Source organism: Miscanthus floridulus, chromosome 2 (genome assembly GCF_019320115.1).
Source record: "Miscanthus floridulus cultivar M001 chromosome 2, ASM1932011v1, whole genome shotgun sequence".
Taxonomy (NCBI): Eukaryota; Viridiplantae; Streptophyta; class Magnoliopsida; order Poales; family Poaceae; genus Miscanthus; species Miscanthus floridulus.
Genome location: NC_089581.1, coordinates 143799499 through 143871587, shown reverse-complemented (window position 1 = coordinate 143871587; position 72089 = coordinate 143799499). Strand labels below are relative to the sequence as shown.

The 72089-nt window shown below is 45.9% G+C and overlaps 3 protein-coding genes across 3 annotated transcripts; 2 read left to right on the top strand and 1 right to left on the bottom strand.

The window, feature by feature from the left end:
• Window positions 1-6289: 6289 nt before the first annotated feature.
• On the top strand, window positions 6290-8847 carry LOC136539949 (eudesmanediol synthase-like). Its single transcript, XM_066531934.1, has 6 exons — window positions 6290-6505; window positions 6573-6846; window positions 6954-7329; window positions 7424-7642; window positions 7904-8039; window positions 8176-8847. The coding sequence occupies exons 1-6, from the start codon at window positions 6365-6367 to the stop codon at window positions 8716-8718; spliced, it is 1689 nt and encodes a 562-aa protein (XP_066388031.1). The 5' UTR covers window positions 6290-6364; the 3' UTR covers window positions 8719-8847.
• Window positions 8848-41876: 33029 nt separating this feature from the next.
• On the bottom strand, window positions 41877-43800 carry LOC136539948 (trimethyltridecatetraene synthase-like). Its single transcript, XM_066531933.1, has 2 exons — window positions 42797-43800; window positions 41877-42710 (listed from the first exon to the last, which is right to left on the bottom strand). Exons 1-2 carry the CDS (start codon window positions 43712-43714, stop codon window positions 42069-42071), a joined length of 1560 nt encoding a protein of 519 aa, XP_066388030.1. The 5' UTR covers window positions 43715-43800; the 3' UTR covers window positions 41877-42068.
• A 21377-nt stretch (window positions 43801-65177) lies between these two features.
• Window positions 65178-67885, top strand: LOC136539947 (eudesmanediol synthase-like). Its single transcript, XM_066531931.1, has 6 exons — window positions 65178-65393; window positions 65526-65799; window positions 65907-66282; window positions 66377-66595; window positions 66857-66992; window positions 67129-67885. Exons 1-6 carry the CDS (start codon window positions 65253-65255, stop codon window positions 67669-67671), a joined length of 1689 nt encoding a protein of 562 aa, XP_066388028.1. The 5' UTR covers window positions 65178-65252; the 3' UTR covers window positions 67672-67885.
• Window positions 67886-72089: the final 4204 nt, after the last annotated feature.

Sequence of the window (72089 nt, the reverse complement as noted above, 5' to 3'; positions counted from 1 at the left end):
TGGTAAAACATCGACAGCGACATCACCATTAGAGGCGTCATCACAAGAACCCTCGTCTTCAGAGCAAACTGAGGTACTTGATTAATGAACTTCACAAGGAGAAGTCAGGTTCAAAGGACTTACAACACCGAACCCTCACTGAAAGAGCTAGCTTGGGGAAGAAGCATTTTTGTGTATTCAGGTAAGTATTCTTTCCCCTTTGTTTTAGTTTTAGTTTCTTTTAATTAGTAAAAAAATGATGAATGAAAACAAAATATAAATTTATCTTTACATTAGTCATTTATAATAATGTGTGATCTAGTAAAATTGAAAACAAAATAAAAAGGTGTGTCTAGTTTGCTTTAATTTGTTTTTAAGAGCTAAATAAAATAAAGAAGACTCAGAATAATCTCTTAAATGGAAATGATGGATAGTTGCTCTGTTGTAATTCCTTTCAAGTACCTAGTTTTCAGCCTTGAATTCTCCCGAGTTTTGGATAAGACTGTTTTGATATAAGGATTTACTTTGAACTTGAAACTCATGGTGGCATATGCTTAATCTAAATCTAGGTAGTTGATGGATATGATATGAGAAAGTCTGAGCTGTTGTTTATCTTGTTCCTAGTGACACTAAAGTTCTGGAGATTTATCTTTGAAAAACATAAAAATGCTACATGTTGAGTTCCTGTATGACATATCTTGTTCCTAGTGACACTAAAGTTCTGGAGAGGTTCTGAGGACATTGCTTGAATTCCCACAAGAGCCATACATGTTATTTAGGCTAGGAAAACTTTCACATATATGATGCTTGCTTTTGCATTGAGTTTTGTCAAGCTTTGTTGACCCTTATAAGAGGTTTGTCATGCTCTTAAAATCAAGATCACATACACATCACCCACATATACACCTACTATTCCTACATTGGGGGTAGGCGTAGAAACATGCCTTCCATCTTGATCCACCAAAAAATGTTCTACTCCTACACTCTGGATGAACACAAAAACATGCTTGTTAAGTTTTCCATCCACCAAATAAATGATCCAAGTTCTTGTTGCTATCTCTCAAAGTTTTGTTGTAGAAAAGAGGCATGGGCTATGTAAAAGTTATTCATATAAAAAAAGAAAAGAGAAAGAAAAGAAAAAAAGGGGGAGTTGAGAAAAAATGGACAAGTGTCCGAGATATTTAAAACAATGGGTACTTAGAAGCTCGCCTGAAAAAAGGAGAAAAAGAGATAAATAAGATAGCCCTAGTTCTCTAGCAAATGTTTTCAAGTTTCAACAGAGAGATGAGTTTTTAAGGAGCAAAGTAGAATTAGGTTAGCCACTATATATATCCACCATATATCCACACGCATGCACATCTTGATTTGATTGTATGACTTAGCTCTCTTTGGATCCGTTGTTTGACTTTACAATATATGCATTGCAAGTATGCTCTAGCTTTCTTCCTACCTATGAACTCCACATAAGCCTTAGTTGTAGGGAGAAAAAGGCATAACATCTTTATTGTCTTGGTGAGGATCCACAAATACCACATATATTAAGAGACTTAAGAGTGTCATACAATGGAATCTCTGAGTTTTATTTTGAATACTTATAAAAACTCCAAAACAATGGTAGAACAAAGAATTTGAGACATAGTGCTTGACTTGATTGTTCTATCTTTCAATTGCTCAAGACCCAAGTGAAGGCCAAGAAGCCCCATGGTTGAAGGTAATATGGGTAAGTTTTAAATTCAGATCAGTTTATTTTAATCCGGAGGAGAATTCTTGATTGAACGCATGTGTACTTTTGAGGCATGAAAGCATAGTAGCAACTCCTGATTCATTGTTTAAGTTTAACTTTGCTCAGGGACTAAGAAAAGGTAAGCTTGGAGGAGCTTGTTGACGGTCATTAATATCAATTATAAACCATCAATATAACCTACACATATACTTAATTCTATCACTAAACATAGGTCTAGGGGTTTAAACTAACAAATTTCATAAGTTTTGGTGAATCTATGTTTTCAGTAGGGTTTATTCAGAAAACCGTCAAGGTGGACCCAAACGTCGAACTTAATTGTGCTTAACCACGACATAAATTAACAACTCTAGAAGACTCCAGAACACTCCAGAAGGCAACCCACTGTAGCAGAGCCCGAGAGGCTGCCAGGTGGGGCCTGTCGGACCCACCACTAGGCTGCCCGACCTATGGGCCCCCCTGGTCAGCCTCTCCTTCGAATGTCAGTTCTCCACTGCCTCCTAGATTGCATCTACGCCGTCCTTTTAAGTCGGTTTGATCCGAGGGTCCAGAATTGATGCTACCCCCTATATATACGGCCCTGTACCCCACTCCGAAGAGCCATCTTGAAACCCTAATCCATATCCTCCTCATCAGGATCAGAGCCAGCAATCAAGAGAAGATTAGTCCTCCATAGGATCTAGTATTATCAATAGAAATAGTGAGATTGAGAGTGAGGGAAGAGTTTGGAGGAGGTGCTAGCCTGTCGGTGCTCTCTCTACGGCTTGTACCTTGGCAGATCTAAGTTTTACTTGAGCTTGCTTCTGAGATTTCTCTGGTAATCAACTTCTGATTTAAGTAAGCATCTTGTTTATATTATTCATCAGGATCACGACTGTTTTGAGTGCTTTATTCTCTTTCTAGGGGGAGTAAAGTATTAATCGTAAGTGTAAGCGTGATGCTTGGACTTGGGTTAATCGTGGATGCACCCTACATTCCGGACCGGTGGTATATCACGAAGTAGCGTTAGAACGCAAGTGTGACACATTCGTTGAGTCCTTTGTAGTCCACCTCCCGTTTCTAGGCCAAGTAGGACCCGGTTGTGATCGAAAGCATCCTCCGCCGGTGTCTTTACTTAAGTAATGTCCCTAGTTGAATAGTAGAAGACATAGCTTATCAAAGTCAGAACAAGAGAACCTTAGTTATCCTCTCTACGCTCCTGTTTATCCTAACCTTGTTGCTACCCTTAGTTAAGTTAGACCGTAGTTAGTCTCATATGTTTTCCTGTGGATACGATACTTCGATACTTCCGGATAAAAGCTACAGCGGTATCCGTGCGCTTGCGGATTTATCTGTGTGCGTTAATAAATACCAACAACTACCAGGTGATTGACAACCAAATTCAACAATATTTAAAATCTAATGCTTACTTTCACAGAAAACTCAACTGCTCGGTTGGTAACGAGTAAGCAAGTTAGATAATCCTACTAATACATCACATAAGAGGCAACCTTCATTATCAGCTACCTGGCTTTTTTAGGCATAACCGAGAGTTATGAATGAAATACTAAGAGTAAAATAGATGGAATATTTAAGATGGTGAAAGTTATTTGCTGCGAAACCAGTGGCCTGTCTAAATATGCAAAAATACCATCGTCAAGATAAACTTAACAAGCCATTCTCACTTATTCCTAAAGGTCTAGCACAAAAATTCTATACAAAGCCCCTTTGTTGCTTATTACTGAATACCTGACCAGGTTTATCAAATCTAAGAAGAAAAGTAGTAATTAACAGTGGAATACGCCTATAGGACATAAGCCTATCCAGAAGAGCAAAGTGTATCCTTCGTTTGGATTTTGGACCAGGAGTAGTATTAGTATAAATTTTATCCAGGGATGTTGCAGACAAAGAATAGCATGTTTAGGTTCAGACTCTCAGTTCACAATTGAACCTCACTGATATGTTCCAGTGGAAGCAACTTACAACAGGTACTGATTAATCATGCAAAAAGAAGGGACATGGCATTGTTCCACTCCCAAACGCATCTCCACTCGAAACCCTGCCCCTGCCTCGGTCTTCTGCCCATTTCCAAACATTGGCGATCTAACATGTCGTTACGCCGGAAGAGATTCATTTCATCACCAGGCCAAATACAACAGCAAGCCACCATGGGGGACGACAGTGGTAGACAAGTGGACGCCTGACATTGGTAACTTGTTCATGATGAACTGCGAACAAAGGCAGAGGAATGTCCACCGAGGAAGAAGGTTCCTCGTCAAGGTCAGTCATGCAAGCTATACCTCGGTAGGGTTCTTGCACAAATCAGAGCATAAAAAATAGGAAAGAGAGTAATGCTACAAATGGAAACGACTAGTTCCCTATCGGATCGGATGGTTTGCATTTGAAACCCGTGATCGTTTGCTGATTAGGGGCACATTCTTTTCCATTGGAGAAGGGACTAAAGACTAAATTTTAGTTCCAATTAGTCCCTTTGAACCAAACACTAGGGACCAAAATAGGGACTTGAGGCTAAAATGTAGTAGTCCTTAGGAGGCTCCTAATTGAGACTAAACAACCCATATTCATCCCTCCTTTTTCTTCCTCGTAGTCTCTCTCCTCTCCTTTAGTCATTAGAAATAAATATCATTTTAGTTTCTATTTTAGTCTCTGATCTCAGACTAAAGAAAAGAACACGTCCTAGCACGTTGCAGCAGCCTTGCAGGGCGCGGGCGATGCCAACGCGGTCGCGGCCCGTGCAGGCGCGAGTGTGCCCGCTGCAGGAGACAGGGAGAAACCGGCGCGGCCACGCGAGAGCGACTCGTGCAGGCACCGCTGTACGTGTAGGCGTGTAGCCCTGTGAGCGAGGCCGGCATGGCCGCATGGGCGCATCTGTGGCGAGGTGGGCTCGGTAGGGATGAGGCCCAAGGGGCTGTCCAAAACATGCAGACACGAAAAACACATGTGTCCTGCCGCGTGCCGATCGACAACCTTGCCGAGTCGACGACCAGGGCGGGCCCGAAATGAGCTGGCAAGGTGTGAAAAGCTTCGAGCAAACTGATGACCGCATGGTGCGGCACCCATGCTCTGTGGTGGGTTCTGTTCTCGTGCCACGGATCTTAGCAGCTGTTTTTTTTAAACTTCATTTCGATATGGTGCGTTCACTCTTGTGACCGGTATAGGGCAGCTGTTTTTTTTAAAAAAAAAGCTCTATTTTTTCCATGCAGTGCGTTCACTCTTGTAGGGCAAGGATAGCCATCGCACGGGTGAGGACGAGGACGAGGACGAGGATCGCGCGGGCGAGGACGGGGACGAGAATGTCAATTATCTTCATCTGACATCGTATCGAAGGGTTTTCTATTTTTTAAAATTTGAGTCTCATCACGCGACAAAATATTCATTGAGCACCATATTTTGTCGCGTGATGAGACTCAAATTTCAAAAAATAGAAAACACTTTGATACGATGTCAGATGAAGATAATTTTTATATGTAAATTGTAGAGCTCAATGAGATCTACAACTTTGTAGTTTTGAGTTTTTTCATTTGAGGACGTTAAGATGCTCAAAAAAATAATTTAAAATTTCGGCGCCTCCCGAAAATAGAAAACCGCTTTTGAAACCGGCCGAGGACCAAATTCGTCCGGTTTTGATAGTTGGAGGGTGTTTCTTGACCGGTTTCATAGTTGAAGGTTGAAAATCGAACTTTGGTGCAAGTTGAGGGTTGTAAAGTGTACTTTACCCAATTTTTTATTTGCTTTTCACCGCTGATTTGCAAATTGTCAGTGATTATATCCATTTTCACTATCCACTTTCACCATAGTCCACAGCCGAGCAAAATCAACAGTGATGGGGTTTGAGACATGACAGTAATGATATATCTATAATAGTGAAACTAAACCTAAAGGAACGGCTCAACTATAAACTAGGGATGGGCTCCTCTCCTTCTTTCCCTCTGGCGGTTTCATTGGAGATAAAGGAGAGGCCTTTAGGCAACGACTACAAGTTGCCCTGATTGCAGCGATAGCTCGGAGTTCTTATTAGTGAGGTTTCTCGAGGGTTTGGAGACGGTGCTGAGAAGACCTCTTTGCACCAGAGGAGAGAAAACACGCGCGCACACACAGGATCCGAATATAATGCCTGATTATAAACATGAATCCTACATGCTCGGATGACAAATGAAGAGAGAGATGAAGTATAGTGTCGATATGGTTGGTGTGAGAATTTGTGGAACGTGGTGGGAAAATGGTCTAAGAAACTTTTAGGAAACACTAGATCGGAAGAGGAGAGAGAGAGAGCAGAGAGAGACCCGCGTTATGTACTTAATCTATAAATCAATTATCATATAAGCTTTGAGCTCGTGCAGAAATTCCTTTGGAATGGGGGCGCAATGCACCCATACAGGACTTATAGAATACGTACTGTAAGCACACGTGAACCACACGAGGTTTTTTATAATTAAGTCGTCGTCAGCAAAGCCATATCGCCATACCTCTATTATTAGTAAGCATCGTCCCCACTCATGTGTTGTTGTTCGATCGCTCTGTATAAATATAGATAGCAATAGAGAGAGTAGAGTAAGCAGTGCATGCAAGTGCAAGCAGCGAGCCAGCTGCTGATCGACGAACTTGCTGCACGACACACACGGTTTCGCTCACGAAATCAGTGGTATGGCTCCGAACACTGTTGCTGCAGCTCCTCCTGCGAGCCTGGAGGAGACCGGCCCTGGGCTGACGGTTGCCACCGCCGGCGCCTTCGAGCCCTGTGCGTGGGGCGACTTCTTCGTCACCTACGCCCCACCCGTCTCACAAGTACGTATGTGTGTATATGTATGTATATATATATATATATATATGTCACTGGGCTTAATACACACAGGAGTCGGAGGAGCGGATGAGAGAGAGGGCGCACCAGCTCAAGGGAGAAGTGCGCCGCCGGATGTTCGACGCTGGCGGCGAGGCTACGGGGAGCGAGGCTGACATGGTGACGCTAGTGGACACGCTCCAACGCCTCGGCATCGACAACCACTTCCGCCAGGAGGTTGACGCCGCGTTAAAACGCATCAACAGCTGCGAGAGTTTGGACGACGGCCTCCAGATCGTTGCTCTTCGCTTTCGTCTACTTAGGCAACATGGCGTCTGGGTCCCTGCAGGTATACGTCGTCGTAATAATACGTATAAATGTGTCGTCTACAGATTCTCGTTCGTTCCATGCCTATGCAGCAAGCGTATATAACACACAAGTACGCTACCTTGACAGATGTATTCGACAGATTCAGAGATGAAAGGACGGGCAGTTTCAGTGAAAGTCTGGCCAGTGATCCGAGGGGCTTACTGAGCCTATACAACGCGGCTCACATGGCAACACCTGGCGAGCAGGCCCTCGACGAAGCCATCTCCTTCTCCAGGCGTCACCTTGCGTCCATGAAAGGCAGGCTCCCGTCGCCACTGGAAGAGCAAGTGTCCCGTGCCCTCGACATCCCTCTCGCACGCCTGCCAAAGCGGCTGGAGACGATGCACTACGTCGTAGAGTATGGCAAAGAAGAGGGGCACGACGCCGTGCTCTTGGAGCTCGCGAGGCTGGACTTTGATTTGCTCAGGTTTCTTCACCTCAGGGAGCTAAAGGACCTGTCATTGTAAGTGTTGACTACGTTTCCTATTATATAATCCTGCCTAATTATTTATGTTGATGATCAGTCAGTCAATTGACCTTTGATTCAATTTTTGCAGGTGGTGGAAGGATCTCTATGGCAATGTGAAACTAAACTACGCCCGAGATCGGCTAGTGGAGAACTACTTCTGGACGTGTGGGGTGTTCCATGAGGAGGAATACTCTCGTGCGCGAATGCTGTTTGCCAAGACATTCGGGTTGCTGTCCTTGATGGATGACACGTACGATGTGTATGCTACATTAGAGGAATGCCATATACTCAACGATGCTATACAGAGGTACATATGTATATACTCCCTCAGCTCTAAATTATAAGACGTTTTGGCATTTCTGTTGCTTTAACCATGTATCTAGACATAATAATGTATATCCAGGTACATAGCAAAATCTATGTATCTAGAAAAGTTAACACATATATTATGTATAATTTGAAATGGAGGGAGTACTATGTATAACAGCACATCAACTCAAGCTGGAGGTTTATGCATGACCTGATTAGGTTCTATATATCTCATTACGTGTGTATTGTCTGCGCGCAGATGGGATGAAACCACTGCTTCCATTCTTCCAGAGTACATGAAAATGTTCTACATCAATCTTGTGAGGAACTTTCAAGAGTTTGAGCATAGTTTGCAGCCAAATGAGAAGTACCGCGTATCCTATGCAAAGCAAGCGGTAAGAAAAGTTATTATACATCGATCAATTAAAGTGTATATTTAAACGTATGGTGTACTTTGTTTTGTTCATATGTACGTTGGTACGAAGCACTAGTGACACATGAATATTAATTTGTTTAATTAATTTCTCGCAGTTTAAACTGTCATCAAAGTACTATCTGGACGAGGCCAAATGGTGCAGTGAGAAATACGCGCCGAGCTTCAAAGAGCACATGGAGGTGTCTGTCATGTCGTCAGGCTTCCCAACACTGGCCGTGGTGCTGCTTATGGGTGCAGGTGACATGGCGACCAGGGAGGCGTTCCAGTGGGCGATCGGCGTCCCGGACGTGGTCACCGCCAGTGGAGAGGTCGCTCGTTTCCTCAACGACATCGCTTCGTACAAGAAGGGGAAGAACAAGAAGGACGTGGCAAGCTCCGTGGAATGCTACGCCAAGGAGCATGGCACGTCAGGGGAGGAGGCGGTGACCGCGATCGCGGGGATGGCGGAGCACGCGTGGAGGACGATTAACCGGTCGTGCATGGAGATGGATAGCGCGCTGTTGCCGGCCGCGCAGCTGGTGGTGAACCTGACCAAGACGCTGGAGGTCATATACCTTGGCGGCAGAGATGCCTACACTTTTGCTGCCGACCTCAAGGATCTCGTCGTCTCCCTCTTTCTCAACGGCCCTACTGTTTGAACTTTTTTTTTTGTTATTGTATCGATCTTGCACTATGTTGTTTTAGTTATTAGGCTAGTTCCAATGAGAGTTTTCTTCCTATTTAATGAGGTGACACATCAGTAAAACTGAATAAAACTATGAGTTTCATTTGGATGAAACCCAGCGTGTACTGTGTTACTAAAACACTTAAAACTGAATAAAACTTCAATGGGTGTACTGTTACCAAAACACTCAAAACTCTAGGTAGCTCCAACAGTATTAAAAAGATCTATAGCTCGTAGAATATTTTATCAATAAAAAGCAGAGAGAATGACAAGCTAGCTCTTCATAAGGAGTTAAGCTCACATACTTTCCTACGATCCATGTGTCTATATTTACATATTTTTCTATATTAGCATGTTAGCTTACACTACGCTAGATTACGATATCACTGCTGGCCTCATCACTGCCGGATTTGTGACAACCAACATTGATATACCTTCACTGTCGGTTATGAGCTTGAAAATGAAAAAATGATTAGGGCTGGGCTAAAACCGGCAGTGAAGGACCACATCACTGCTGGTTTGTGGCTTGCACCGGTAGTGCTTTGGCGGCCACTCCTCACTGTCGGTTTAAGCTAAGAGCCGACCGTGATTGAGCTTTATCACTGTCGGTTCTAGCCAAGAACCGACGGTGATAAGTCAACAATACAAAAAGGCTGCAGCTGTCATCTCCATCCTCCTCTCTCCATCTCGAGAATAGAGGCGCGCGTTTGTACCCTTCCCTCAATTGTTGCGGCTGCTCTTCACCATAAAGCTAGCGCTTAGATTTTGAAGAATGGCTTGATCTTTTTGCTTTAAGGTTAGTAACAAACATCTACTCCTTTGATTTTGTTGCTTAATTAGCTTCGTTTTGATGGCTACATTGCTTGATTCTCATTCTAGTTCTTTCTCCATTCTAGAGAGCATTTTTCCAATTGGACATTTATGCAAGGCTCAAATTATGGTGAATCCATCATCCAAAAGGTTGGTGTCTATGAACACATTTTAATTCCTAGCTAATTATTCTATGGTGGTCAAGATCATCATTGTTAGTATATGATGCTATAATTAGTTCTTAGAAGTAGAGTAGAATAGATGTTTTTCATTATTGTACAATAATTATTTTTACTATGATTTTCAATTTACACGGCCAGGGCTACCAATTTCAATTTTTCAATAATTAGTGTACAATAATATTTTCCAAAAATGGTACTTTCAAGCTACAATTATTGTTCATGAAGCTCGATTTCTTATTAATTCTTTATAATTACTGTCTTAGTATTTTTTTGTGCAGAGATGGATCGAGAGTGGATGCATCTGTCCCGAACGTACAAGCCGTACATGCATGGCGTCAGCCAGTTTATCACCGATGCCAAAGCCCATGCTGGAAATGGAAACCCTGTCTTCTGCCCATGCAAAGATTGTAAGAATCAAAGAAACTTTCGCCAAATTGAGTCTATACGATCGCACTTGATTACAGGGCGTTCATGCCAAACTATACGATATGAACTATGCATGGTGAGGTTAGTGTGAATGTTCTATAGGAAAACGATGATGATGTGGACATACTTGACGTAGCCATCCACGATGCTGACGAGAAACCCGGTGTCAATACGGAACCTATGGCCACAGTTAATAATGTGTTTAGGAACACGCTAGCTGACGACACCGAGGATAACGATGGCATTTCTCAGCTGCTACGTAATGTAGAGACCGGATGTCTTAGTGAAAGACAACTGAGAAAGCTAGAGAAAATAAGACAAGATGGCAAAACATCATTGTATAGGAATTGTCCAATGAGCAAACTGGAAGCCGACATCATCCTGTTAGAGTTCAAATCGGCAAACGGATTAAGTGATAAAGGTTTCGATCAGTTGTTAGGTATAATAAGGAAAATGCTCCTAGAAAAAACCGAGTTGCCAGAAAAGACATACTTGGCCAAGCAAATGATCTACCCCATCAGCCTCGAGGTTGGAAAAATCCACACGTGTTCCAATGATTGCATATTGGACCGTGGAGAAAAATACAAAGACTTGGACAAGTGTCCCAAGCATGAAGCTCCACGGTACAAGGAAGGGCCGTCAGATGAGGGTACCAAGACTAGAGGAGGTCCCATAAATGTCGTTTGGTATTTCCCTATAGCTCCCCGGGTGCATAGGTTGTTTGCATGTACAAAGTCAGCCAAGCTGTTGCGCTGGCATGGCGAAGAGCGTAAGAAAGATACAATGATGAGGCACCCCGCCGATGGGCATGACTGGAGGACTATCAATACTATGTTCTATAAGGACATTGGTGGAGAGGTAAGGCATATTTGGTCTGCTTTGAGCACAGATGAGATGAATCCTTTCGACCAGGTTAGAAGCAATCATAGCACCTGGCCAGTGATGCTCTGTATATACAACCTTCCACCTTGGGTCTGTATGAAGCGGTCGTATATCCGGATGCCACTACTGATCCAAGGGCCAAGACAACCTGGGAATGACATCGATGTGTTTCTGGAACCAGTGATCAATGAACTAGTGGAGATGTTTGAAAAGGGTGTGCCGGATATTTGGGACGAGTACAAAAAGGAACATGTCGAGGTTCGTTGTCCGGAGAGAAGACAAAAGGCTATACTGGATGTGTCGATTGCTTGGATGACACCGATGCGGTAAATCTACCAAATAACTCAAAGATAGTTTATATGGGACACCGTAGGTTCCTACCTAAGGATCACCCTTACCGTAGGAACAGAAAAGATTTCAACGGTACTATTGAGAAACGCTTAGCTCCAAAATATCGAGACGGGCCTGCAATACTTCGAGAACTCAACAAACTAGAGGTTGTCCTTGGGAAGGGGGACAATGCAGTAGCAGCGCCTGATGGGAGCGTTTGGAAGAAAAAAATGGTTTTTTGGAAACTACCTTACTAGCCATTTCTAAGTGTATGCCACTGTCTTGATCCCATGCACATCATTAAAAACGTGTGCGCTAACACTCTTAACACCTTGATGGACACCGAGGGGACATCGAAGGATTCACTAGCCACACGCCTGGACATGCAACACTTGGGAATTAGGAAGGAGCTGCATCCCGTGGAGCTAGAGAATGGCCAGTTTGAACTACCGGTTGCGCATGGACATTGAAGAAGGAAGAAAAAGCGTGCGCTTATTTCTTTCTTCAATGAACTCAAAGCCCCGACGGGCTACTGTGCGAACCCAAAGAGGCCAGTGAACATGAGAGAACTCAAGTTCAACTATGGCCCTATGAAGGCCCATGACTGTCATGTAATTATGACTTAGCTGCTCCCTGTTGCCCTGTGTGGTATCCTCACCCCAAAGGTCCACGCCCCAATCATAAAGCTTTGCTCGTTCTTCAACGCGATCTCAAAAAAGGTCATTGATGTGTCCATGCTAGAGCAGCTGCAGCAGGACATAGCCGAAACTCTCGTTAGGCTTGAGATGTATTTCCCGTCGACTTACTTTGATATCTCATTGCATCTGCTCATTCATCTTGTTGACCAAATTAGAGCCCTTGGTCCATTGTACCTGCATCAGATGTTCCCTTTCGAAAGATTGATGAAAGTTTTTAGGAGGTATGTTAGGAATAGATTCAGGCCAGAAGGGGGCATGGTTGAAGGATAGTCAACGAAGGAGTCCATTGAGTTCTACACATATTATCTGGACATCAAAAGGGTCGGAGTTCTAGAATCTCGTCACGAGGGAAGACTACGTGGCAAAGGAACGATCGAAGAGAAATATATTACAGTAGATGACCCTGTTTCTTTCAGATAGGCATAGTTCACTGTTCTCCAGCAAGCCGAGGGTGTGATGCCATACATTAATGAGCACAGGCAATTGCTGCAAACTCTGTATCCGAGTAGGTCACAGGCTTGGCTAGATAAAAAACATAAGGAGGAATTTGTCAACTGGTTGCGACATCGCTTGCTTGGAATAAAGTTGGGTAATCAACTGGATACCTTAGCCAAGGGACCTTCGAGTACATATCTTAAGTACCAAGGGTATGAGATCAATGGATTAACATTTTACACAAAAAAAGTAAGATGGAAAGAGCACATACCAAAATTGTGTTGTTCGTTTTGATGCTCACAACGAAAACAACAACATGCAGGCGACATACTATGGTTTCATAGAGGAGATATGGGAGCTAGCCTATGGTTCGTTGAAGGCAGCTCTTTTTCGCTGCCAGTGGGTCTGGCTCGAGGAAATCAACATTGACAGCAAAGGGTTCACTACCGTTGATCTCACTAAGACCGCATACAAAGACGACCCCATCGTCCTTACAAGAGATGTTATGCAAGTCTTCTATGCAAGGGACAACAAGACAAAAGAAAGGCTAAAAGTAGTCCTAGAAGGGAAAAGGAAGATTGTCGATGTTGATGGAGTGACAGATGAAGAAGACTACAGGGGCTATCAGGAAATGCCTCCATTCGGGGCGAACGTACCCCTACCTATCCTTCAAGAGGGTGACGAACCTGCATATGTATGGCTTGATCACAATGAGGCCCTTATTGTTGATGTACTGTCGGTGCAGAAAGTGACCAACTAGTAAATATTTATAGTTTTGCTATACGTTGTGATCGGAGGTGGCCTAGCACTCAATGACACAGGATTTATACTGGTTCAGGCAATGTGCCCTACGTCCAGTCGGGGTCGGTTGGTGACTTTATTCCTGAGCCCAGGTGCTCGAAGTCTGTAGTGGGGTTACAAACAAGAGAGAGAGATGAGGTGTTAAGTCGGTCTGGTCGGATGGGCCGAGATTGACAGGAGCTATGCTTATGAATGAAGTGTCCTAGCGTGCGCTTGAGGGGTTGCGAGCTATTGATCTAATGAACCTGAACTTGAAGAAGTCGACTTGGGTTTCCCCCTTCTATTTGGAGGGAGCACATCCCCTTTTATAGAAGAAGGGGATGGCCTTACAAGTGAGAGGGAGAATGAGTATGGACGTTTCTAAGCCTTGTTGCCCACACCGACGGGGATAGGATAATGGTGGGCGCCCTCAATACTATTGATGTCACTGTAGAATGTCAAGTACATGTGGGAGGTTGAGCTACTTTCTTCAAGACTGGAGGACATCGGTACCTATAAAAATGTTGTCTCGCCGACTGGAGGCATGACTTTACCACATTCACCTGGTACGGTGAATTCCGGCGCCCACAATACTGTTGATGCCTAGAGGCACGTGGGGGGTCTTACCGTACGGGTGTTTTAACAGGTGCCTACAATACTGTAGAGATAATTGTTGGCGCCTACAATACTGTTTGTGGCAGAGTGGCTGTAAAGTACTATTCCATAGGGTATGGTCCCTGGTGCCGTGGTTTGACTTGCGAGCCCCATCTCGCCTTCCTTCATACGCCTCCTGGTTCCATCCGAGCGGGCATCCCCGGTCGGATGGCCCCAGTCGGTTCTGGCGTGCCAGTCGGAGAATAGCGATGGGCAGGGTTTTCTATGAACCCCGGTCGGAGACACGGGGTCGAAGTCGGAGGTGGTCCTCGGGTCAGGCTTTCTGAGTGGAGGCCGTGCAAAGGCAGTCGGGGCCTGACGCTAGCGCCCCGATCGGAGAGGCCGTTCGGAGTTGGCCTGAGCCTAAGCTAGTACTCCAGTCGGAAAGATGGGCTAAAGGGGCCAGGGCCTGAAGCGAGTGCTCCGGTCTATTGAGTTTAGTCACTTGGGCCGGTCCAGAAGAAGAAAAGGCCGTCCTCCTGGGGCGAGCCCTGGTGTGGAAGCCAATCCCTGAGGGACCCCGGGTTTATGAACCCAACAGGAGCCCCCGAGCCCTAGGCGATTCGAGCAGAATTGTCTGGGGGATTTTTGTCTTGTCGGCGGGTGCGCGCGAGCGCACCTGCGGGTGTAGCCCCCGAGCCCCTGGGCGATTCATGCCGAACTGGCTGGGGGGTGCTTCTGAGTTTGTCAACGGGGGATGTTTTTCTATTTTGTCGGCGGATGCGCACGAGCGCACCCGCGAGTGTAGCCCCCGAGCCCTAGGCGGTTCGGGCCGAACCGGCTAGGGGTGTTGTCTCAGCAGGCGTGTATGCGTGTTTTTAGTTTGAGACAGAATTTTGTTTAAGCACAGTGTCGTTGCACGTTGTGGGATCGGGTGAGTCAGAGTCATGAACGGACCCTGGCATCGGTGCACGCCGTGGGTGGAGATAGCTCGGTTTGGTTGTGTCAGAGCTCACTGATCTTTTGGCGTCGATGCACGCTGTGGGATCAGGTGAGGTGGAGTTATGAACAGACCCTGGCGTCAGTGCACGTCGTGGATCGAGAGAGTTAGTTTAGTTAGTTCAGGAAGCCATTACGTGAGTTTAGGAGTCGTGGTCCCAGGAGCCGTAGCCGGATGTCGTCGATCCTGTCAACGTGAGTTTAGGAGTCGTGGTCCCAAGAGCCGTAGTCGGATGTCGCCTATCCCATCGACGTGAGTTCAGAGTCGCGGTCCCAAGAGCCATAGTCGGATGTCGCCGATCCTGTCGACGCGAGTTTGAAGTCACGGTCCCTTGGCATTTGAGCCCCCGAGCCTTGTCGGGCCTTCGTGGGGGTTGGTGTGAGTTGTTTTGCGCTACCCCATCTGGTTCCTCACAACTGGAGGGGCTGAGTTTCGTCGCCTGTCCCGATCGCTTGGGCTCGAAGACTAGCTCGGTGAGCTCGCTAACGGGTGTGATCGAGTGGAATCTGGGTACGTCATTCGTGATGGGGTCGGCATAGCCCTCTTGTGGCATTCCACTACTCCTTTACCTACAGCCCAGCAGATGCCTAGGTCATTCCGGAGACCAACCCGGGTGGCCTAATGGCCTCCCCTTGATGGAGATTCTGTGGGCTTGGTGAGAGGTTCAGGATCAAATGAGAAGGTTGAGATGACCTGGTTTGCCAGACCGGGCGAAGGTCGCACGGTGCTCATCTATGGTTTTCTCCCCTGGCTCTGTTTTGGTTGCTCATATCGAATGAGGCAAGCCGCCACTTCGTGGCGCAACACGGAGCATTCTGGTGCATTTTGCTGCACGTGCGATGCTTAGTTCCCGAGCCCCCGGGCGGTTTATGCCCTAACAGTCTGGGGGGTTCAGGCGTATGGTATGAAATGCGCGTATGGATGTATGAAATGATTATAAAGAAATAGAGGGGGTTTTACAATGTTTACCTTTGATAGTTTTGAGTGACAGGGCTCGGAGAGCTTCAGTCGGAAATGTCCGACCGGGACCCGAGCTCGTCATTTAGGACGGAGTCGGCGTGGCCCGCATGGGGCGTCCCTTCGCTTCCTACCTGTGTCCCGGTGCTTATCCTAAGTGAATCGATCGATTTAGGAGGCCGGTTGATCTCTCTTGGCGGAGATTTCGCTGTTGGATCTCTCTAGGTCTGGCCTGGACGACTAGAGTGATGGGGTTCAGAGAGCTCTAGTCGAAGACGTCCGACCGGGACCTATGCTTGTCAATCATGGGTTAGCCCTTGTGTGAATAGTTTTGTTTTAATGAACACATGCTTACCTTGGTGACCTGAGAGATGGGGTTCGGATAGCTTCAGTTTGGAGATGTCCGACTAGGACCTGTATCTCAGGTGCTTATCCTGAGTGAAACGATTGACTCAGGAGGCCGACTGATTTCTCCTGGTAGAGATTTCGCTGTTCGATCTCTCTAGGTCTGGCCTACGGAGACAGGGAGTCATCCACGTGTGGTGGCGCATCAGTTTTCGTGCCCGATGTGCGGTAGTGGTTGGTCGTGCGATAGTGGTGGGCCATGTCCCGGTCATGTCCCGCCTAATCAGGAGTCGTTTTGTCGTGTTGGGCACGTCCCGTCGGTCAGGGGGTGTCCCATTTGCATTAAATGGAAAAGAGAGAGAGAGAGAGTTTCTCGCCCCGTCGCTTTGCCTTCCTGATCGGCACATCCTTTCCTAACCACTGCTCCCCCTCCTTTAAGTAGGAGAGAAGAGAGAGGGTGTTCACATCCTTCTTTTGCCTGTTCGTCGCCTGCTGCCGCCGCCTTTCTTTTTCCTCTTCGTCGAGAGCATCCAGGAGAGCTACGGAGGTTTCTAGGAAAGGAAGGGGGAGAGAGCAAGGGGGAAGAGGAGAACTCACTGATCCTTTTTGCAAGCCGGAGCAAGATGTCGGACTGGAGGTCATCTACCATGAGGAAGTCGGTGCTGGAGTCTTTCGTTAAGAAGGGTTTTCTACCGCCGTAGGAGGTGGCACACTGGAGGGTCCCTAGAGAAGAGGAGTTCCCGCGACCTCGTCCCAGTGAGGTAGTGTCCTTCCTTACCTTCCATGAGCGCAGACTAGGATACCCTGCGCACTGGTTCCTGCGCGGGCTCCTTAATGAGTGGGATTTGGAGCTGCAACACCTCAATCCGATGGGGGTGCTGCATATCGCCGGTTTCATCACCGTCTGCGAGGCTTTCCTCGGGATGGAGCCGCACGTGGATCTCTTTCGATGGTTCTTCTCTAGGAGGACCTTAACGGCGGGGAGCTCGGTTGAGGTCACGCCAGTGGGGGGTTTCGCCCTTCAGAGGAAGCCGAGCGTAGGAGGTTCGTACCCCGCGTACACCCCTTGTAGTTCCAACTGGGGGTGGCACGGGGAGTGATTCTACATCAGGAACCCAGAGGCTACGCCGTTCCCGGTGTTTACCGGCAGGTGGCTAGAGGAGCGGGAAAGCTGGTCATGGGCTTGTGGCCGTAAGGAGAGGCACAAGGTGGAGGCCATCGAAGAGGAGCTCTAGAAGCTCATGAGGCGCGGCTTTGATGGAGTGCGAGTGTTCTACACCCTCTACCACCGCCGGATTGCGCCGTTGGCGGAGAGGACGCAGCCGATGTGGGAGTACGACGGACGGTTGGACCCGAACCATGCGTCACCAGAGGAGTTGCCGGACGACGAGGTCTGGAGTCGCGTCGGCCGGGTGCTGCAGCTGAGGCCCAGGGAGACGGTCGTAGGAAAACCCATACCGCTCAATGCCTCGATCACGTCCACATTGGTGCGTTCCCTTGTTTTGTTCATGCTTCTTCTCGCATCGCCCGGACCGGTGCCGACGCATGACTCACAGCGGGGGGGGGGGGGGGGGGGGGGGGGAGGACCTGCCTGCTGTGGGCATAGTCGAGCATGCCGGGTGATCTGAGGGGCGGACCGGAGCACGTGTGCCACGTGAGTCGTAGTCAGAGGATATTGCGCCTGTTGCTCTGGTCGAGGATTCCCGAGCTGGTGGTCAGGAGGACCCGCAGGTCGGGCAGGAGCTAGTAGGGACAACTTTGCCCCCTGCCAAAGTAAAGGAGCATGGGTTGCGGTCCAGGAGCGGTCCTCGATGCGTAGGCGCATCGAGGTCGGGGTCATCCTTTAGAGTTGTGCCGCTCGCCACCCGGTATGTCTTTCTCTGTTTCCTTTTGGTTTTTTGCTGGTTGAGCTTTTTGTTGGAGTGTAACTGACCCATACCTTCCATCAGTGGCTTGGGGATGCTGTGGATGAGTATTGCCCCGACTGCCGTGCAGGAGACCTAGAAGCCCGTTCTACAGCGTGTCATGGCGACAAGACCTTCCATTCTAGGGATGGTGCCCTCCGGTTCGGCTGTTGATGAGGCGGCGGCTGTGGCATCGGTGTTAGCGACGATCCTGATGCTGATGGCGACGGTGGCATCAGAGGTGACTCTCACGGCAGAGGCAAGGGATACCAAGCTTCCTGCCTTGCCGGGTAGAGGGTCGCGTGGCTCGCCCTTGCCGTTGGAGCCGAAGGCGCCGGGGGAAGACGTGGCCGGGACAGGGTCGGGAAGCCTGGCGGTGGCCCAGGCCAACGAGGTGGTGGAGATCCCATCTGATGATGAGGCAGATGTCCCGGCGGAGCCATCGGTGCCGTTGCGGCAACCAACTAGTGATGTCACGACGGAGCCGTTGGTGCCGTCGCGGGGCCTGGCTATGGTCCAATCGGTGGCTAGGACCTCTGGCAGGCCGGTGGTGTCGCCGCGGGACCTGGCAGTGGAACGATTGGAGGCTAGGCCCTCCGGCGAGGTGCCGGAGGGTGACCTAGAGTGGCCCTACCCTGAGCACCTAGCGAACACGCGGTTCGTCCTCTGGGACTCCCGGGAGCATCAGCTTTGGGACATCTTTGGGGGGCAAGGGCACGTCGCGGTATCAGAACTCACCAAGCTGACCGCGTAGCTTGAAAGCACCTGGAAGCAGGCTCTATTTGCCTGGTAGTTGGTTGAGGGCGACATGCAGCTCGTGGCGGAGGTGAGTTTCTGGTGCTTGTCCTTTACCCTTTGGACCCATTGTCGGTTGTTTTTAGCGTGCTTGCCTTTTGTAGGAAATAAGGAAGACGTCGTCCCGCAAGTCCCACTTCCTCCGGTCGGAGTATGCCCAGATGGCCGAGCTTGAGCATCAGGTGGAGTCTACTTGCCGTGAGGACTGGGACCGGACGGTCGAGGCGGCCATGGCAAGGGCAGAGGGGCAGCGTGCGAAGGAGCGGGCACTGTGGCCGAGCAAGGGCTCGAGGCGGCAAGGGCCCGCTAGGCGGAGACTAAGGCAGAGTTGTGGGCGTCCCTAGCGAACACTGAGGTGGTGCTTCAGGAGGCTTTGGCAGCCCTTGATCCAGAGCACGCCGCCCTGGAGTCGGCGGAGAAGGCCCTGGAGGTGGAGCGGAGGGCCCGGTCAGAGGCAGATCTAGAGGTGCTCGTGCTCTAGGGCTGGGTGATGGAGACGGAGGACGCGAGTGCCCGGCTGCATGAGCAGGTGGCCCAGCTGCATGAGCAGGTGGCTCGACAAGCGGAGGATCTCTCCACCCATGAGGCTTCTCATGCCGGTACATACCCTTTTTGTTTTTTGTTGTGTTGGCTTTTCCCTTAGCCTGTTTCTGAGCTCGTTGCTCTTTTCGTAGAGCTGGGTGCAAAAGCGGAGGTGCTGGAGCGGGACCTGGGGATGACCAAGGCGACGCTTGGCCAGAATACGGAGGAGCTGGCCAAGTCCCATGAGGAGCGTCGTGCTCTTGAGGGGGATCTTGACCAGATTTGCAACGTTGCCTAGCACGTCGTTTCGGAGATCTTTGGGTCGGCGCCGAGCACCAGTGCACCCACTATCCAGCTGGCAGAGGTCCCGGGGGAGGTCCGAGATCTTATTAGGTCCGGGCTGTTCTACAGAGCATCGGGGGTGCTGACCGCGATGGGGACACACCATCCGCACCTAGACTTTGCCACCATCTGTAGCAGATACGCTGAAGGCATGAGCATGGTGGACATCCAGTCCATTGGGGAGAGCTTGCTACCATACGCGTGGTCGGTGGCAGACCAAGTCTCCACCGAGTGGGTAATGGACATCCGCCGTGAAGACCTGGCCAGAAGCGCGCGTGGAGAGGATGCTGCAGAGCTCTTGGATGGCGAGGAGCCTGGGTTGGAGGTGAATGTTGCCCCGATCTTGGCCGAGCCGGATGCCGTGCCGTCGGGAAGTGAGCAGCTCGCGCCTTCGTCGATTGCACCATCGTCGAATGTCGCCGGGCCAGCCCAGTAGCATGTAAAAATAATAGTAGTTTAGTGGAAGTAGATAGTTTTAAGTTTGTGAGGGAAGCCCCTGTATAAAATGTTCGTGTGCTTAACAGTTATAATGGTATTTTGTTTTCTGCGACGGAGTCACTCCGTTCGAGGAAGCTTGTTCCCCTTCGTTCCTTAGTTTTTCCCTTAGCATAATTTTGTTTTTTAGTTCTTTCTTTCTCGTACCTACCCGTTTGTTCCATAGATTGAGACCTTGTGAGCCTGGGCATGGCCCGCGAGGCTCAGCTGTTCGTAACCGTAGGAAAGAGCGAGGTGCGATCAGTCGGAATTTTTAAAGCAAAGCTACGTAAGGTAAATTAAAGGAATGAACTACCCCTTCGTTAGGGTAGGAAGGAATTTCTCGATACATCAGTAACCAAAACAGAGAGGTAGTAGTGCCCCCTAGTGGAGCCCCCGAGCGCCCCGAGCCAAAAAACGTTCGGGTCGGGGTGCTCTTACAGGAGCATACGTTAAGTAAATATTGGTAAGACTAAAACTTAGGAGAAAAGAAAATGACCTAGCTATTCCAAGGTGCTTGGTGAGAGCGTCGTCGTCGTTATCCTTCAGTCGGTAGGCGCCCGGTTGAATCACTTTAGTCATCTGGATCCTTGTTCGCTGCGCCCCCTTCTTCTTTTTCTTGTCCTGCCAGCCTTCCTCAGCAGGCGCTTGAGGAGCAGGCAATCCTTGTAGAGGTGGTTCATGGGGTAGTCGTGGTTGGTGCATGGACTCTCCATGAGCTCGTGGAAGTGGCCGAAGCGCCTTGCTAGGGCGGCGTGCCCGCATGATCAGCCGTGGCGACCAATGCAGAGTTGGCCGGTTGACGGTGATTCTTTCAATTCTTTTTTCCCCTCTGAGTGGAGGGGCCCTCGTCTTGATCCTGGTGCTTGGCCTTTCCTTTGCCATGGACTCCATTGAAGCGCGGTGGGAACGACGCTTGATGGAGGTGTTGGGCGAAGGTCAGTGGCCCCAGGCTGTCAGGGCTAGGACTCCGGTCGACGCCGCGTGTGCCTTGACTCGGTCCGAGGCATGCGTAGACGGGCAGTCGGCACGGAGCGGTCATCAAGTCAAGACGAGGTGCCGTTGCGGCTTCCTATGCCACACTTGGTGGTTGTGACGGTGATAGGGCGTAGTGCCCCATCTGCTGCGTCTCCGTTCCCTGGATGGGGAGCGAGGTCGTGAGTCAGCGTCGCGATACAGAGCTGTCCGCTTGTTGAACGGCGGTGATCTCCACCAGCGCCTGGAGGTTCCAGTGGATCACCTGTTCGTGAGGGTCATTCGGCTCAAACAAGCTGTGCAGGAGCATTGCCGCCGCGGCAATGTTCTGGCTAGCCCGAGCGAACTATGGGGGATCGGTTCCCCTATACGGGGTGTTGCGCTGGACCCCACAGGTGCGACCCTAGGCGCCATTCACCGGTCTATGCACGCGGGGCGCAGCATGGTGCGCCGAGCACGCTGGTGCAGTTGGTGGCCAATGCGGCCACTGTCGTTGTAGATCCTCCCCGTGCTCGCGCGTAAGCTCGGGGGTCTCCGCATGAGGGCCCGAAGGGGTGCGAGTCCGTGCGGACTCCGTTACCCCTGGTGGCCATTCCGGAGCGTCCATCATAGCGCACTCGCGGGATGGACGGTGGCTTGTGCCACGTCGCTGATGCTGGAGTCATCACTCCTGATGTCGTCGTCCATGAAGTCGAGACAGCTGGGACCATAGTCCACCATCCCCACGAGTTCAGACATGAGAGGGGGCGGCGCCGGCATCCGCTGGAGCCCCCGGGCGTACGTGTCCGCGGGAGACCCGAGGCCATAGGGGGATCGGCCGTATGGCGGCTGCGACGGGGACAACGGTAACCCACCGAGTATTCAGTGGAAGATAGAACGTAGTAAGTAAATAACAACATGTAGATTACTCACAGTGGGGTTTGAGCAGAGAGTTTGCTTGGAATGAAGCACAGACACCGAGCCGTTGGAGTCACGCGTCTTGGAGTCGATGGAGGACATCCCTCCGACGGGTGCCGGGTCGCGAGTCTCCTCGTGGAGGTGGAGTACACCGAGCCGGTCGGAAGTGAAGTCTAGGCTTCCGAAGCTGAAGGCCTAGGAAGGCTCGAAGACGGGTGGAACCCGCATCCCAGCGGGCGAGAGTGTGGGAAATTCCATCAAGCCGAAGTGAATCGTATTGCCCAAGCCCGCCACGGTGGAGGTGGCGGAGAAATGGGCTATCCGATTACCAAAAAAGTGTTGAACGTACAACGTCTTCCCTCGAACGGCGCCAACTGTCGGTGCAGAAAGTGACCAACTAGTAAATATTTGTAGTTTTGCTGTATGTTGTGATCGGAGGTGGCCTAGCACTCAATCACACAGGATTTATACTGGTTTAGGCAACGTGCCCTACGTCCAGTCAGGGTCGGTTGGTGACTTTATTCCCGAGCCTAGGTGCTCGAAGTCTATAGTGGGGTTACAAACGAGAGAGAGACGGGGTGTCCGGTCGGTCCAGTCGGATGGGCCGAGATCGACAAGAGCCATGCTTATGAATGAAGTGTCCTAGTGTGCGCTTGAGGGGTTGCGAGCTATTGATCTAATGAACCTGAACTTGAAGAAGTCAACTTGGGTTTCCGCCCTTCTGTTTGGAGGGAGCACATCCCCTTTTATAGAAAAAGGGGATGGCCTTACAAGTGAGAGGGAGAATGAGTATGGACGTTTCTAAGCCTTGTTGCCCACACCGATGGGGATAGGATAATGGTGGGCACCCTCAATACTATTGATGTCGCTGTAGAATGTCAAGTACATGTGGGAGGTTGAGCTGCTTTCTTCAAGACTGGAGGACATCGGTACCTGCAAAAATGTTGTCTCGCCGATTGGAGGCATGACTTTACCACATTCACCTGGTACAGTGAATTCCGGCGCCCACAATACTGTTGATGCCCAGAGGCACATGGGGGGTCTTACCGTACGGGTTTTTAACCAGCGCCTACAATATTGTAGAGGTAATTGTTGGCGCCTACAATACTGTTTGTGGCAGGGCGGCTGTAAAGTACTGTTCCATAGGGTATGGTCCCTGGTGCCGTGGTTTGACTTGCGAGTCCTGTCTTGCCTTCCTTCATACGCCTCCTGGTTCCATCCGAGCAGGCATCCCCGGTCAGATGGACCCAGTCGGTTCTGGCGTGCCAGTCGGAGAATAGCGATGGGCAGGGTTTTCTATGAACCCCGATCGGAGACATGGGGTCGGTGTCAGAGGTGGTCCTCAGGTTAGGCTTTCTGAGTGGAGGCCGTGCGAAGGCAGCCGGGGCCTGATGCTAGCGCTCTGATCGGAGAGGCCGTTCAGAGTTGGCCTGAGCCTGAGCTAGTGCTCTGGTCGGAAAGATGGGCCGAAGGTGGCCAGGGCCTGAAGTGAGTGCTCCGGTCTGTTGAGTTTAGACTCTTGGGCCGGTCCAGAAGAAAAAAAGGCCATCCTCCTGGCCCGAGCCCTGGTGTGGAAGCCGGTCCCTGAGGGACCCCGGGTTTATGAACCCGACATGTACCTAAAGATAGTTAGATTATTGTTAACTATGTAATCATTATGCAGACATTGTATCAGTAATTCGCACTGAATATCTAATTTATATTTTGTGGGCATCTCTATAATTTAATTACTAACTATGTAATCAAATATTGAGATGATGTTCATAAACACTATTATTTGATAATTATAGACCATTAATTAATTATCATAGAATTAAATAATCAAGACACAAATTTTTGTGTTATTTTAGAATATAAACTAACTGCATTATTTTTATAAATAAATAAATAAAGAAAAGTAAACAAATTGAACTCCCTATCCTAGCTTAGTGGTTAAGGCCGCGCACTCTATACTCTGAGACCCACGCTCGAATCCTAGGTGGGGCAAACTTTTTTGATTTTGCATTTATTATTTAGTAGTGCATTACGACGAGATAAAAGAAACAAATAAAACCAATCTAACCGAACTCTTTATCCTAGCTCAGCGGTTAAGGCCGCGCACTCTCGACCCTATGACCCACGCTCAAATCTCAGGCGGGCCAAACTTTTTTGATTTTCATTTATTTATTATGTAGTAGTAGTGTGTTACGATAGGATAAAAGAAAAAGAACAACTAATTCTAACGTAATCCCTATTCTAGCGTAGTGGTTAAGGCTCCAAACTAAGAACCCCGAGACCTGGGTTCAAATCCTAGGCTTGGGAATTTTTTTTATATTTTTTATAAAAAAGGCTGCGTTGGCAGGCTCCAAACCAACAGTGTTTTTTATATTTTTTTACTAAAAGGCTGCGATGGCGGTAGGGCCCTTCACTTCCAGTTTTGGTTTTAAAACCGACAATGATAGCTTCTATCACAGTCGGTTGCTAGAACCAACACAGAAGGCCTCATTCACTGTCAGTTTTTAAACTATAACCGATAGTGATGTGTAGATGCTCCTCACATGCCAACAGTGCTCCCACTGACCATAATAGTAGGAACACTGCTCCCACTTACCCCGACAACTTTAGTTCAAAAACAAAAATGTACCACGACTGCTAGCCCCTATAAAATGGCCCTCGGCTAGGAGTTAGCCTCTCCATGCATGTTGGTTTCAGCCAGGCCTTATTAGTCATGATACAATGTTTTCCTCTCACAATAAACCACAGATATCGTTATGCGTCGTAGTCCACCAAAATGGTGCACACAAGAGGTACTAGAAGAATGCTACTGAAGATAGAGCAACGCCAAAGATTGGAGATGTCATGAGGTTCATAGAGCCATCTGCTGCGGTGCGCATATGGAAAAAGGCCATGTACACACAAGGCGGATTCATCGATGCCACCTTATCATCTCCAACCGGTATAGCTCGTAGACCACCTCGGTGCTGCTGTTTGACCCTAGTTGGTGCTAGAAGAATGCTACTGAGGTGGTTACATTATAATGTGTTGATACACATTGATTGTAACATTGACCTACACGCAAATAGGTCTTTGTTATCGTATATGGAATTTTAGTGTAAGATCTTTGTTATCGTATATGTAATTTATTCCTAATATTTTTATTATTTTTTGATGTATTTCATTACTATCTAAATAAATATATCGTTGTTGTTAAAACTTTTCCATTGTACTATCTAAATAAATATATCCTTTACATATATGCACCTTCACTGTCGGTTCTACTTACAAACCGACAGTGATATTAACTTTTACTGTCAGTTCTATTTAAAAACCAACAGTGATATTAACTTTCACTGTCGGTTCTACTTAAAAACCGGCAGTGATGTCCACGCCCCCTTATATAAAACAAACCACCGGCCACATACATCGATCCCACCCACCCATGAACTTTCAGTCTCATTTCTCACGTTTCACTCTCACTTCTCAAGAAATCCACTCTCTCTACGTGATTTGGTCATGGCTCCTGCATTTTTCAATGGAATTGATATGTTGTCTTCTCCAGTATTCTATCTATATTCATTTGATCTATATTTATATTCATGTTTGTTTGCATTCTACATTTATATATTTTCTTATTCCTTGCATTTGATCTATATTTAATTATGTTGCCACATTTTACTTGGAAGAATTTTTTGTGCATATATTTTATGTTCATATTTTTTTGGCATTTTATTGATCAGGTCGTATGAACAACGGACCTCCCCCACCACAAGAACCAGGTTGCCACCCTAGCGATGAGCCATTCGCTCCTAATGTGGCCATTGCACGGTTCCCTGTTCCAGCTATTGTATGAAATATTTTCCAACATCTTTTGTTTTTTATGCTAACAATAAGTGTAATTAGTTTAATATCATTGTTGCATACATATATGTCGTAGACTATATCTCTAATAGATTAGCTACGAACAGCACTTAGCTAGTTCTTTATCTCTGACATCGTCGAGAACACGACATCTAATGCAAGTGGTCGGCTATGGACGTGTGAACTCAGTTTTTCCATCCCGTTGAGGGGTGCAAATCATTGAAACCATATCCACGAGACGGAAAGACAGAGCCTGGACGTGATAAACGCCCAATTCAGTGTCATGCGCATCTATTTAGAGGCATTTCGACATGTTTGCTATGTTGTGCCTGATTTCTCGCACTTTAAGGCACTTGCTTTGAATGGTGGTGATATCCCCGTCCCGCAAGCAAGCGAATGGTTTGCGAGCTAGAACCATACGGATGTGGTAAAATGGTCACTTATACCTGAGTCGTGGTTATTTGTTGTTTATTATTGTAATAAGATTCTCTATTTTTTTCTTTTTCTCCACATGCAGATTGCGCTCCAGGACCTTACCTATGCTGCATGTGGCTTGTGGGACGTTCTAGACCAAGCTACAGAGCAATTCGAGTATGATTAGGACTTCTACAATGGAAACCTCGGCCAGCTCACTATAGAAGGACGTCAGTACTGTATAAGGATTACTAACAGGGGCAGTGGTCATTCAGTAGGTTACATCTATGGCTGACCATTGTTTTGGTATTATGAGGCACGAGAGAGTGCACTCATACGGGCATTGGACTTTATCGATACAAGCGGATACATAATCCGTGATATCAATTACCATATATGGCTACAGAGACATGTTAGTGTGCGTGGTCCGATCGAAACCGACAATGATTTCGATAGTAATTAATGTTTATTTAGCTAGATTTTCAAGGTCGTAGTTTAATTGAGTTCTAATTTTAATTTATATAGCTTTGTGTGTTTAATTATTGTCGTGCATGTAATTCGTGTAATATTTGTTGAGCAACAAGAAATATACATTCCAGTGTCGTATTGGCCTCAAAATTATTCTCAGGCTTGCACGTGACACAGGTGAAGGAAACACCAAGTTTGGTATTTTCCAGAGATGGTTTGCTACTTCCTGAGGTTTAATTATTTTTCGCACGGTGACACAGATTAGTTATAGGTTGAATTGAGTCTACCCACGAAAAGATTCGGAATGGTGACAAACTTTTACACAGGCTCTAATATACCCTAGGGATAAGAATTTTGTGGAGGTCCATGAAAAAATCTATTGGGTCCAAGATGTAATTCACCATCTTTTGTCTTATTCAACACAGAGAAAAATATATTACTAAACAAATGATCAGAAAAACCTTAGATCTTGTTTGGGGCCTTAATTTGGGTATACATGCTTGCCAAAAAAATTTCAAGCCATTTCGACATAGATGGAGTATACATTCTTCACAAAGGAACATGAGCCCTTTCATCAAACCATGACTATACACATAGGTTATCAAGGTTTTTGTGGTTCATACGTATTCCGGTGTCGTATTAGTCTCAAACTTTTTCTTAGGCTTGCACGTGCCACGTATGAAGGAAACACCTAGTTTGGGATTTTTTGAAGATGGTTTGCTACTTTCTGAGGTTTAATTGAATTTCCACACGACGACACCGTTTAATTATAGGTTGAACTGAGTCTACCCACAAAAAAATCCAGAATGGTGCCAAACTTTTACATAGGCTCTAATATGCCCTAGGGATACGAATTTTGTGGAGGTCGATGAAAAAATATATTGGGTCCAAGATGAAATTCACCCTCTTTTGTCTCATTTAGCACACAGAAAAATATAATAAATAAAAATATTGATCAGAAAAACTTAAGATCCTGTGTGGAGTCTTAATTTGGGTGTACATACTTGCCAAAAAAATTTCAAGCCATTTCAACATAGGAATACACATGCTTCTATTTATTCAGTATATAAAAGATTTTTTTAATATATATAAACATCACTGTCGGTTTCAAAAAACCGGTAGTGATGAGACGAAACTGACAGTGATGCCTGTTATCACTGTCGGCTTATTTTAAAAACCAGCAGTGATATATAAAAAATTAAAAAAAATTGTGCCAGCCCTCGGGTTCAAGCTCGGGTCTCGGGCCACAGATTTCTAAGACTTAACCGCTACGCTAGTATAGGATATGTGCTAAGGCTAATTTATTTTTTCTTTTTGACCTTTAGACCGCTTAATAAATTATAATATTAAACCAAAAAAACTAAGCCGCTCGGGATTCAAACACGGGTCTCGGGGGCTAAGCTGCGGGGTCTTAACCGTTGAACCAGTCGGAGGTATTCGAAAGAAATGGAAAAGTTATCTTACTTAATCCCTTACTGCAAAACTAGGGGTCGTCTGCTTGCCCGCTGTAGCTTCACTAAATTGGTGGCGATGATGGATGATGATGTATATATTCCACACTCTCACCATGTAGGAATAGGATAGGATGAGAGTTACAGCTAGCAGTGTGCCATATATGTGCACATGTCACATGTGTGTACATATGCAGACAACCTAACGATCACACGTACAGCTAGGCTCGTGCTAAACGTATAGGACGAGTACGTCGTATATATGTAGGCTGCTGCTACTGCTATCAAGGTTTGGATTCAGGGCAACAAAGGATGCATCACACTCACCCAGCGGAACATTCCACCCACATTTCCAAAAGACTAGACGCACGTAAGAGGGGGAGAGAGAATTAAATATGTTCCTTAATCTTTGAACCAAGGATAATTATGCCTTATATATACTATAAGTAGAATGAATGGAGTATAAAGAAACGGCGTCAATTCCACTTATTCCAATCCTTGTAACAAAAAGAAAAAGGATAAACATATCCATGTCCCTAAATTAAAGCAAGCATATGCTAATAGATAATTGAGCAGAGCATGGCATATCAATGATGATAATGGAAGGAAAACCGCCAGTGCAAAAAAATTGGACCGCCTAGGATTCGAACATGGGTCTCGAGGTCTAAGCTGTGGGGTCTTAACCGTTTAGCCAGTCGGAGGTATTCAAAAGAAATAGAAAAATTATCCTACTTAACCCCTAACTGCTACACCCACATCACTGCCTGTTGGAGGATTGACTCGATAGTGATATTTCCTCATCATTGTCGGTTTAGACTTACAACTGGCAGTGATGAACAATTTCCTAAAGTCATTTAATAATTTATAAAATTGAAACAAAAAATTTGGACCGCCCGGCACTCAAACACGGGTCTCGGGGGCTAAGTTACGGAGTCTTAACCGTTGAGGTAGTCAGAGGAGTTTGAAAGGAAGGAAAAAGTTATACTACTTAACCCAAACTGCTACATCCCCATCACTGCCAGTTTGAGGAATGGCCCGACAGTGATGGTTCCTCATCACTGTCGGTTTATTATTAGAACCAGCAGTGATGAACCTCATTGGTATATAGCAAGGCGCAGGTTGAAATCTTCCAAATTCATTTCAACCCCGCGTCAACCCCTCCCCCTGCGCCGTCGGAGCACCACCCCGCGTCGACGGGCACCACCGTTCCTAGCCCTACGCTCCTCTTCTTTGATGCCGATGCCCGTGCACCATCCCACGCCGGAGCACCACCCCACGCCATCGACTGCCCCATGCCAGAGCATCACGCCGTCCATGCCCTCGTTCCTCGTCCACGACACCAGCCGTGCCCCTCCTCCTCCAAGCATGCACTCCCACCGCCGAGGCCTTCAGGAGCGTGCAGATAGCTGCTTTCCCACCCCCCACGGTGAGTGCGTGGCTCACTACCATCTTTGTGTTTGACGAAATGCCCCACCGTCTTTGTGAGGCCTCTCAGTGATTGCCCAAGCTCGAGTTGAATTTGTTAACGAAAATGGTTATACTGAGCACATGTCCATTGTTGAAATATGTTTGTTATATAAATCTAAGCACATGTCCATGCCAATGATGATTGATTATATTATGAGGATTTCTCTATACCAAGCACATGTCTATGCTTATGATGGTTGTTTTTAATCTGAGCATTGATCCATTGCCAATGGATGTCTTCTTACTTCTTAGCACTGTCCATTTCCTATGATGTTAGTGCCGATGATAACTATATTTAATCTGAGTGCTTTCTCTCGTCTGTGATGGCACTTAGACTAAGGTTATGATGACTTAATATATTAATTGAACTGAGGCTATGGTCATGTGCGATGATGATATAATCATAAGTTGTAGTAACTATTACGGAGGCTACAGACATATGTGCTATGGTCATGTGTTGTTATCTTTTTGGTTATTTTTTAAGCTTCCTTTTATAAATTATTTTGTTCCCCTCTATTTTTTAATCTGTAGCAAAGGCTTTAAGCCTGCTTGTATAAAGAACTGCATTTGGGAAGCTGAGCTCAACCTGTACATTGCTTAACAACGTACATTAGTAAAAAAGGTCTATATCTAGAAATGATGTTGCTGAATTTCATTTGTAGGAAAAATAATCGCTATAGGTAGAGTGTGAATTGATTTTGATGGAATATATAGCATGCTTAAAAAAAGGCATCTATAGATGTTTGTTCTAGAAAAAAAAGTTAAAAACAACTTTTAAAATTGGCTCGGCAGTAGCAGCAAAGGTGGACTGAGTCTCGCTCTCGAGGTCATGCATGGCAGGGCTCTAGACTTTAGTATATACATAATGTTGTTCCAGCTTTGTTTCAGTGTTCGCTATAATCACCAAAATTGTTGTGCTCGAGGCAGTTCCTTTCTTTTCTCTGTGTTCTCTACAGTCAATCAGTTGCTGCAGATTCCACAGTCACGATTAGTGAGTGAGTGTGCATTGCAGCCTAGTAGCTAGGAAGGAGCACCACACAGTGGTCCTGTGATGCCACAGCCTGCTCCCTCCATGAGCACGCTTTGGGAATGCACCAACTGCTTGGTGGGTTAGCAGACAGCGGAACTAGATTTTTCATTGTAGTTGTTGTTCGAATCACGACCCTTATGGCGATTCAAATTTCTCACCAGTTATATAACCTATTCTGATAACCAGGGACTTCTAATCGCCGTCCTATAAAACTTGCCTTTTAGCTTCTGTGGTACCCTTTTGTCGCATAGGACACCAGACGCTTGCCGCCACTTCATCCACCCTGCTTTGATTCTATGGCTAACATCTTCATCAATATCCCCGTCCCTCTGTAGCATTGATCCTAAATATCGAAAGGTATCCTTCCTAGGCACTACTTGACCTTCCAAACTAACATCTTCCTCCTCCCGAGTAGTAGTGCCGAAATCACATCTCATATACTCAGTTTTAGTTCTACTGAGTCTAAAACCTTTGGACTCCAAAGTCTCCCGCCATAACTCCAGTTTCTGGTTCACTCCTGTCCGGCTTTCATCAACTAGCACTACATCGTCCACGAAAAGCATACACCAAGGGATGTCCCCTTGTATGTCCCTTGTGACCTCATCCATCACTAAAGCAAACAAATAAGGGCTCAAAGCTGACCCTTGATGTAGTCCTATCCTAATCGGGAAGTCATCCGTGTCTCCATCACGGATCAAAATCATGAAAATAGTTGTTTGTCTTTTTATGATACAGAGAGAACTTGGCACATGACCATGTTTCCAAGTTGTTATTAATTGTCTTAACCTATTAGAAACGCCCATGTATTTATTGGAAATGGCTAGATACTGTTCAACTGACTTTGATAGCATCAGAGTTGACTACAATGTTGGTCCTCCTTAAAATATTATGTGTGCACAGTAAAAAAGTAATGACATATGATGCTGCATGCTAGCAAGTATGATTACTAAACCACATTGATCTCCGAATAATAAACAGGCCCATTATTGAGGTAAATTTTTATCATGTCAAGGATAAAGAATATTAAATAGATTTAGTTTGGCCATATAACTTGAATAATAACTCTTGTTCAGTGAGTTACCATTACCACTTACCACATGCCAAAAGACTATAAATTGGAGCTCACTAGCCCAGCCTGAAACTAGATAGTGCTTCCCAAGCCTGAAAGGTGCTCAAGTTCATGTCTTAGGCTTGAACCACTGTAAAAACTTTTGGTCCCTCTTTCGGAACAGGGTGTAAGTAATAGCTGTTTTCCAAACACTCATATCTATGTAATGGTTGTGTATTATTCATAAATATATTAAATTTTATAAGAATACATCATATTTGAATGACAACCTAATTTACTTAAATGTATAGGCAACCATGGCATGGTATGTAGTGCATGTTGGTCACATGCCTGGGATTTATTAAACTTGGGAAGATTGCTATGCTCTAGTCAATCGCTACCCTGGTAATTTGCATAAAAAATACAACATCAGAAGCTGAAGCTTTGAGGGCCTACTATAGTCATTCGGCCTACCTTGCAAACCATGGGTAACCAGCCTACTTTGGTCCAATGAATGCAAACCATGGCCAACCGCTGGCACTAGAGATTGAAGAGAAGCCACCCGCCGGAGATGTGAAGATTAGGAGAATTGCTCCTTGGTCTTAGAAAGATGTCATGCTTTTATTTATAGCTATGGTCATTGTTTTTCTTATTTGGAAGTTGATATAGGCTTAGATTTGTAGAACAGTAGGTGGGTTTTGTTGTATGTGGTCAATCAAACAATGAATTTGTTCTAGGTGAACATATGTTATTATTTGACTTTGTTGTATGTGGACTTATTATTAGACTTTGCATTAAACATATTATATATATATATATAATATGAACATATGCTATTAGTAGTTGTTCACAGCCAAAACTAACCACGATCGTGTCACAGCCATGACTCGTCGTCGCCTGTTACCCCATCGCCGAAGAACAGATTGGCAACAAGAAGCGGCTGATATCGCTGAGACAGGAGAGCCGCATAATCCGACAAATGGTGATGGTGTCAATCAGGACGGTGAGAACGAGCAGCCATGGACCCCGTTTGGCCTGCTCGATCTGGGTCAAAATGACCAAGATGGCCAGGTAACTTTGGTATCATGTGACTATGTAGCCACACACGCTAATCAATTGAGAGGGTCATAGCTTACTTGGTGTCTCCAGCAGGAGCCTCTGCCGTCCGAGGAGGCAAAGGGTTCTGGTAGCATGAAGGCCAGATCCAAGCGAGGCATGTCAAAGATTCCTATTGGTAGGAATGCACACTGACACATCACTGAGTTCGATGAATTCGGGGATCCACTCTCACCGCCTATAGCTTTGACCAAATATAAGACTATCCTCGAGTTACTTGTAAGAGACTTCACCCCAATTAGGTACATGAAGTGGATTGGGAAAGATGATGACTCGTGGAGGGTTCCCGAAAGTGAGAAGGATTACATATGGGATATCAAGATCCTAGAGTATTTCACTTTCCCAATGGAGTATGACAAGGAATTAGTCAACAAAAAAGCAAAAGAAATCATGGGGACATGCTTCAAGAATTTCAAGGGGACATTGTACAAGAATTTTGTCCTCCAAAATAAAGAGCCAGATTTCGATGGTGGACAGTTTAGCAAGCAAAATGACTTCTGGCAGGATTTCAAAGAATACAGGTTATCCGAGGAGTACTTAGAACTGAGCAGAAAGAAAAGGAAGAACTCACAGAAAGCGACGAATCCTCATCATCTTGGTTCTCGTGGCTACGCTAAAAAGATGCCAGAATTTAAAGCAGAACTTAAAAAGATGGATTGCCTTGCTGAGGAAGGCGTTCAGGTTGAGACCGCCAATTGGGAGCCCAGATCGGTAATATACTGTATGGGGAGGAATGTACATCACGCCGAGGATAGGAGCTTTAGCTCCACAAATCAACCCATGAGCGAACTCATCCAGAGGATCTCCTAGGTAACTGAAGGAGGTGAGGCAAGGGACTCGCACTTCTAATAGGGAGAAGGACGTGCTCACCCAAGCACTTGGTACCAAGGAGCACCCTGGTCGCACTAAAGGAACCGGTGTTGTTCCTTGGAAATAACATTCCGCCAAGAATCTAACACTTATCGGAGCCGCTCGAGAGGTAGAGCGGATCAGGAGGCAGAGTACTTGAGGCGACTAAAAGAGATGGAAGACAGAATGGACGCACAGATTGATGCGACTGTTGAAGCACAAGTCCAGCAAATTTTGCTGTCTAAGGGGTTAGGAGCACCACAAAACCCTACTCCTACTGCCTTTAGCCCACAGTTTAGGGGTCGTAGCAGCTGCGGATTGACCATGCTCGATGAAGAAGATGCGAATGTGCCTCATCCGGTGGACGGCATCACTAAACCCATCAATGTCCAGTTGTACATCCATCAGGAATGGACAAAGGACAAGGTGGCACTCAGCCAGGCCTGACCTATGGGAGACGGGACCATTAATGGTCGCCCAATTCCACAGGGGAACGCTCGCATCACCATTGATAGAATACTTGATAAGAAGTATAACAAGATACACATTGAGTACCCCACAGCGAAAGATAGGCCAAAACTTGGGCATAACAAGGGGCTCTCAAGTGTCCTGGCGTAAGCGCTTCATTACGCTTGACCACCAATTGTCCTATGATGATGAGGACGACTACGAGTATTCACCCACCCACGATGATCACTCACCATCTCCCAACAGAGATCACTCCCCTCCTCATCCCTTGCCATCACCCCTAAGAAGACAGTGATCTCCTTCTATTCCTCCTCGCCTGACTCCATCTTCATCAGCCCCGAGAAAAGAGAAGACTCCTCCTCCTCCTCCTCCATCTTCATCAGCCCTGGGAAAACAGAAATCTCGTCGTCATCCTCCTCCTCCTCCTCCACCTCAGCCCAAAACAAGATCAAAGGCTTCCTCGCAGTCGTAGAAAAGGTCCTTGGATTCGGTCGCTAATGCTCCCAAAGTGGACCAACAAAAAAGAAAAAGGTCATTCAGTGGCAGCGTTACAAACTTGATGGAAGGAAAATTTACAAGATACATCTTGAAGGAAGATTGTGTTAGTTTCTTCAATATCTGTGCCTCACTGCCTCCATGTTTGTTGAAGTCCGAATTCGAAAGGCAAACACAGAATCAGTACGCTACAATAAGAGCCGATGAAATACAAAATGAAGATTTAAGGAAGATACAGAAGTACGTCGAAGACAACCCTGAATTAACCATGGAAGAGGCCGTGAACATATATTATAATGTACAAGGGATGGGAACACCAGCAATGAAGTATGAAAGGGGCAATCTTTTGGTTCCCGATGACGAGTATAAAAATTTGACAACATATATACGCTAGTTGCATGAATATTACATGGCTCAAGCAACAGAGACGGAGGACTTTGGTTTTGAGGTTATTATCTGTTCACCACATGTTTTTCATTATCCTAAAGAAGAGAAGTTCGATGTCGAGTGGGAGTGCTTGTTCCAGCTATACAAAAACGCTCTCTCGATTCATAAATGTTGATGCTGTGGACTATGTTAGTACCCTACACGTACGATATTATAATTGACTACTCTCTCGAGACACAAATTGTTAACTTTTGACCAATTCCCATTATTTTATTTAGGTGTATAGCAAAATTTTGCATACTAAAAAAGCAAATGGGATAACATAGGCTTCTTGCACCCCTTGCGAGTCAATGAGAAGACATGTTTAGGCCTCCATGGATGTGACGTGGAAGACTTGAAAAAGAGATTGATTGCTGTTTTCGATGAATTCAAGATGACGAACAAAACCCACATACTTCTAGCCTACAACTATGAGTATGTGTCCTCGGCTTTTAATTTTATGCTTCTTTTTTCGTTAAGATTATTCGATAATTAGGATTCTATGATTGCTGCAACCATTTCGTCTTCATTTGTGTCAATCTTGCTAAAAATTTGATCGAGGTGTGGGACTCAAAGAAAAAACCATTTCATCATCTGGATGCACTGGTGGCAGTGCTGAATTAGTAAGCGATCCTAATAACAAATTATTTTCTAGTCACACATACCGCTTTCTAATTTTCTCCTTTCAATGTTGCATAGTGTCCGAAGCAGACATATCGGTGGGACGCAGGTCCCATTCAAGGTTGTAGAAATGGAGGGGAAATACCTAAAACAGTCGCAGGGAAACAATGAATGCGGGTTTTATGTAATGTGGGCAATGCTTCGCTACATTGGTGGGAAATCGAAAGAAGCAGATAAGTTGGCATGTATAATCCCCATTTCATTTATGTTTGTTAATAATTCAACAAAATAATTTACTGATTCCTCTTTGGATATCATCTTTTTTTAACGACAGCGTAAGAAATAACAACGAAAGGCTGTTAGACATGGAGATCGTCGCACTGCAATCAGAGCTGGCAAAATTCATCTTAGCTGAGGTATTGGAAAAAGATGGAGTATTTTCCATCGCACAATCCATGAAGTTCAAGGACCAGTATGGCACAGAGCGGCTCGCTAGATTATTGTAAGAAGTACGAGAAGCATGCTTCATCTTATTGAATAATTTCTTTTTTATTTTGAGGGATCGAGTTCTTGACAAGAACATTTGAACTGTAACCGTAATATTTGTAATGTTTGATATTGATGGACTATCGTCTACATAGTGTATATAAAGCGAAACTCGATTCCATCAAAAAATATAAATTAAAATGAATTATAAAACAATAAAATGCGAACGGGCCATCACTGCCAGTTAGTAACAACCGGCAGTGTTGTCGTAACCTTCACTACCGGTTAGAAACAAACCGACAGTGTTGGCCAAGATGGCACTGCCGGCTTGATCCACAAACCGGCAGCGTTAGCTTATCCCATCACTGTCGGTTCTTGTCACAAACCGACAGTGATCGTTATGACAACACTGCCGGTTAAAACACAAACCGACAGTGCTTTGTGGAACTAAACTCTGCCGGGTGATCTAATGAACCGGCAGTGTTGGTGGACCGGAACTCTGCCGGTTCTCTAAAGAACCAGCAGTGAAGTTAAAGAACATTGCCGGTTTGTAGGAACCGACAGTGATAGGTGACCCTCATCACTGCCGGTATGGTTGTGCCGGTTCAAAATCCGACAGTGATGGGGTGTTTTGAACCGACAGTGAAGTGCTATTCTGACGTAGTGTTACTCTATTTTTGTTTTTTTAAGTTCATATGAGCTAGCAAATTGACTATATTGTTGAGGATGCCATCATGTCCCCTTTGGCACCTGTATCACCGCTGATGTCAGGAGGGCTTTACATGGGATCAGAACTAATTGCAAAGGATAAAACACACGCCTTGCAGCTGATGCCAATTTATTAAAACTTGATGTATTTCTATAATTGATAATAACTCTCACATACAGAATATATCTTCAAATTCATTTGAGTAATTGTTTTACTTGAAATGAGATCTACAAAACAAGACCCATTTGAATATATTTTTGAAATGTTTTTATTTGACCATCAACTTGTGTTGAATGTATAACCTATGGACAAACCATGCTTGTAGCTACTTGTAGCCATTTACAAATCATGACTTGTTGAAGGACCGAGAAAGACGACCAGAGGAGGGCTGGGGTGGGGGTGCTGGTTTGAATGAGAGCCAATCAAAATTTCTTCCGAAATGGCTGTTGTCCCAAACAACACTCCAAAACATGAAATCACACAAGAGTGATGCCCTCGAGCCAACTGGTGTTTGAATGTTCTCGATGATGACCAGAGAATACAGTGGGACACTCACGTCAGCGGAAAACCAAGCGCAACACCAAAACTCCCCGAAACCCAAAAGTGAAGCTCTCAACTTCAACTAAAATGAAGAAAGTGCCCAAACCAAAATCACCTAAACCATCTAGTGGTTTGATGACTTGGAAAAACTTTCTGGGCACCTTAGAAACCCCACGGAAGAGACAGATCGGAGAAATGAGACCAGAAGCTCAAAATACACTGAAAACATGAACCTCAGTGAAAACCCCGGCTAGGTCGGTTATGTAACACGGCTAGGCCGCCTCTACAACACGGCCGGCTGGCTTCGCCTGCCAACAGCCCGAAATCTTCCTCCCAAAAGTGGAAATCGACCCAAATCAAGTCCGATTTACTCCAAATTTGGTACAGAGGTAGAAGAAGATGTCAAGAAGATATTCCTAGAAGATCAAGCCCAAAAGATCAAGGGAACTCTGAGGATCTAGAAATCCATGAACCGAGCTAGGGTTTTCTCAACTTTGCTTAAAAACCCCACCAAATTGTGCTCGTGAGGAATCTGACCAAATGGGTTGGTAGATATGTTCTCTAGCCATCCAATCGGTCTCAAATCTCTAGAAAAACAAAATCACCCAAAACGCAAGAGAAGGGGGTTCGGGAGAGGAAAAAACTAAATGATTCGAGAACACAAAGCAAGAACTCAGATATACGAGGAATGGTTGCTTTATTCCTCCACCAACAAGATCTAGTTTTCTTACATAAGAAAGATTAACACACCAGAGGTCTGATTCTCTGCATTGTGGATCTCTACCAGTACAGGCTTAGACTTAGACAGGGAAACTATAAGCCTTAAGCTCTCAAAACTCGGCAGTGGTAATTTCTTATCGCTGCTGGGTCAAGCCATGAACCGATAATGATAACCTTAGCCGATAGTGATATCACACTTATTACTTCTGGTTTGTGTCTTGATTCGATAGTGATAGCCTTCACTACCGGGTGCCGGGTGAATAACTTCTCTGGAATTTTCTGAATCATATGGGCTTATGAACCAACGGTAAAAGGCAACATACCCGATAGCGATGGTCTGGCAACCTGTTTGGTGTAGTGCTTAATGATCAGGTTTAACACATACTTAACACATGAGGTGTTATAGTACAGGTATAAGAGAGAGTGAAGGACAATGAATACATTCTGATTTGTACTTTAATAATTGGATATAAATATAGTTATATATATATTTATAAATGATAATGATGTGGCTAGGAAGTCCGTTTCGTCCGGACGCACGTTGGTGGGCCCCAACGTTAGAACGGCCCAACAGGCAACACTGCCATCCGCACGAAAATAAAAATAAAAAATCGCCGCTGGCACCTTCTTCTCGAATTGCCGTTGTTTCCCCATCCATTCTCGAACCAAGTCTCCACGCCCGCATCGCCGTGGCTTGCTCCACCGCGACCGCGCTACCGCCGCCTGCTTTCCTGTCTCCCCACTGCCACTCACCACTCGCCATCGAGTTCTTCGAGCCGACACGGCATTGTCCACAGTGACTGCTTGACTGCTCCAGCGTGGCATTGTTCACCACACCCAGCCGCTTGCCTACCGCCATCCTCTCTCTCCACTGCACCCGAGCGCCATTTACTGGCTACCGTGGTTCCCCACCAGGTTGGCCATGGCTTCCGGCGGCAGCCATGTGTTTGTTTCAAGGGAGAATTATCTATTTAGCACTGAAACAAATCATTCTTTCATATTTGGCATTCGAAATTTTGGACTTTCTTATCTAGCACAAAGTTGAAATTTCCTTCTGTAAATGACACTTCCGTCTATTTTCACCTTCCATCTGTTAGTTGACTGGTTCCACCTAGTCAGTTTGGTTTCCGTATATCCAATATACCCCCTGTTACTCACGCGAGCAATTTGGCCAGGCCCAGGATCCCGCGAGCCTCTTCCAGTGCGGAGCCAGGCCGCAGCGCAGTTGCGGTGGTGGGCGGGTTCGCGGGCCAGAGCCAGGCTACAGCGCAGTCGTGGTGGCGCAATGGTGGAGGCAGCGCGGCCCTTCGGCCGACACGTGATGTGGCGGACGTGGTGCGATAGCCTCGCCAGCCGGTGGCGGGGCTCCTTGCGGTAGGCGGCGCGCGGTGACGCAGCGCCACACCAGCAAGATGAGCAGCCTGGAACTTGGTGACGGCCGCCGCGCTGGCCGCGTCCCCGGCCGCTAGGAGCTCCTCCCGCACCCAGTCCTTGAGCACCTCTAGCGTGTGGGAGGAGAACTGCAGCATGCGCTCCCACAGCGGCGGTGGGGGCAGCCTCTCGATGTGCCCCGTGAGGTCGGGGAATGGGAGCACGACCGGCGGCGTTGGCGTCGTCAGGCCATCGGGGGATCAGCGCTCCAGCAAGGGCGGCGGAGTTGGAGCGTGCTTGTGCTCCTCTGGCCCTAAGGCTGAGGGGGAGGCAGAGAGGCTATCGCGCGCGATGCCCGCCCATACGTTGATGAATCTCCATAAGACAGTGCTGTTGGAGAGCGCGTGGTTGTAGGCGAAGCCGAGGAAGACTGCCATCGGTGAGTTCGGTGACCTGGACGATGAACAGCGAGAGGTGGTGGCCGTCGTGGTTGACAGCGCCATCGAGGGGAACGAGGGACTGGACTAGGGCACACACGCACGCTGTTGCTACTTGACGTGTGTGCTGGTGGCGTCGGCGGCCGTGGACGGTGACGGGCTCCTTGACGCCGCTGAGTTCGCGCGGCTCGTGACGCGCCTGCACGTGGAGGCCGACGGACTCTACTACTAGAGCAGCCAAGCTCGCCGGCAAGGATAGGACCTCACCTAGCGGCCGTTCCTCGAATCCGGTGCCGCCAGCTGCAGCTTCTCCGCACACCTTGGGCTCACCGCCGGTAGTGGATATGGCTCGGCTCCCACTCCCCCGCTGAGGCCGTGGCGTGCGCCTACGACGCCGTACTGCTTTGCCTCAAGGAATCGGCGGCCGCGGTGGATCTCAACTTCCCACTCCGCCTCCTGTTCGACCTACCCCCCGCAGCCAAGTCGCCCAAGGCCATCCAGCGCGTGGCCGCCGCGGCCACGCTTGGCCAGCACTTGCTGCGGCACCAACGACCTGCGCTCCGAATAATGGTAGTGCCTGCAGCGACGATGACGGCGACACCACCCCCGCGTGGAGTAGCAACTCGCCCACCAGCGACGTCTCCTCCCCGGAGTTGACCGTCAGCAGCGAGAGTGAGCTGGCCTACTACTTCGACGGCGACGGTGTGCTTAGCTTCGACGAGTCCAAGGTCATAATGAACGCATGAAGCAGCCTTGTGCAGCAGCAGCAGCATGCGTGCAGAAGTAGCAACAGCGTGCGTGCGTGCTCCAAACGCCTACTACAAACAAGGGCACTTACGTCATTTTGCAAGCCACTTAACATCGTTACCGGTGAAAATAGACGGTAGTGCTATTTACGGAAGAAAATTTCAACTTGGTGTCAGATAAGAAAGTTCAAAAAATTTAGTGCCAAATATAAAAGGCTAGTTTGTTTCAGTGACAAATAGATAATTCTCCCTTGTTTCAACTGTGTTTCAGAAGTTATTTTCAAGTGTTTCATCTGTATGTTGCGTATGTTGCAATGGCTACATACGTATGTTGCAAGTATATGTTTCAAACATTTCAGTTGTTTGAGACGTATGTTTCACGTGTTTCATCTGTATGTTTAATGTGTTTTATCTGTATGTTTCATGTGTTTCATTTTATGTTGCTAAAGGATCTAATGTTGCATATGTTGCAATGGCTACACACGTATGTTTCAAGTGTATGTCCCACATGTTTCATCTATTTTAGATGTATGTTGCAAATGTATGTTCCAAATATTTCAGACGCATGTCTCATGTGTTCCATCTAGATGTTGCAATGATTATATAAGTATGCTTCAATAGTACACTGCATATGTTGCAACGGTCGGACGGAATGTTGTAAAGGAGATGAGACATTAGGACTAGGGAAGGGGCACGGCCGAGACAGAGCGCGGTGGACAACGGGGGCACGGCGGCGATGGCGCCGCATCGATGGGAGGAGCGCGGTGTGGCAGGGGAAGGAGCGCGGCGGGCTTGACGCCGAGGGCACAACCAAGATGGGGATCTTGTTACGGACGGCGGGGGTGCAACCGGGATAGGGATCAAGTCAAGGATGATCAAACGCGGTCACTGGCGTAGGATCGGTCGTGGGTGGCCGGATGCGATTTCGTCGCTGGCAGGGCATCTGATGCAAGCGTAGGGGTGTGTCCGATGCGAGGAGGTTGCAGGCGTCCGGACGTGGGCCTGGGCCGAACGTCTGGGCGCTAGGCCTTCCCATTTTTAAATGGCCACGGTGCAAAATCAAAATGCAAGACAACCAAATACTACTCGAAAGTATAAGGCTATGCTAAATTGGATATCCATTACCATTAATGCTAGACCCTTATGCAGGCTATCACAACCAACGAGACTTACAGATTTTTAGGAGCACAAAAACATACAGTCGAGTAGTCGACATCATACTTCCAGAGCAGATGCAGATTGCAGCGGGCAGACAAACGTGCATGTGCGTGGCTGAGTCATGGACATGGCCCATCGTACAAGTGAGCAGGGAGCTTGGGCTCAGGTACGGCCTCAAGTGGGACCATTCGCGGCATGGACAGCCCGAATTTCTCCTCCATGCTCAGGTCGTCCACACCCACGCCGTCGGGGAGCCTCCATGCAAAGGCTTGAAGAAGGTTTGCTAGCATCAGCTGCACCATCTTCATCCCGAGGCCGAGGCCCGGGCACATCCGGCGACCGGACCCAAACGGCAGGAACTCCAAGTCGTGGCCCTTCACGTCCACTCCGCTCCCAACGAAGCGCTCCGGCCGGAACTCCTCCGAGGCGTCCCCCCACAGAGCAGGGTCGCGGGCAATGGCCCAGACGTTAACGAACACGCGGGTGCCGGCCGGGATATCGTAGCCGCCCACGGAGGTGTCCTCGCGGGACAGCCGGGGCGCGAGCAGCGGCGCGACCGGGTGCACGCGCAAGGTCTCCTTCACCACAGCATCCAGGTACGGGAGGCGCGGGATGTCCTCCTCCGTGACCAGCCTGCCACCGCCGACGACACGGTCCAGCTCGCCCGTGGCCTTGGCCATGGCCTCGGGATTCCTTAGAAGCTCCGAGAGAGCCCACTCGGTGGCCACCGCTGAGGTATCCGCGCCAGCGGCGATGATGTCCTGCCGGCATTCATGCGCGTCGATCGATCATCTCTCTGTGACATATATATACCAGCAGATGGAGTGAAAGAAAGTGAAGTCTTTACCAGAATGAATGCCTTGATGCCATCCCGCTCGATGGGAGCCTCCAGGTTGGCATCGTCAGCGAGCTGTAGCAGCCGGTCCACCATGTCCCTCGGCACAAAGCCCTCGCCCTGTCGCCGTCGCCGCTCACTGTGCTCGACCAGGACGTGCTCGAGCAACGGGTCGATCATTTTGCTCAGTCTCTTCATCCTCTTGATGTACCCCTGCAGGTCCAGAAAGCTGAGCCACGGGATCACGTCCCCGACGTTCACCACACCGTTGAGGAAGAAGAACTCCTGGATCATCCACCGGAACGCCTCCGGCGGCATCAGCGAGCCGGCGCCGTCGAAGATGTACTTCCTGCCTAGCGCCATGCGCGAGACCACGTTGAAGCTCGCCATGGAGAGGTGGTCCTTGAGCCGCACCACCGCGCCTCCGTCGCGGGACGCGGCCGCCGACACATCCCGCAGCATGCAGCGCACCTCCTCGATGCGGATATGCTCCGTCGATTTGATCCGGCTCGCGCTGAGGAGCTCGTTCTGGTACAGCTTGCGCCCCTGGCGCCAGTACGGACCGTACGGCGCCCACAGCACGTCGGAGCCGTTGTAGAGGATGTGCCTAGCCGAGGCCACGGCGGGGCGGTCGAGGAACGCCAGGTCGTGGGTCTTGAGGAAGAATTTCGCCATGTCGACGGATGAGCCGACGACGACGGGGTAGGAGCCGAACCGCAGCGACATGAGTGGCCCGTACCGCGTGGAGAGCTCGTGCATTGAGCGGTGCGGGAGTGGCCCGATCAGGTTCAGGTTGCCGATCACCGGCCATGGCTGAGGGCCCGGCGGCAGCATGTACTTGCTGGAGCTGGACCGCCGCCGGCGAAGGAGCACGGCTACAAGGAACAGCGCCACGCCGATGAGAGAACTCCATGGTACTGGTAGCTCCATAAGAATGTGGTGGACGTGTTTTTGTTTCTACTATATATCCATTGGAGTAGTCCGCCAGGAGCGGTGGTTTAAGTTATACTCTGCTTTGTCGCAAAAGAAGTGTCGCTCGAACTTTTCTTAAGTTTACCTATATTTATAAAAAATATTAATAACATTTACGTCTTCAAATAAGTTTATAAAAATAGATTCTATAATCTATCTATACTAATTATGTACTATAAATATTAATGTTTTTTTTTATATATTTGATAAAGTTAAAATCGTTTGACTCTTAAGAGAGAATGATACTTACTTTGAGATGGAGGAAATATACATACACGCAAAATGGTGGCGCTAGTCGAGCTACAGCAATAACTATTTTATGACAGTGACGGGTCATTTCATACACCACAAATGAACATCACGACAATGTCTTGCCACAGCAAAAACGTGATGAGACTCTCATCACATTTCGCCAAATTTTGAGCCAGACATACTACTTGTACATGAAAAGACGTTTGCGTTGTCTTCGTCGTGATGTCTAGCCGTTGTTGTTGGGCTCGGCCACCACTTGTGCGTGAACGCAGGGGACGCGCGACAGCAGCAAGGACGGCTAATGTTCCACGCGCTACGGCACAGCACATGACGCCCCTGCACACGGCCTGTGCGCGAGGCAACAGTGGCACGGCTCCTCCTCTATAATGCGCGCCAGAGCACGGACGTGAGGGAGCACACTGCAGCCGAACACATGGGCGTCGCGTGGCTCTGCTGGCTGCGTGTCTGTGCGTGAGACGACGCAACGCGGATGTGAACAGCGACACTTTGTCGGCAACTTCAAAAGATCTAAATCCTATTGACTTCCACCAATAAACATTTCACGTGATAGCTCTTACTCCATACCAAGCCATGGAACAAAATATTAGGGTGTTATGTAATTATTTTGCACAAAACAAATCGCCACAAACAGCGCTTTTAAATATAATTTCAGATTTTTACCGTTGACGCGACAAGTCGGTTTTTAAATTTTAAATTCGATTTTTGAGCTGGCAAAAACCCTAGTTAACAATATTCGTTCTCCAAAACCAAAGTTGCATTTTCCTCTACAAAACTTGTACTTCAATTTTTATTTAAACCTCAACACATGTTCTATATTATTTTTGCTCTATAAAAATTGCTTTTCATGGTTAATCAAATAAACAAGTCATTCGCTATTTATTTACTATCATGTATTTTTAAGCACTTTCTTCATACTTTTTCAAAACAAGCCCTAAACAACTTTTGTCCACAAGATCTCCTACAACTAAAAAGAACAAAGCGTGGACACTTTTTGGTGCAACATTTCAACGTGGGTCCATTGTCCTGCCTGTTGTGTTCCCGCATCCTCGCTCCGACGCGTGGCCGTCCCTTGCGATATTTAAAAGGAAAGAGATAAAACGAAATCCCACCCGTGCATGGAAGGCAAACGCCAAATCAAGGCGAATGAAGAAGGAAACAAAAATCGCGTGTTAGAATAGATGGAAGTTGGAGGTAATCACCGCGAGAATAAAGGAAACACCGGCGCCCCACACAATCACCGACAATTCTCTTTTCTCCCTCACTCGCTCGCCTGCCCAGCTTCCCTAGCTTGCGCGAGGGAGCATGAAGTGGACCCCGCGACGGCGACTATCCCGGCGAATGAAGAAGGAAACAAAAATCGCCTACGATTATGTGGTTGCGATCCCATCCGTCCGAGCGAGGAGAAGTGGAGACCAAAGTGATGTCGCGGACGGCGTCCAAGGACATCATCACGCTGTGGGGCTCCATCGCCATCGTCATCGAGTTAGGAGCGTCGTAGGCAAAATGCGCTAGCTGCTACGGCGACATCGCAAGGGCCGGGGAGCGGCGACGGCATCGCGTGGGCCGAGCGGCGGCGGTAGCGCGCATGCTGAGGAGCGGTCAACGGTGTAGACCATGCGCAAGCACCAAGGTTCATCCTAATCTCCCGTTCTTTTCTTGCGTGCCCTATCCATTCTTCCTGAATCACATTCTGTTCTATCGCGATTCAGTCTCAGTTCTCAATCGGTCACTGTCGTGGTGAATCACTGCTCAAACTAAGGAGATATTATCAGGGAGACCACCACTATTGATTTAATAGTACGATTGAGGTCTGCTAGTGGGAAGTCGTGAAATCAATCTTATTGAAAATGGGATTCATATTATCATATCTAAGATCCCAAACGTATTGTCTTCCTGTAGCTTCGAGTACGTGGAATTTCTTGCCGCTGTGTAGTTTTTTCTTTCCATAAAATTTGTATACTACGGCATGTAGATCTTTTGTCTAAAACTAAATGTTGCAGAATGGTTGGAGTCCGGGAAGATGCAGTGGGTTAAGCTAGTGATCATGAGCAAGGCCACCACCCACCAGCGAGGTGTGCTAGAGCGTTGGACTTCAACATCATCATAGACGCTGAGGTCATCGAGAAGGGGTGGGCCACCCTTACTCTTATCCCCACTTCTTCACTCTCTTCCTAGGACCCTAATCAATCGGTAAGTTGCATTTTCCTCTACACAACTTGTATTTCAATTTTTATTTAAACCTAAACACATGTTCTATATTATTTTTGCTCTATAAAAATTATTTTTTATGCTTAATCAAATAAACAAGTCATTCACTATTTATTTGCTATCAAACATTTTTAAGCACTCTCTTCATAATTTTCCAAAACAAGCTCTAAACAACTTTTGTCCACAAGATTATTTAAAAGTTGTCAAGCACCGAGACAAGTTGACTAGCGACACTTATTTATTTGTTTTATTCACGAAAGCGAGTCACACAAGATTCGTTTATAATTCCATGTGTGCTTTAAATTTTTAAACCCGAAAACTTATTTTGCTAATTTCTCTTAGGCATTAACCTAGGTGCTAAGCAAGCTCGTAACATCAGAGGTGTTACAACCAACCCCCTAAAAAGAATCTCATTCCGAGATTCGAAGTAAGAATCGGAAGAGGGGAAAACGCGATTACATTTCGTAAATCTGAGATTACACGACTTCGAATACTAAACCACACGGGGATTTAGGGATACATGGTTAAGAGCAACATAGTACCACCAAAGCTTAATCCAGAAGTTGAGATAGACGAGGACAATGGAGAAACAACAAGAAAATGATTATCCAAAATATGGCGTATGTCCAACAGATCCAGAAACAGGGGACTGAGAACCCAAACATCGTGAACCCTAAGATCAACTAACCAAAGGGAACTTGAACTTCTTCGAAAACCAGATCCCTTCTTCTCAGATTACACCATCACCTCTGTCTGACGAACCTAGCTCCACAATGACGACTGGATCTCATAGCTCTGCTTCGGATTTGAGAGGGATGGGGATGAGGAGGAGAGCAAAGGACCAAGGGCATCCTATAGTGGCGAATGCAGGTGGGGCGCCACACACCGGAAGTGGAGACGACGTGGATGGGGTACACTGATAGTTCACGCTGTGGGGATAAAGTCGACCATGGTGCGCTTCCTGTGTGAGCAGCAGAGGGAGGATAAGGAGAGGAGAGGATAGGGGTTCGCTCGGCGAGGAAGGCGTGTGGCGGCCGTGTTCCCAAAGAAGAAAAGAAGGGAGGGGGAAGGGGGGTCTGGTATGGGGACGAGGGCGAGGATCGAGAGCTGATCGGATGCTGAGAAAAAGAGAAAGCGCACAGTACACGAGGGCAGCTAGTGCGGCACGATGTCGCGGCTATGCAAGAACACGCTGCTAAAGGGCCCGACACAGATGGAGTCCATAGGACACGCGGAGATGGCTACCCGACGTGCGTAGCGTGGGCGAGCTGTGCATAGTGCTTAGGACTTGACATCTGCTCAGACTTTTCCAAGCACTCCCTACTACCCGAGGCTAACTTTTCCCTGGTGTTCTTCTTTCCTTCCCTTCCTTGTACACCACATGCGCCAACCTTTTTGTATGAGCTGAGATCGCGATGTACGTGCTTCCTCCAAAACCACCTCCTCTTGTTTACTTTGAGAGAACACTATTTCATCAACCCGTTATGGATTTCCCATTCAAACACCCAAATATTTCCAAGAAATATTTTGTATCAAAAGCGGTATGGCGGTGTAACTTGGTAAAGGTACTTGGTCAACAACCTCGATACTAGCACGTGCCGAGCAGCGTCACCATGTGGCAGCTGTTCCATAGGGGCCCTCGGTTTCATCGCGGCACCATAAGCTGTTAACCAGGCAACTACTACTAACTTATACGCAATGAAGGCGGTGGGGTCATAGACCGTAGAATCAGAGGAGTATTGCAAGGGAAGATTCAAACAAGGGTTCCTTTCTCAACAAGGGACAAGGAATTCAAATCCCACGACAGATTTGATTTAATGAGATTCAAGTGTTCTGTTGGGACATCCACAATTAGTCGATACAGTGTCCTATGTTATCCAATCACGACTGGTTTGCTGGCATCTGAATGGTAACTTCTCTTGTAACCCTCTTAATATCGCCCTAGAAAACCATAAGCACGTCTACTGAGACCTAAGGGCAGATGGACGCAATAAACCCAGTGAAGTAAATAAAATGCACATTCAACAGTCTTATACGGGGACAACATACAGGCACTCACTCTCCCATTCTCGACACATCATTCACCTTCCCTACGGTCGGGCTACCTCAACAACTACGGATGAAAAAACAACGACAAGAGTACAATACTGGACAACAGCGACAAAAAGCACTACCAACTATGGTACACCTTCCCAAGGCAACTAATCTACTCTGTCGGACCACCCATCTTCATTTTTGGGCTCGGCGGATGCTTCTACCGCCCTGGCTATGGATCTGCCTCCTCTCTTGGCAATGGCTGAGTAAGAGGAATCAAGGGTTCTACTTGTGACACTTCCGTGGGTGGAGGTGCTGGCGGTACTGTAACACCGGTTCTCCTTCTTTCTGGAGGATGAACATGGATTCCCTCCACGATCAAGGGATCCTGCCGTTCAGAAGCCAGCATCCTCCTCTTGGCCCTGGTGACCAAGTAGGCCTCCCCCAACTGATGGGCATGTCGATCTTCAGCCTTCTTCAGAGCTTTCAACATGGCAGTCTCTCGGCTCTCAGCGGCTGTCGCACTGGCATGCGCTTCGGCAAGTTGTACCTGGAGCATCCTAAAGAAGATCTCTGCTTCCTTGGCTCGACGGAGGCACTTCCTCAGCTCTGAGGCTTGCCGGTCATACTGCTCATCTAGAGCAAGCAGGTATGTGGTCAAGTGCACCATGGTTTGACTGTCTTCTTACGTATCCCGCCCTTGCAAAGCCTCCATGAGAGCCCTCCATACCCGTCGATTCTTTTCCAAAGGTGGAAAGAACCTCATGGGGGTACAAGCAATGGGCTCTTCGTAGATCTGGCAAAGATACCGCAAGGCTTTGCGGGCCACAACCTGGTAGGTGTCGACAAAGTAAAACCCGGTTGCGGTTATATTCCAGGCTTTAGTGATGTTGGGGAACTCTTCACTCTTCCCAATGTAGACGGTAACCTCACACCACTCAGTGCCATGCTTTTCATACACACGGCCCTCATACTCGGGACGATCTTTGACTCCGAGCTTTTGTAGGGTGGCATGCAGGATTCTGGGAAAACGCTCAATGTTCAGGCGGTAACTACTAACCCAGGCTCCTGCCATCCCTGGTGGCAGTTGCAAGGAAGGACTGAGCAAAAAGCTTGCTCAAAAGAAAAAACTAGATGAGCTAAAGTGCCCTGACTGGTAGTACCAATGGCTAAGCCAGGCCCTGCTTATAAAGGTAGAGCGATCAGTGGTCCTGGCACGGTCCACCAAGGTTCCTGCGCGGGGTCACTACAATGAATCGACCAAATTTTTTGCGTGTTCAAGGCGACCGATGTCTGAGGCCATTAATGACTAGTATGACTGGAGGACAAGTGTCTAACAAGGGACCAGAAAAGAGTACGGGGAGACGTGGGTCACGACCGACGTGAACCATAGGCAAACACGGAGCATGAAGCCACAGTGCATAAATAAAACTTCCATTTATAAAAACATTTAGTGAGAGTTATAAATAAAGACTATGATCGCTGTATAAAGGAATCCTCTCTGAGCCCACCAGGAGGAATCCACATACAAGGGTCAGCTCTAGCATCCGCCTGTCACCTGCAACAAGGGGAAATAAAACCCTGAGTACTCAATTGTACTCAGCAAGACTTACCCGACAGGATGAAAGAAAAGACTCCAAGGATATGCAATACTATCTGGCTTGTGGGTGTATTGCATCTGCAGGAAGCATTACTAAGAGTGCGTCCTTATATTCAATTTATTAGCAGTCAGCATTAGTTCATTAACTAACCATTTTATGTAAGCATCTGTGCTACTTTCAAGCAGGTGGTAAGCAATCAGAATCATTTTACCATCTTTCATCTTCTAGTTCTTACTACACTGCTAGACTGTAGGCAAGTCATACTGGATCACCCGGTGATTCGTGAACCAATGTATCCCAGCTGGGTATCCTAAAACACATGCCCTGTTTGTACCCCAGGAACAAGCAAGACCAACCCACTACCCTCCTGTCACGGGGTCTAGGTCCCTGTCCAAATTTGGACTCTAAGCCCCCGCTCCTAAGTCCCGGACTCAGTGCGGTGCTTAGACCTCCACCATCCCCACCTCCAATCAGTCGGTTCAGAAAAGAGCCGGAACCCATGACAAGAGAGCAATGAGCGTTCCCGTGCCCATACACAAGTATGTGTTCAGGATAATAAGTCTGTGACCTGAATAGAACCCAATGCAACGGCCGGTCCTTAACCGACATAGGCGGAACAAATGCAATCCGAGCCTCGCTCGAATGCCATACCAAGTCTAAATCCAAAGCACCATTCTGCCCGGTCTCCAATTATCATTCATATATATTCTAGGTGATAATAATATAGTAACAACAATAATATATTTTTTATCTCTTGCGAGTGACAGGCAATCACTCGACTTCTACCGGAGTCCTATAGCATAGCAATCCACACGATCCTGTCATACTAGTAAGACTCATAGGATAAATATATATATATATACATATATATACATATATATATACATATATATACATATACATATACATATATATATACATATATATATATATACATATATATATATATATACATATATATATATATATATATATATATATATATATATATATATATATATATATGCAAGTGGGTTTCATTCAACTCCTTAAAACTTAATGCACAAACATAATATAAAGTGCAGAAAAGTAGGGGTTATGCACCGGGGCTTGCCTAGGTAAGATATAACCAAAAGTTAGTATTCCATCTTGGTGACACGACGTCCAAAAGTACCATCTCACCAGCAACTCCCGATGACTCCGCGATCCATCATCGTCCCTATTATGGTATGCAATGCGATGCAGAGATGATGCAACAGTTAATTAACAAGGCAACAACAACTCTTAAAGCAGAATACATACTACAAACTAACAAGATAACTCTAATGACTAACGTACTAATCTACGTATCAACATCGTCGAGAAAGGTGTCATTTACCAACAAGTGTTTTAGTTATATAATTCCATGGTGTTTCTTTATTTCATTTATTTGATTTACTATATATTCAAACTAGGCCTCATTTGCTATCTTAGCAATTTAATTACTCTGTAGCTACAAAAATTACAGTGGACACCTAACCATATGATGAACCTACCATAAAATTGGTAGAGTTAATACTATCACCAATTTATCACGGAAATTCCTACAAGTTTATGTCTTAACAATATGAAGCATGTTAAAATAATTAGAGCAACACTAAAAACATACAGAACCTATGCGAACGAAATACTCTATCAGATAGATCATGATTTTAGAAACTTAACAAAATTAGTATGGTATTTTTGTGATTTTTCTACACTTTTTGGAGGATTTATAAAGTTTCTACAAATAAGAAAAAAGGAAAATGAAATTTCCTCTAGGCATTGGGCTACACGGCCAGCCCGCAGCCGAGGCGGCCCAAGCGGACGCACGGCCTAGGCGCACAGGGCCGGCCCAGACGGGGCGCGCGGCCGGTGGCCTAGGCGGTGGCGGAGGCCCACGACCGAGCAGGACGCAAGGCCCAGCCGACTCCCCCACTCTTTACATCTACAGCCCTGCCTTTCCCCGAAACTAACCAAGCCCCTATTTGTAAATCTACGAGTCTAGCATTTCTGCAAAGTAAACATGGTAAAAAGTTTCTATTTGTGTTTGAGTCTTTCTTCTACCTCTGTTCATAGGAAGCCGCACGGGATGGCAGTCGTGGCCGGCGTCTAGGGTTTGCCCGGCCGACTGGCGGCCGAGACTGGCCACGCACTGCGGGGGCAGCAGCTGGTCAGCGGAGACAGCAGCCGGCTACTGATGCCTGGTGCGTGCAGCAGAGCGAGAGAGAGAGACCGAGTGGGGAGGGCGAGCAGGAGCTAGGGCGCCTCCCCCTCAGCAGCAGAAAAAGAATGGAGAGGAAGCAGCGCGGCAGCAGCAAGGACGGCACATGTTCCATGTGCTACGGCATGGCACATGGCGTGCCTGTGCGCGGCCTATGCGTGAGGCAGCAGCGGCACAGCTCCTCTATAACGCACGCTAGAGCACGGACGCGAGGGAGCACACTGCAACCGAACACATGGACATCGCGTGGCTCTGCTGGCTGCGTGCCTGTGTGTGAGACGACGCGACGCGGATGTGGACAACGACACTTTGTCGCCAACTTCAAAAGATCTAAATCCTATTGACTTCCATCAATAAACATTTCACGCGATAGCTCTTACTCCATACCAAGCCATGGAACAAAATATTAGGGTGTTATGTAATTATTTTGCGCAAAACAAATCGCCACAAACAACGCTTTTAAATATAATTTTAGATTTTTACCGTTGGCGCGAGAAGTTGGTTTAAAATTTTAAATTTGATTTTTGAGCCGGCAAAAACCCTAGTTAACAATATTCGTTCTCCAAAACCAAAGTTGCATTTTCCTCTACAAAACTTGTACTTCAATTTTTATTTAAACATCAACACATGTTCTATATTATTTTTGCTCTATAAAAATTGCTTTTCATGCTTAATCAAATAAACAAGTCATTTGCTATTTATTTGCTTTTAGGCATTTTTAAGCACTTTCTTCATACTTTTCCAAAACAAGCCCTAAACAACTTTTGTCCATAAGATCTCCTACAACTAAAAAGAACAAAGCGTTGACACTTTTTGGTGCGACATTTCAACGTGGGTCCATCGTCCTGCCTGTTGCGTTCCCGCATCCTCGCTCCGACGAGTGGCCGTCCCTTGCGATATTTAAAAGGAAAGAGCTAAAACGAAATCCCACCCGTGCATGGAAGGCAAACGCCAAATCAAGGCGAATGAAGAAGGAAAAAAAATTGCGTGTTAGAATAGATGGAAGTTGGAGGTAATCACCGTGAGAATAAAGGAAACACCGGCGCCCCACACAATCACCGGCAATTCTCTTTTCTCCCTCGCTCGCTCGCCTGCCCGGCTTCCCTAGCTTGCGCGAGGGAGAATGAAGTGGACCCCGCGACGGCGACTATCTTGGTGAATGAAGAAGGAAACAAAAATCGCCTAAGATTATGTGGTTGCGATCCCATCTGTCCGAGCAAGGCGAAGTGGAGACCAAAGTGATGTCGCGGACGGCGTCCAAGGACAGCATCACGCTGCGGGGCTCCGTCGCCATCATCATCGAGTTAGGAGCGTCGTAGGAAAAATGCGCTAGTTGCTGCGGCAACATCGCAAGGGCCAGGGAGCTGTGACGGCATCGCGTGGGCCGAGCGGCGGTGGTAGCGCGCATGCTGAGGAGCGGTCAGCGGTGTAGACCATGCGCAAGCACCAAGGTTCATCCTAATCTCCCGTTCTTTTCTTGCGTGCCCTATCCTTTCTTCCTGAATCACATTCTGTTCTGTCGCGATTCAGTCTCAGTTCTCAATCGATCACTGTCGTGGTGAATCACTGCTCAAACTAAGGAGACATTATCAGGGAGACCACCACTATTGATTTAATAGTACGATTGAGGTCTGCTGGTGGGAAGTCGTGAAATCAATCTTATTGAAAATGGGATTCATATGATCATATCTAAGATCCCAAACGTATTGTCTTCCTGTAGCTTCGAGTACGTGGAATTTCTTTCCATAAAATTTGTATACTACGGCTTGTAGATCTTTTGTCTGAAACTAAATGTTGCAGAATGGTTGGAGGCCGGGAAGATGCAGTGGGTTAAGCTGGTGATCATGAGCAATGCCACCACCCACCAGCGAGGTGTGCTAGAGCGCTGGACTTCAACATCATCATAGACGTTGAGGTCATCGAGAAGGGGTGGGCTGCCCTTACTCTTATCCCCACTTCTTCACTCTCTTCCTAGGACCCTAAGTAATCAATTGGTAAGTAGCCAGTGCCGCATGTGTCATGGTTTGATTGCATTTTCTTCTGATGTTTGTCAGGGCTATCAAGGAGAAGGGCGACAAGGAGATCATGAGGGAGATTTAGGCCATCATGCCCTTCGCATCTTGCATTCACCCCTGCCTGGATGAGCCATGTAAGGACACATGAGCTAGCATCCAATCGCCTAATTAATTTCCTCTCCTCTTTCACCTTCCTTATGGAACTGCGATAGGAGACAAATTAATTTATAGTTAATGCATACTGTGGATTTTTTTTCTCGAACACCATACTGTGAATTCTGAAATTTGTTCTACAGATAGAGCAATCCACAGTATGCAGTTGTGTGCAAGAATCAAAAGTCAATTATGAAATTTGTTTTCTACAGATTTGTTTTTTCAAGTTTGTTGCCTGGTGTTGTTGTTCCCTTCCCCTTCCTGTAAAGGTTGATTATCAACCTTTTAATATTGGGATGATTGTTATATTAACAGTCCATCCTAATATAAGTTTTGTTATATTAACAGTCCATCCTAGTAATGGCTATGTTCTCCAACTCTTTGCAGAAAGGAAATATGATTTGGAGTTCAAGTAAAGAAATAAATCAGGTTAGAACTTCAGAAGTGCAGATGATATGGTTGAGATCTATAGATAGCTTTCTTCAGTATATATATCACTGAATTATGGGTGCATCATCTTTTAAATTCATGGAGATTAAACGTAAGGTCGTTGATTTCTTCCCTCAATTTCCTGCGCACTAGAGTACCTGCTTGTCTCAACTGAGCGGTCCTTAACAAAGATGACCGGGTGCACTAAAAAATATTTAAGAACTCAGAGTTTGCCCATTCGCTCACATACATAGGCAAAATTGATATAATTACATGAAACCATTCTTCACATGTTGCTTCAAATTTGTTTACCAGATTTGCTTCAAAACTGATTTATGAATATAATTTTTTTCGTGACCGTACCATTGCACGTTTTTCATTAAGAGGGAGTTTATTAGATAACATTTTTTTCAGAGCCCCACTCCTGGACTTTATTGACTGCTATGTGAGGCTACAAAACACTTAGATTTCTAGACTTCATGTATCTGCAAATGTTGTTGGGGTGAACAAACATTGAAAGGCATGAACAAATAGTAGCACTGGAAATTTGGATTTTGTAAGCAAATGAATATGAATTTTTTTGCGAGGAAAATGAATATGAATGTAAGCAAAACATTGCTTCTCATCCTATTTAACAATTCATGTTTCATTTTTATTTTGATTGATACTCATGGAAATCTACGTTTTATAACATTCATGTTTTTTTAAGTTCCTATTTTCTTAATTCAAAGAATACAGTGAAAGATTTTCATCGTTGTAAGTTTTTGCTATGCTATTCTATTGCTGCATGCTACGAAGGATCTTTTAAAATGGTTTTCTTGAGATGTGTTGTCATAATCTGTGTTTGTTTGAAGTGGAACACTTAGCTATTTTCTTTGAAGTGAAACATTCAAATTTTATTGCAATTAGAGCTGCAGTAGTAAAGTGTCGGGTTGTACCCACAGACCTTGACTTTGGCCGTCGTTGGGCCGTTGGTCAAATATTATTTTGTTCCCATCGTTGGCCCCGCCTGTGTACAACGAGGTCGATAGCGTGGGCACTATACGATGATATAACATACTTTGTTTTAAGGTTTTATGAAAGATTTTTCATGTTTTGTGAGAGATTTTTCAAGACACGTAGTATTACCCATATGAAAGACACTAATATTTTATATATATACTCGAACTTGTGTACAGGATGGTATGAAGATACGGCGGAACTTATCGTGGATTTATTAGCGCACAAAAAAATGGATATCGGAGATTTCTTTCTGCCGATATAAATACGGTAAAGTTTATGAGCCTGTGACACCACGCTCTTCGTGACTGTTAATTTCACAAACTTTGCTTTTTGGATTAACTGTAACTTTAACGTTGATATTTATCTTATCGTGCGATCCGTATGTTTTTAGTATAAATTGTTAGCTATCCCGTAGCAATGCACGAGTATGCTACCTAGTTATTTAAAAGTTGTTAAGCACCGAGACAAGTTGACTAGCGACACTTATTTGTTTGTTTTATTCATGAAAGCGAGTCACACAAGAATCGTTTATAATTCTATGTGTGCTTTAAATTTTTAAACCCAAAAACTTGTTTTGCTAATTTCTCTTAGGCATTGACCTAGGTGCTAAGCAAGCTCGTAACACCAGAGGTGTTACATGATCGTACTTCCAAAGGCTTTTAAATTAAGCATTATGCTTAGGTTAAAATGCCTTCCTAAATCAAATTAGACAAGGTGTCTAGGTTAATTTTTGAGCCGATAGTATGCTCTAGTAGATATTGGATATTTTGTTGGACTAACCCCTGCAGGAAACTCTCAATTCAATTTGGGTAGGTCACGAGATAAATTCAAATCGAAGATGAAGCAAGACACATGATGAACTCCAATAACTTTATGAAAAGAAGACACAACTCATTCATCATGGATGGAGGAACTCAAGTCTGTAGCTCCAATGAACAACATCTCGTCAACCAAGAATCAACGAAAATCAAAGAGAGGTTGACGAGAGAAGAATATGCAACTTGTCGCATCCTCATCTCCTGGATCAGATGATGCAAAGAAAAGCTAAATGCAAGGAGACGTCTTGATCAACGGACCTAATAAGCCCTCACCAACAGGAGATCATTTGTGAAAACAAATAATTGAGGCATAAAACAAAGGGTGAGACGGAAGGTCCAACAAAATGATAAGATCGAAGAGTAGAAAGATGGCATGACAAAAGGATGAGAAAGGAAGGGTGCAATCTAGGCAACAAGAAGCTCATAACTGTGAGGCTAGCCAAACAATGAAAACTTCAAGCAAAAAGGGAAGGACCATCGCGAGTCATCTACCATTTGTCATGTGGTGTCATCTTGCTTCAATGACGAAGATAACATCCTAAGGTAAATGGTCATTATTTAAATAGTTTTCCTTGATTCGGGTAGGCACATAACTAAGAAACTAACATGTTTGAGTTACAACTTACTTGATCCAATCTGACTAACTTAACATGTTCTTTAAGCTTGTTACTAGCACCATTTTCTTGATCTCATAGCCTTAACCAAATGAACTGAAAAAATACACATCCTATCTCTGGAAGATGATAGTCATGATCATGTAAAGATTGATACATTATGCACAGATAGACAATCCTTACATGGGTTAAGCAATATTACCCTTTTGGTCAAATGTACTTAAATTCTACATTCATATTCAATCTTCTAATCTTATCCCCCATGATATAATTGAACAAATCGCATAACATCAACTTCATCTTGTTCCATGTGCCTAAGGCTAGAGAAGAATGAATAAAGTTTTGGTTTTGTTGGTGTTTTTCCATCAACAGAACCTATGCACTTGATCTCTACCTTGTCTTTATATGAGTAGGACACACTTCAAGCAAAGTATGGGAGAGTCAGTTGATTCTCCAAATTTCTACAAGTGTTCTGAACCTATCAAACCAAAATTCAAACTCAGAACTATGATGGGTTTGGTAGAAGAAGGTGACATCACCATTAGAGACGTCATCACAAGAACCCTCGTCTTCAGATCAAACCGAGGTACTTGATTAATGAACTTCACAAGAAGAAATCTGGTTCAAAGGACTTACAACACCGAACCCTCACCGAAAGAGCTAGCTTGGGGAAGAAGCACTCCCATGTATCCAGGTAAGTATTCTTTCCCCTTTGTTTTAGTTTTAGTTTCTTTTAATTAGTAAAAATGATGAATGAAAAACAAAATATAAATTTATCTTTGCATTAGTCATTTATAATAATGTATGATCTAGTAAAATTGAAAATAAAATAAAAAAGGTGTGTCTAGTTTGCTTTAATTTGTTTTTAAGAGCTGAATAAAATAAAGAGGACTCAAAATAATCTCTTAAATCGAAATGATGAATAGTTGCTCTGTTGTAATTCCTTTCAAGTACCTAGTTTTCAGCCTTGAATTCTCCCGAGTTTTGGATAAGACTATTTTGATATAAGGATTTACTCTGAATTTCAAACTCATGGTGGCATATGCTTAATCTAAATCTAGGTAGTTGACGGATATGATATAAGAAGGTCTGATCTGTTGTTTATCTTGTTCCTAGTGACACTAAAGTACTGGAGATTTATCTTTGAAAAACATAAAAATGCTACATGATGAGTTCCTGTATGACAAACCTTGAATTTCCACCAGAGCCATACATGTTATTTAGGCTAAGAAAACTTTCACATATATGATGCTTGCTTTTGCATTGAGTTTCATCAAGCTTTGTTGACCCTTATGAGAGGTTTGTCATGCTCTTTAAATCAAGATCACATACACATCATCCACATATACACCTACTATTCCTATATTGGGGGTAGACGCAGAAACATGCCTTCTATCTAGATCCTCCAAAAAATGTTCTACTCCTACACTGGGGGTGAACACAAAAACATGCTTATTAGGTTTCCCATCCACCAAATAAATACTCCAAGTTCTTATTGCTATCTCTCAAAGTTTTGTTGCAGAAAAGAGGCAAGTGCTATGCAAAAGTTATTCATATAAAAAAAGAAAAGAGAAAGAAAAGAAAAAAAGAGGGAGTTGAGAAAAAAATGGACAAGTGTCCGAGATATTTAAAACAATGGGTACTTAGAAGCCCTCCTGAAAAAAGAGAAAAAGAGATACATAAGATAGCCCTATTTCTCTAGCAAATGTTTCCAAGTTTCAAAAGAGAGATAAGTTTTTAAGGTGCAAAGTAGAATTAGGTTAGCCACTATATATATCCACCATATATCTACACGCATGCACCTCTTGATTTGATTTATGACTCAGCTCTCTTTGGATCTATTGTTTGACTTTACAATATATGCATTGCAAGTATGCTCTAGCTTTCTCCCTACCTATGAACTCCACAAAAGCCTTAGTGGTAGGAAGAAAAAGGCATAACATCTTTATTGTCTTGGTGAAGATCCATAAATACCACATATATTGAGAGATTTGAGAGTGTCATACAATGAAATCTCTTAGTTTTAATTTGAATACTTATAAAAACTCCGGAACAATGGTAGAACAAAGAATTTGAGACATAGTGCTTGACTTGATTGTTCTATCTTTCAATTGCTCAAGACCCAAGTGAAGGCTAAGAAGCCCCATGGTTGAAGGTAATATGGGTAAGTTTGAAATTCAGATCAGTTTATTTTAATCCGGAGGAGAATTCTTGATTGAACGCATGTGTACTTTTGAGGCGTGAAAGCATAGTAGCAACTCCTGATCCATTGTTTAAGTTTAACTTTGCTCAGGGACTGGCAAAGGGTAAGCTTGGAGGAGCTTGTTGACGGTCATTAATATCAATTATAAACCATCAATATAACCTACACATATACTTAATTCCATCACTAAACATAGGTCTAGGGGTTTAAACTAATAAATTTCATAAGTTTTGGTGAATCTATGTTTTCAGCAGGGTTTATTCAGAAAACCGTCAAGGTGGACCCAAACATCGTACTTAATTGTGCTTAGCCACGGTATAAACAACTCCAGAAGACTCCAGAAGGCAACCCACCACAGCAGATCCCGAGTGGCTACCAGGTGGGGCCGATCATCCCCACCACTAGGCTGGCCGACCTATGGGCCCCCTGGTCAGCCTCTCCTTCGAATGTCAGTTCTCCACTGCCTCCTAGATTGCATCTACGCCATCCTTTTAAGTCGGTTTGATCTGAGGGTCCAGAATTGACGCTACCCCCTATATATATGGCCCTATACCCCCCCTCCAAAGAGCCATCCTAAAACCCTAATCCATATCCTCCTCATCAGGATCAGAGCCAGCAATCAAGAGAAGATTAGTCCTCCATAGGATCTAGTCTTATCAATAGAAATAGTGAGATAGAGAGTGAGGAAAGAGTTTGGAGGAGGTGCCGGCCTATCGGTGCTCTCTCTACGGCTTGTACATTGGCCGATCTAAGTTCTACTTGAGCTTATTTCTGAGATTTCTCTGGTAATCAACTTCTAATTCAAGTAAGCATCTTGTTTATATTATTCATCAGGATCATGACTCTTTTGAGTGCTTTATTCTCTTCCTAGGGGGAGTAAAGTATTGATCGTAAGTGTAAGCGTGATGCTTGGACTTGGGTTAATCGTGGATGCACCCTGCATTCCGGACCGGTGGTAGAATGCGAAGTAGCGTTAGAACGCAAGTGTGACACATTCATTGAGTTCTCTGTAGTCCACCTCCCGTTTGCAGGCCAAGTAGGACCCGGTTGTGAAGGAAAGTATCCTCTGCTGGTGTCTTTCCTTAAGTAATGTCCCCAGTCGAATAGTAGAAGACATAGCTTACCAAAGTCAGAATAAGAGAACCTTAGTTATCCTCTCTACGCTCCTGTTTATCCTAACCTTGTTGCTACCCTTAGTTAAGTTAGACCGTAGTTAGTCTCACATGTTTCCCTGTGGATACGATACTTGGAATACTTTTGGATGAAAGCTACAGCGGTATCCGTAAGCTTGCGAATTTATCTGTGTACGTTAATAAATACCAACAACTACCAGGTGACTGACAACCAAATTCAACAATATTTAAAATCTAATGCTTACTTTCACAGAAAACTCAACTGCTCGGTTGGTAACGAGTAAGCAAGTTAGATAATCCTACTAATACATCACATAAGAGGCAACCTTCATTATCTGCTACATGACTTTTTTAGGCATAACCGGGAGTTATGAATGAAATACTAAGTGTAAAATAGATGAAATATTTAAGATGGTGAAAGTTATTTGCTGCGAAACCAGTGGCCTGTCCAAATACGCAAAAATACCATCGTCAAGATAAACTTAACAAGCCATTCTCACTTATTCGTAAAGGTCTAGACACAAAAATTCTATACAAAGCCCCCTTTGTTGCTTATTACTGAATACCTGACCAGGTTTATCAAATCGAAGAAGAAAAGTAGTAATTAATAGTGGAATACGCCTACGGACATAAGCCTAGCCAGAAGAGCAAAGTGTATCCCTCGTTTGGATTTTGGACCAGGAGTAGTATTAGTATAAATTTTATCCTGGGATGCTGCAGACAAAGAATAGCATGTTCATGTTCAGACTCTCAGTTCACAATTGAACCTCACTGATATGTTCCAGTGGAAGCAACTTACAACAGTACTGATTAATCATGCAAAAAGAAGGGACATGGCATTGTTCCACTCCCAAACGCATCTCCACTCGAAACCCTGCCCCTGCCTCGGTCTTCTGCCCATTTCCAAACACTGGCGATCTAACATGTCGTTACGCCGGAAGAGATTCATTTCATCACCAGGCCAAATACAGCAGCAAGCCAACATGTGGGAGGACAGTGGTAGACAAGTGGACGCTTGACATTGGTAACTTGTTCATGATGAACTGCGATCAAAGGGAGAGGAATGTCCACCGAGGAAGAAGGTTCCTCGTCAAGGTCAGTCATGGAAGCTATACCTCGGTAGGGTTCTTGCACGGATCAGAGCACAAAAAATAGGAAAGAGAGTAATGCTAAAAATGGAAACGACTAGTTCCCTGTTGGATCGGATGGTTTGCATTTAAAACCCGTGATCGTTTGCTGATTAGGGACATGTTCTTTTCCATTGGAGAAGGGACTAAAGACTAAATTTTAGTTTCAATTAGTCCCTTTGAACCAAACACTAGGGACTAAAACAGGGACTAGGGACTAAAACAGGTACTATGGACTAAAATATAGTAGTCCCTTAGGAGGCTACTAATTGGAACTAAACAGCCCATATCCATCCCTCTCTCTTCTTTCTCGCAGTCTCTCTCCTCTCCTTTAGTTCCTAAAAATAAACACCATTTTAGTTTCTGTTTTAGTCTCTGGTCCCAGACTAAAGAGAAGAACACGCCCTAGCACGTTGCAGCAGCCTTGCAGGGCGTGGGCGATGCCAACGCGGTCGCGGCCCGTGCAGGCGCGAGTGTGCCCGCTGTAGGAGACAGGGAGAAACCGGCGCGGCCACGCGAGAGCGGCTCGTGCAGGCACCGCTGTACGTGTAGCCCTGTGAGCGAGGCCGGCATGGCCGCATGGGCGCATCTGCGGCGAGGTGGGTGCGGTAGGGAGGAAGGGGCGGGGGATGAGGCCCAAGGGGCTGTCCAAAACACGCCGACACGAAAAACACGTGTCCTGCCGCGGGCCCTTAATGAGCTGGCAAGGTGTGAAAAGCTTCGAGCAAACTGATGACCGCATGGTGCGGCACCCATGCTCTGTGGTGGGTTCTGTTCTCGTGCCACGGATCTTAGCAGCTGTTTTTTTTAAACTTCATTTCGATATGGTGCGTTCACTCTTGTGACCGGTATAGGGCAGCTGTTTTTTTTTAAAAAAAAAGCTCTATTTTTTCCATGCAGTGCGTTCACTCTTGTAGGGCAAGGATAGCCATCGCACGGGTGAGGACGAGGACGAGGACGAGGATCGCGCGGGCGAGGACGGGGACGAGAATGTCAATTGTGGCAGCATGAGGTTTTTTTAATTTTTATTTGCTTTTCACCACTGGTTTGCAAATTGTCAGTGATTATATCCATTTTTAATGCCCACTTTTACTGCAGCCGACAGTGATGGGGCTTTGAGCTCGTGCGCAATGCACCGATACGACTTATAGAATATTGTAAGCACACACGTGAACCACGAGGCTTTTTATTTTACATTTGCTTGGATTCTTTCCTGATTCATGCAGGTCTAGGTTATAATTAATTCATCGTAAGGAAAAGCCATCGCCATACCTATTATACGTATAAGTATCGTCCCCACTCATGTGTTGCTCGATCCCTCTGTATAAATATCGATACCAATACGGAGTAGAGTAAGCAGTGCATGCAAGTGCAAGCACCGAGCCAGCTGCTGATCGACGAACATTATTACCGCAGGTTTGTAATGAATCAACCGGTGAAAATTATTTTCACTTTGACCTAATGGAGTCGGTAGTGATAATTTTTTTCACAGTCGGGTTATATCCTGAACCGACAATGAAAACCAGACTAGTTTTCGCTGTCGGTTCAAGACACAATCTAAAGATAAAAAACGAAGAAAATATATAAACAGACACCAAACCCTATCCCTCTCTCTCTTGGTCACTGGCACTCCCTCCCGGCCACCACTCTCTCTTCCTCTCGGGCCCCTCTCCCTCCCTCCCTCCCGACCCCTCTCTCACTGATGTCGGCGTGCATCGCGACTATCAGCCAAACGACGGGAGCCCGCTCTCTGCCCTCTCTCCTGTTGGATCTAAAGGGGCGGGGGGCGACCTCCCCTCTCCCGGTGTGGTGGCGTCAAGGGCTCGCCGCCCTTCTTCAAGCGACAGACCTGGGCAACCAAGACAAGGATAGCCACCGCGTGGGCTAGGACGAGGATGAGGATGGCGCAGACGAGGATTTGTGGAAATTGTCATACAGTGCGTTCACTCTTGTAGGGCAAGGATAGCCACTGCGCGGGTGAGGACGAGGACGAGGATCGCGCGGGCTAGGACGGGGATGAGGATGTCAATTGTGGCGGCGCGAGGTTTTTTAAAATTTTTTAGGGTAAAGTACACTTTACAACCCTCAACTTGCACCAAAGTTCGATTTTCAACCTTCAACTATGAAACCGGTCAAGAAACACCCTCCAACTATCAAAACCGGACGAATTTGGTCCTCGGCCGGTTTCAAAAGCGGTTTTCTATTTTTGGGAGGCGCCGAAATTTTAAATTATTTTTTTGAGCATCTTAACGTCCTCAAATGAAAAAACTCAAAACTACAAAGTTGTAGATCTCATTGAGCTCTACAATTTACATATAAAAATTATCTTCATCTGACATCGTATCGAAGGGTTTTCTATTTTTTAAAATTTGAGTCTCATCACGCGACAAAATATTCATTGAGCACCATATTTTGTCGCGTGATGAGACTCAAATTTCAAAAAATAGAAAACACTTTGATACGATGTCAGATGAAGATAATTTTTATATGTAAATTGTAGAGCTCAATGAGATCTACAACTTTGTAGTTTTGAGTTTTTTCATTTGAGGACGTTAAGATGCTCAAAAAATAATTTAAAATTTCGGCGCCTCCCGAAAATAGAAAACCGCTTTTGAAACCGGCCGAGGACCAAATTCGTCCGGTTTTGATAGTTGGAGGGTGTTTCTTGACCAGTTTCATAGTTGAAGGTTGAAAATCGAACTTTGGTGCAAGTTGAGGGTTGTAAAGTGTACTTTACCCAATTTTTTATTTGCTTTTCACCGCTGATTTGCAAATTGTCAGTGATTATATCCATTTTCACTATCCACTTTCACCATAGTCCACAGCCGAGCAAAATCAATAGTGATGGGGTTTGAGACATGACAGTAATGATATATCTATAATAGTGAAACTAAACCTAAAGGAACGGCTCAACTATAAACTAGGGATGGGCTCCTCTCCTTCTTTCCCTCTGGCGGTTTCATTGGAGATAAAGGAGAGGCCTTTAGGCAACGACTACAAGTTGCCCTGATTGCAGTGATAGCTCGGAGTTCTTATTAGTGAGGTTTCTCGAGGGTTTGGAGACGGTGCTGAGAAGACCTCTTTGCACCAGAGGAGAGAAAACACGCGCGCACACACAGGATCCGAATATAATGCCTGATTATAAACATGAATCCTACATGCTCGGATGACAAATGAAGAGAGAGATGAAGTATAGTGTCGATATGGTTGGTGTGAGAATTTGTGGAACGTGGTGGGAAAATGGTCTAAGAAACTTTTAGGAAACACTAGATCGGAAGAGGAGAGAGAGAGAGCAGAGAGAGACCCGCGTTATGTACTTAATCTATAAATCAATTATCATATAAGCTTTGAGCTCGTGCAGAAATTCCTTTGGAATGGGGGCGCAATGCACCCATACAGGACTTATAGAATACGTACTGTAAGCACACGTGAACCACACGAGGTTTTTTATAATTAAGTCGTCGTCAGCAAAGCCATATCGCCATACCTCTATTATTAGTAAGCATCGTCCCCACTCATGTGTTGTTGTTCGATCGCTCTGTATAAATATAGATAGCAATAGAGAGAGTAGAGTAAGCAGTGCATGCAAGTGCAAGCAGCGAGCCAGCTGCTGATCGACGAACTTGCTGCACGACACACACGGTTTCGCTCACGAAATCAGTGGTATGGCTCCGAACACTGTTGCTGCAGCTCCTCCTGCGAGCCTGGAGGAGACCGGCCCTGGGCTGACGGTTGCCACCGCCGGCGCCTTCGAGCCCTGTGCGTGGGCCGACTTCTTCGTCACCTACGCCCCACCCGTCTCACAAGTACGTATGTGTGTATATGTATGTATATATATATATACTGTACCTATACCTATATATATATATATATATATATATATATATATATATATATATATATATATATATATATGTCACTGGGCTTAATACACACAGGAGTCGGAGGAGCGGATGAGAGAGAGGGCGCACCAGCTCAAGGGAGAAGTGCGCCGCCGGATGTTCGACGCTGGCGGCGAGGCTACGGGGAGCGAGGCTGACATGGTGACGCTAGTGGACACGCTCCAACGCCTCGGCATCGACAACCACTTCCGCCAGGAGGTTGACGCCGCGTTAAAACGCATCAACAGCTGCGAGAGTTTGGACGACGGCCTCCAGATCGTTGCTCTTCGCTTTCGTCTACTTAGGCAACATGGCGTCTGGGTCCCTGCAGGTATACGTCGTCGTAATAATACGTATAAATGTGTCGTCTACAGATTCTCGTTCGTTCCATGCCTATGCAGCAAGCGTATATAACACACAAGTACGCTACCTTGACAGATGTATTCGACAGATTCAGAGATGAAAGGACGGGCAGTTTCAGTGAAAGTCTGGCCAGTGATCCGAGGGGCTTACTGAGCCTATACAACGCGGCTCACATGGCAACACCTGGCGAGCAGGCCCTCGACGAAGCCATCTCCTTCTCCAGGCGTCACCTTGCGTCCATGAAAGGCAGGCTCCCGTCGCCACTGGAAGAGCAAGTGTCCCGTGCCCTCGACATCCCTCTCGCACGCCTGCCAAAGCGGCTGGAGACGATGCACTACGTCGTAGAGTATGGCAAAGAAGAGGGGCACGACGCCGTGCTCTTGGAGCTCGCGAGGCTGGACTTTGACTTGCTCAGGTTTCTTCACCTCAGGGAGCTAAAGGACCTGTCATTGTAAGTGTTGACTACGTTTCCTATTATATAATCCTGCCTAATTATTTATGTTGATGATCAGTCAGTCAATTGACCTTTGATTCAATTTTTGCAGGTGGTGGAAGGATCTCTATGGCAATGTGAAACTAAACTACGCCCGAGATCGGCTAGTGGAGAACTACTTCTGGACGTGTGGGGTGTTCCATGAGGAGGAATACTCTCGTGCGCGAATGCTGTTTGCCAAGACATTCGGGTTGCTGTCCTTGATGGATGACACGTACGATGTGTATGCTACATTAGAGGAATGCCATATACTCAACGATGCTATACAGAGGTACATATGTATATACTCCCTCAGCTCTAAATTATAAGACGTTTTGACATTCCTGTTGCTTTAACCATGTATCTAGACGTAATAATGTATATCCAGGTACATAGCAAAATCTATGTATCTAGAAAAGTTAAAACATATATTATGTATAATTTGAAATGGAGGGAGTACTATATATAACAGCACATCAACTCAAGCTGGAGGTTTATGCATGACCTGATTAGGTTCTATATATCTCATTACGTGTGTCTTGTCTGCGCGCAGATGGGATGAAACCACTGCTTCCATTCTTCCAGAGTACATGAAAATGTTCTACATCAATCTTGTGAGGAACTTTCAAGAGTTTGAGCATAGTTTGCAGCCAAATGAGAAGTACCGCGTATCCTATGCAAAGCAAGCGGTAAGAAAAGTTATTATACATCGATCAATTAAAGTGTATATTTAAACGTATGGTGTACTTTGTTTTGTTCATATGTACGTTGGTACGAAGCACTAGTGATACATGAATATTAATTTGTTTAATTAATTTCTCGCAGTTTAAACTGTCATCAAAGTACTATCTGGACGAGGCCAAATGGTGCAGTGAGAAATACGCGCCGAGCTTCAAAGAGCACATGGAGGTGTCTGTCATGTCGTCAGGCTTCCCAACACTAGCCGTGGTGCTGCTTATGGGTGCAGGTGACATGGCGACCAGGGAGGCGTTCCAGTGGGCGATCGGCGTCCCGGACGTGGTCACCGCCAGTGGAGAGGTCGCTCGTTTCCTCAACGACATCGCTTCGTACAAGAAGGGGAAGAACAAGAAGGACGTGGCAAGCTCCGTGGAATGCTACGCCAAGGAGCATGGCACGTCAGGGGAGGAGGCGGTGACCGCGATCGCGGGGATGGCGGAGCACGCGTGGAGGACGATTAACCGGTCGTGCATGGAGATGGATAGCGCGCTGTTGCCGGCCGCGCAGCTGGTGGTGAACCTGACCAAGACGCTGGAGGTCATATACCTTGGCGGCAGAGATGCCTACACCTTTGCTGCCGACCTCAAGGATCTCGTCGTCTCCCTCTTTCTCAACGGCCCTACTGTTTGAACTTTTTTTTTGTTATTGTATCGATCTTGCACTATGTTGTTTTAGTTATTAGGCTAGTTCCAATGAGAGTTTTCTTCCTATTTAATGAGGTGACACATCAGTAAAAATGACGAGGTTACGTAGAAATTATGAGGAAAGAGAGGAGATGAGTTTCATTTGGATGAAACCCAGCGTGTACTGTGTTACTAAAACACTTAAAACTGAATAAAACTTCAATGGGTGTACTGTTACCAAAACACTCAAAACTCTAGGTAGCTCCAACAGTATTAAAAAGATCCATAGCTCGTAGAATATTTTATCAATAAAAAGCAGAGAGAATGACAAGCTAGCTCTTCATAAAGAGTTAAGCTCACATACTTTCCTACGATCCATGTGTCTATATTTACATATTTTTCTATATTAGCATGTTAGCTTACACTACGCTAGATTAGGATATCACTGCTGGCCTCATCACTGCCGGATTTGTGACAACCGATAGTGATATACCTTCACTGTCGGTTATGAGCTTGAAAATGAAAAAATGATTAGGGCTGGGCTAAAACCGGCAGTGAAGGACCACATCACTGCTGGTTTGTGGCTTGCACCGGTAGTGCTTTGGCGGCCACTCCTCACTGTCGGTTTAAGCTAAGAGCCGACCGTGATTGAGCTTTATCACTGTCGGTTCTAGCCAAGAACCGACGGTGATAAGTCAACAACACAAAAAGGCTGCAGCTGTCATCTCCATCCTCCTCTCTCCATCTCGAGAACAGAGGCGCGCGTTTGTACCCTTCCCTCAATTGTTGCGGCTGCTCTTCACCATGAAGCTAGCGCTTGGATTTTGAAGAATGGCTTGATCTTTTTGCTTTAAGGTTAGTAACAAACATCTACTCCTTTGATTTTGTTGCTTAATTAGCTTCGTTTTGATGGCTACATTGCTTGATTCTCATTCTAGTTCTTTCTCCATTCTAGAGAGCATTTTTCCAATTGGACATTTATGCAAGGCTCAAATTATGGTGAATCCATCATCCAAAAGGTTGGTGTCTATGAACACATTTTAATTCCTAGCTAATTATTCTATGGTGGTCAAGATCATCATTGTTAGTATATGATGCTATAATTAGTTCTTAGAAGTAGAGTAGAATAGATGTTTTTCATTATTGTACAATAATTATTTTTACTATGATTTTCAATTTACACGGCCAGGGCTACCGATTTCAATTTTTCAATAATTAGTGTACAATAATATTTCCCAAAAATGGTACTTTCAAGCTACAATTATTGTTCATGAATCTCGATTTCTTATTAATTCTTTGTAATTACTGTCTTAGTATTTTTTTGTGCAGAGATGGATCGAGAGTGGATGCATCTGTCCCGAACGGACAAGCCGTACATGCATGGCGTCAGCCAGTTTATCACCGATGCCAAAACCCATGCTGGAAATGGAAACCCTGTCTTCTGCCCATGCAAAGATTGTAAGAATCAAAGAAACTTTCGCCAAATTGAGTCTATACGATCGCACTTGATTACAGGGCGTTCATGCCAAACTATACGATATGAACTATGCATGGTGAGGTTAGTGTGAATGTTCTATAGGAAAACGATGATGATGTGGACATACTTGACGTAGCCATCCACGATGCTGACGAGAAACCCGGTGTCAATACGGAACCTATGGCCACAGTTAATAATGTGTTTAGGAACACGCTAGCTGACGACACCGAGGATAACGATGGCATTTCTCAGCTGCTACGTAATGTAGAGACCGGATGTCTTAGTGAAAGACAACTGAGAAAGCTAGAGAAAATAAGACAAGATGGCAAAACATCATTGTATAGAAATTGTCCAATGAGCAAACTGGAAGCCGACATCATCCTGTTAGAGTTCAAATCGGCAAACGGATTAAGTGATAAAGGTTTCGATCAGTTGTTAGGTATAATAAGGAAAATGCTCCTAGAAAAAACCGAGTTGCCAGAAAAGACATACTTGGCCAAGCAAATGATCTACCCCATCGGCCTCAAGGTTGGAAAAATCCACGCGTGTTCCAATGATTGCATATTGGACCGTGGAGAAAAATACAAAGACTTAGACAAGTGTCCCAAGCGTGAAGCTCCACGGTACAAGGAAGGGCCGTCAGATGAGGGTACCAAGACTAGAGGAGGTCCCATAAATGTCGTTTGGTATTTCCCTATAGCTCCCCGGGTGCATAGGTTGTTTGCATGTACAAAGTCAGCCAAGCTGTTGCGTTGACATGGCGAAGAGCGTAAGAAAGATACAATGATGAGGCACCCCGCCGATGGGCATGACTGGAGGACTATCAATACTATGTTCTATAAGGACATTGGTGGAGAGGTAAGGCATATTTGGTCTGCTTTGAGCACAGATGGGATGAATCCTTTTGACCAGGTTAGAAGCAATCATAGCACCTGGCCAGTGATGCTCTGTATATACAACCTTCCACCTTGGGTCTATATGAAGCGGTCGTATATCCGGATGCCACTACTGATCCAAGGGCCAAGACAACCTGGGAATGACATCGATGTGTTTCTGGAACCAGTGATCAATGAACTAGTGGAGATGTTTGAAAAGGGTGTGCCGGATATTTGGGACGAGTACAAAAAGGAACATGTTGAGGTTCGTTGTCCGGAGAGAAGACAAAAGGCTATACTGGATGTGTCGATTGCTTGGATGACACCGATGCGGTAAATCTACCAAATAACTCAAAGATAGTTTATATGGGACACCGTAGGTTCCTACCTAAGGATCACCCTTACCGTAGGAACAGAAAAGATTTCAACGGTACTATTGAGAAACGCTTAGCTCCAAAATATCGAGACGGGCCTGCAATACTTCGAGAACTCAACAAACTAGAGGTTGTCCTTGGGAAGGGGGACAATGCAGTAGCAGCGCCTGATGGGAGCGTTTGGAAGAAAAAATTGGTTTTTTGGAAACTACCTTACTGGCCATTTCTAAGTGTATGCCACTGTCTTGATCCCATGCACATCATTAAAAACGTGTGCGCTAACACTCTTAACACCTTGATGGACACCGAGGGGACATCGAAGGATTCACTAGCCACACACCTGGACATGCAACACTTGGGAATTAGGAAGGAGCTGCATCCCGTGGAGCTAGAGAATGGCCAGTTTGAACTACCGGTTGCGCATGGACATTGAAGAAGGAAGAAAAAGCGTGCGCTTATTTCTTTCTTCAATGAACTCAAAGCCCCGACGGGCTACTGTGCGAACCCAAAGAGGCCAGTGAACATGAGAGAACTCAAGTTCAACTATGGCCCTATGAAGGCCCATGACTGTCATGTAATTATGACTTAGCTGCTCCCTGTTGCCCTGTGTGGTATCCTCACCCCAAAGGTCCGCGCCCCAATCATAAAGCTTTGCTCGTTCTTCAACGCGATCTCAAAAAAGGTCATTGATGTGTCCACGCTAGAGCAGCTGCAGCAGGACATAGCCGAAACTCTCATTAGGCTTGAGATGTATTTCCCATCGACTTACTTTGATATCTCATTGCATCTGCTCATTCATCTTGTTGACCAAATTAGAGCCCTTGGTCCATTGTACCTGCATCAGATGTTCCCTTTCGAAAGATTGATGAAAGTTTTTAGGAGGTATGTTAGGAATAGATTCAGGCCAGAAGGGGGCATGGTTGAAGGATAGTCAATGAAGGAGGCCATTGAGTTCTACACATATTATCTGGACATCAAAAGGGTCGGAGTTCCAGAATCTCGTCACGAGGGAAGACTACGTGGCAAAGGAACGATCGAAGAGAAATATATTACAGTAGACGACCCTGTTTCTTTCAGATAGGCATAGTTCACTATTCTCCAGCAAGCCAAGGGTGTGATGCCATACATTAATGAGCACAGGCAATTGCTGCAAACTCTGTATCCGAGTAGGTCACAGGCTTGGCTAGATAAAAAACATAAGGAGGAATTTGTCAACTGGTTGCGACATCGCTTGCTTGGAATAAAGTTGGGTAATCAACTGGATACCTTAGCCAAGGGACCTTCGAGTACATATCTTAAGTACCAAGGGTATGAGATCAATGGATTAACATTTTACACAAAAAAAGTAAGATGGAAAGAGCACATACCAAAATTGTGTTGTTCGTTTTGATGCTCACAACGAAAACAACAACATGCAGGCGACATACTATGGTTTCATAGAGGAGATATGGGAGCTAGCCTATGGTTCGTTGAAGGCAGCTCTTTTTCGCTGCCAGTGGGTCTGGCTCGAGGAAATCAACATTGACAGCAAAGGGTTCACTACCGTTGATCTCACTAAGACCGCATACAAAGACGACCCCATCGTCCTTACAAGAGATGTTATGCAAGTCTTCTATGCAAGGAACAACAAGACAAAAGAAAGGCTAAAAGTAGTCCTAGAAGGGAAAAGGAAGATTGTCGATGTTGATGGAGTGACAGA

Bases quoted from the DNA above. Each gene is read 5' to 3' on its own strand.
- LOC136539949 (XM_066531934.1), top strand. From the start codon at position 6,365: ATGGCTCCGAACACTGTTGCTGCAGCTCCTCCTGCGAGCCTGGAGGAG. The intron at 7,643-7,903 runs GTACATATGTAT...GTCTGCGCGCAG, and splicing joins CTCAACGATGCTATACAGAG to ATGGGATGAAACCACTGCTT. The intron at 8,040-8,175 runs GTAAGAAAAGTT...AATTTCTCGCAG, and splicing joins TATCCTATGCAAAGCAAGCG to TTTAAACTGTCATCAAAGTA.
- LOC136539948 (XM_066531933.1), bottom strand. From the start codon at position 43,714: ATGGAGCTACCAGTACCATGGAGTTCTCTCATCGGCGTGGCGCTGTTC. The intron at 42,711-42,796 runs GTAAAGACTTCA...GAATGCCGGCAG, and splicing joins GCATCAAGGCATTCATTCTG to GACATCATCGCCGCTGGCGC.
- LOC136539947 (XM_066531931.1), top strand. From the start codon at position 65,253: ATGGCTCCGAACACTGTTGCTGCAGCTCCTCCTGCGAGCCTGGAGGAG. The intron at 65,394-65,525 runs GTACGTATGTGT...TAATACACACAG, and splicing joins ACGCCCCACCCGTCTCACAA to GAGTCGGAGGAGCGGATGAG. The intron at 65,800-65,906 runs GTATACGTCGTC...CTACCTTGACAG, and splicing joins TGGCGTCTGGGTCCCTGCAG to ATGTATTCGACAGATTCAGA.